General features: G+C 38.7%; 2 protein-coding genes and 1 long non-coding RNA gene across 3 annotated transcripts; 2 read left to right on the top strand and 1 right to left on the bottom strand.

Moving 5' to 3' along the window:
• Window positions 1–23,270: 23,270 nt before the first annotated feature.
• Window positions 23,271–24,326, bottom strand: LOC126882214 (uncharacterized). Its single transcript, XM_050647023.1, has 2 exons — window positions 23,815–24,326; window positions 23,271–23,375 (listed from the first exon to the last, which is right to left on the bottom strand). The coding sequence occupies exon 1, from the start codon at window positions 24,207–24,209 to the stop codon at window positions 23,832–23,834; it is 378 nt and encodes a 125-aa protein (XP_050502980.1). The 5' UTR covers window positions 24,210–24,326; the 3' UTR covers window positions 23,271–23,375; window positions 23,815–23,831.
• Window positions 24,327–44,096: 19,770 nt separating this feature from the next.
• On the top strand, window positions 44,097–46,032 carry LOC126882218 (uncharacterized). Its single transcript, XR_007697232.1, has 2 exons — window positions 44,097–44,272; window positions 44,897–46,032. It is a non-coding gene; the product is annotated as an uncharacterized LOC126882218 (long non-coding RNA).
• Window positions 46,033–52,364: 6,332 nt separating this feature from the next.
• On the top strand, window positions 52,365–56,853 carry LOC126882213 (uncharacterized). The gene is made up of 2 exons (XM_050647022.1): window positions 52,365–55,093; window positions 55,720–56,853. The coding sequence occupies exon 1, from the start codon at window positions 52,370–52,372 to the stop codon at window positions 53,168–53,170; it is 801 nt and encodes a 266-aa protein (XP_050502979.1). The 5' UTR covers window positions 52,365–52,369; the 3' UTR covers window positions 53,171–55,093; window positions 55,720–56,853.
• The last annotated feature ends 15,236 nt before the right edge of the window (window positions 56,854–72,089 follow it).

Genomic DNA, 72,089 nt, shown 5'->3' with positions numbered 1-72,089 from the left:
TGCTACCTTGCTCTTCAATCCTCCTCCTTTACCCGGGCTTGGGACCGGCAGTGATGGTGACTTCTGAGCTACTCGATTCACCCAGCATCACCACCCCAGGCGAAGTTATTATTTTTTCTATGTAAAACTTTGTATTTTCTTTTTTTGGTAATCACGTAATCTGGTACATCTCTATTTGTAACACAGTAAGAGATCACAGATTTAATCTCATTTTGTTTAAATAAATAATGTTTGATTTACGAAATACAATTTTATTATTTGTCTTTTCCTTCTCTCTTGTTTTGTAAGTCCAACAAAGATTTATCTGAGTAGAGGCATACATGAGGTAAGTCACGCTATATTTGCGTTCACGCTATATTTGCTTTCACGCCATATTTGCTTTCATTTAAAACTATTTTGTATATTTTGTATATCGACTCGTTTTTTGTTTATTTTTTTGATTTATCCATCTTTCTTTTAATATTTCTATTTTTTGTATATTTTAGGTTCCCATAGGGTAACCAGTGGCGCCCAATATTTTATTTCTTTTTATTTGACATTCTTATTTTGATTTTTGACAGTTAGTATTTGGCCGCGGAGTCAGTCGGTTGTGTTTTGATTTGCATCGGCCAGCTGCTCATTGTTTAACTGTTTTGTTTTGTTATTGTTTTATTGTTTTGTTTTGGTGTCTTGTGAACAGCGCCGGATAAAGGGGCGGTCGAGCAAGGCGACCGCCCGGGGCGCCGAATTTTGAGGGGCGCCAAATTTTGAGGGATGCTGATATAAAAATAAAATATTTTTACATTATTTTTTATAACTTTAAGCATTATTCCTAAGGCATGATTGAATAATAATTTTAATAATAAGAAAACTATTGCTACCTATAATCAGAATCAATAACTCAAAAAAAGAATCACAGACAAAAAACAAAAATTGTCTTAATTAATGTAATGCAACCTAAGAATTTTTATCGCCCATACAATATTAATGCAAACTAAAAATGTTTTTTACGATCTAAAAAGTTTGGTAAGTTTTTAAAAGGACATTTTTGTCACGTACCTATCACTTATGGTAACAATGTAATACATACATACTTAGAAAAATTGACAAAGATCAAATTTATGAATAGTCAGGGATATTATAATACTGGCGCTCGTATTTATTATGTCAGAGATGTTACATACGCCTCAAAATGGTTAAGGTTAAATAATTTTGTCTTTCTCTTCTGTACACTTCCGTTAACAAGACTAGCGTGTGCCCGTGGGTGTGTAATAATTAAAGTGAAATAAAACAAAGATTTGTTAGATATTGAGAATTTGTGGTATTAATTAGGTATTTTTTTACGTTTTATAAATTTCGGTAAGTAGGTATCCACGTAAAAAATATATAAAATTTATAGTAGGAAACATAATATTAAATTGCACATTATCAGAAGGTAAACAGAATTTTGAACATTTGAAATGATTTTTTAAAATTATTATTCTGATCCGTGTTAGTAAATAAATTTACCTAGTCTTTTATTTAAAAGTGATTTATTTCTTCTTCTGACAATTTTTTCTGCCAATAAACTGGGTATGAACGAATTAGAAATGGTTCTTTTTCATATGAATATTATAGAAACTTATTTCGAATATTTTGTAAGGTTAAGATGTTTTTTTGCATAAAAACGGCAATTTTTTTGCAATTTCTGTATCACAAATTGAACGAAGAATTCCAAAATGATATTTTATTTGAAATATCTCAGTGGCGTACTTTTTTTTCTTTAAAAATTTCAGACCATTACCAGTGGTGTCATAGTGCGGGAACGCCGTTCCGGCACTGGGTAAGAAAAGAAAAAAAATAATAAACAGAGACTTTAGGTTTTGTAAACAAAAACTAGCAGTGCGTTCCGGCACTGCTAATTTTACCATGACACCACTGACCATTACCCGTATTCGCGCCAAACCGTAGATATAAAATTCTTAATTTTATGTTAAAAAATGCGCAATAATTATCTCTTAAAACCCATCAAATTTCATTTGCATATCTCAACCGGTTTTAGAGCTCTAAATAAATCGTCAGTTTGTAAGAAAAATTTCAGTAGCCTGTATCTCGAAAACGAAGCATTTGCAGGCATACGTTTATGGAAACTGTCATTATTTTTTCATGTAGCCCTTAAACTTTGTCGCACTTATTTAGAAATACCCTGCATATTACTAAAGATTTAAGCAGTTTTCACTGTATTCTATTATCCATTTTGATAGCTACTTTTTTATTCTTGCATACTGGTCTTATTAATATTCGTGGAATTTCGATGTCTTCCATTGCTTTCCATAGTTTGGTTCTGAGTATCGAATCATAGTCCTACTCATTATATGAGATAAATAAAAAATTATTGAATGATTTTAATTGAATTTAGATTTAGATGATTGTAAGGCCAAGGATATGACAGTGGCTCTAACATGAACGGATAAAATAAAGGTGTACAAGCTGGTGTTTGCAAAGACTATCGTCGTGCTTTTTTTATGCCATATGGATGCCACTCCCTCAATTTAGTCATTGGGGATGCAGCTATATCTTGCGCACAATCAACATCTTTTTTGGTATTGTACAACATTATTAACATTTTTTTCTGCTTGTTGACAATGTGCATTTATCTTTATCTTTTATCTAGCTCCTTCGTCGTTTGAACTTCCTTATGCTATGTCATATGTTGGATCAGTTATAAATAATAACTATTTTACTATTTTTAATATAAATTTATTTTCACATAGTTCTTTATAGTGAAATTTTGATTTTCTTGCCTTTTTTCTATTTTTTTTATATTTGCCGTAAATTTGTAGGTATATTCTTGTATGAAAGGGCGCCAAATTTTATTTTGCCTAGGGCTCTCAAAACCCTAGAACCGGCCCTGTTCACACCATATCAACTTACTCTTATTACTGTTTTTATTTCCACTTCAATTTACATAAATTCACACAACCAGTTATACATCATTATTCTAATCATTTTTTAATTATTTAAACTAACCGAAATTTAACTTCATTTCATTCCGTATCATTGGTTTTTTAATTTTTAATTTTACTTTCACATAAAAAATAGAATCATTTATTATTTTCATCTCATTTACCTTAAACCATAGTAATTTACTCTTAATTTTGTTTTCTTCACCCTGTCTTATTTACATGAATTCAGGCAACCAGTTATACTCCTAACTCTACACTTTGATTTTAGTAACTTAAATAGCATTTCACAACAGTCAAACTCCAAATTTAATCACTAATTATTTTACCTTATATTTATCATTTAATAAATTTCCTTTTATTTTTCTTTAGTTTTTTCTTTACTCTGTTTTTCTTTTCGAACAAGTGACGTCATTACCTTGTTGGCCAAATTTTCGCTTTCAATCGTCATAAAATTATCATAAATAATTTTATGTTATTACTAATTCAAATTGTTTTATTCTCACTCATTTATTTAATAGATAATTAAATTCATTTATTTAAGTAAAAATATTTTTTGCATTTCTAAAATATAAAATAACTGCATACTTGTCTTGTCAATATTCGTTCAATGTCATATTTCAGTCTGTCAGTTTGAGAGTATATTCTTTTAACATCGATTTATTGCCGACATTGTTGTAGCCGAAATGGCCTAATTATTGTAACACTAAGGTCTTTTGACCTAACTATGTAGCTAGTTCCAACTACTTTGGATCTAAAGTAAGTAGGCACATGTTTTAATTTTTCCTAACTTTCTAACAGTCAAAATTTCAACTTGGCCTTTTTATACAGTGTTTTGCTTATTTAATCCACGAAATGCAGGATAGAGATAAACTGGAAATGTTCCAGGTCGAAGTCTGGAAAAACTCGAAACATGTCACCCTTTTCTTACTATACAATCCGCCAGATAATATACCTGCATTGGAATTGGTAGAGCAACAAATCCAGCCAAGTACCATCATAATTGGAGATTTCAATAGTCCATCCACGAGATGGGGCTACTCTAGAACCACCAACGTTGGGAAACACCTCGAGGACTTTTTGGGTAACAACTATCTTGATGTAGTGAACACCCCACCTACGTTATTATCGTTTAGAGGAAGTCAATCAAGGCCCGATCTTGTCGTAACTCACCCACACATTACAGGGAAGACCAGTGTAACCCTCCTGGACGACGCAGCAGGCTGTGGTCACCGCGCTCTGCTAGTGACATGCAAACTGGCAAAGGACAAAAAAGCCCAAAATCGCGCCCCGCGCTGGAATTTTAAAAAGGCGGATTGGAAAAGGTACAGGGAATGCACAGATGAAGTCCTTACTCAACTAACACTACAAGAACCAGAAGAAGCAGCAAAGAAAGTAACCGAGGCCATACTTAAATGTGCAAAAGAGTGCATACCGCGAGGTCAAATTAATGGGTATAAGACTTTCTGGTCCCCAACGCTATCCAAATTGAAAGCTGCCAGAAATAAAGCCAGGGGCCAAGCTGAAAAATCCAGGCAAATGAACGATTGTGTAGAGCTTCGAAAGAGACAAGCGATCCTAACTCAAGCCATTAAGTCAGGGAAAAGAGAAGCTTTCAAATCCTTCCTTGCTAAGCTCGACTTCCGAAAAGACGGCGTCAAAGCGCACAGGTTCGTTACTACGCTAAACAATGATGGAAACAAGCAACAGCAAATGCCAATGAGAGGCATGGCTAGAGAACTCACTACACATGCCGATATAGCAAACGCACTCTGTAAACACTACACAAAAGTGAGTAATATTAAGATAAATAAGAGGGAGAGAGCAATACTGTTGCGCTATCCCCCTCCCCGGCGGATGAGCAAAAGTATAAAGGACATCTGTACAGAAGATTTCTCGATATCAGAGCTGGAAGCGGCTCTCTCTGACACAAAAACGAAAAAGGCAGATTGACGAGTTGTACCCGGAAATGCTTAAATATCTGGGAGCCGCAGCTAAAAACACCATTCTGAACTTGATTAACCTAACATGGAATTCAAGAGTCCCAAGTCAATGGAGAAAGAGCGAGGTCATACCCACCCTAAAGAAGCAAAAAGACCCGAGCCTGACTGATAGCTACCGGCCAATATCACTCACAAGCTCCTTATGCAAAGTAGCCGAAAAAATGGTTCTGGACAGACTGAACCGAGCCATAACCCATCTTGAACTGATTGACGACGCACAAGCTGGCTTCAGGAAACACAGGAACACCATAGACCATGTAGTCGAGTTTGCTCAAAAAGTCAAGGATGCTTTCCACCGTAAGATGTCAACAGTTGCAGTGCTAGTAGACATCAAAGCTGCATACGACACAGTATGGAGAGGTTTGCTGTTACACAAGATAGCGAAGTCTGGAATTGACGGTAAACTGTTCAATTGGATAAAATGTTTTCTCGGTGAAAGGTATCAGAGAGTCAAATTTCACAACCATTGTTCCAAATTCAGACTACAAAGACAAGGGCTGCCACAAGGAGCTGTCATCAGCTGTCAATTGTTCAACCTAATGATAAACGATGTGCTCGCAATGATTAGAAAGACACCTGGTGTTGATGCCCTCCTGTATGCCGATGACCTCCTAATATGGGCATCAAGTAGCAGTCTGAAAGCGCTCGAGGGAGTAATGAAGCAGGCTCTCAAAAATCTAGAAAAATGGGCGGATAAAAACTGCCTAACTGTCAGTACAACCAAAACCGTATATCAAGTACTTACCCTTTCAACAAAGCAGACTGCTGTCAAGCTGACATACAAAGGAGTCGACCTGGAAAGAGAGGATGTAACAAAATACCTGGGGGTGTACATAGATAATAAAATGACGTGGAAACCTCAAATCGACGACATTGCAGAGAAAGCCACAAAGAGATGTCGACTGCTCAAACGTCTCACAGCAACAAAATGGGGCGCCACGCAAGATGTCTTGGTAGCAACATACAAAACCTATGCCTAACAATAACTGCGAGTACAAACACCACCTCCAAGCTTGAAGTCGCCCAGAACACTGCCCTTCGCGTCATCACCGGTGCTCCAAAATCAACACCGATTACATCAATGGAAGCCCAGACCAGTATTGAACCAATACAATGCCGCAGAGAGCAACACGCGTTAACCTTCTGGGAAAGGCAAAGACGAATACTTCCACAAAAATGGGACGAATATAGACAAGCAGCCTCACGTCTTAAAACACAAACCACTCCGCTTACGTAGCAAATCAAATCATGGAAAAATACCACATTGACCTGTCGAAAGCCGCCCCCTTCCCAGCGCAAACTACACTCGCCCGCTGTCTACCAAACACAGAATTGCGTATTGACAACCATAACGACCCGAAGCACTTATTGTCAGACATTGTCCTAAGGAAAGCCGCCCTAGAGACGATACACACCAATTACCCAGCGCACGAGTGGCTCCACATCTACTGCGATGGCTCCTCGATGCCGGACTCGGGAAGAACAGGAGCAGGATATGTCTCAACGTTCTCCAAAGGCTCCATAGCTGTGGGTGCCCCTCTCACCAACTGTGATGGCGAAATTGCTGCTATACACGAAGCCGCTAAAAGTCTCGAGAATCTCCAACACCCCCAAAAAGTTGCCTTCTTCATCGACTGCCAAGCCGCAATCCTCGCCCTGTCGACAAATCGATATACCGACTGTGCCCAAACAATATCTTGCCGTGTCCAACTATCGAACTTGCTGGAAAAAGGGTGGCTGATTACTTTACTTTACAATGGATCCCTAGTCATGTCGGTGTTGAAGGGAATGAAGCGGCGGATGAACTTGCAAAAGAAGGTACTACTCTTCCACAGCCCCCTAGCTTCCAATCGTACACATCAGCAAAGTCCACCATTAAAAGAGGAATCAAAGCGAAGATAAAAGACCAGCAAATACAAGCCGGTGCTGGAAAATCTTGGGCCCACCTAATAGAGTCACCAATCCCTCACAACTTGCCGAGACCCATCAGTGTAGCCGCGTTCAGAACAACTACGGGGCATGACTACCTGGCCTCCCATCTACATCGCATCGGCGTCCGTGAAAATGACAACTGTCCACTATGTAATCAGCCCCAGATGGATGCTGCTCACCTCCCAGAGTGCCCAGCCCTGATAACAGACCCACCCGAGGAGGATGAAGATCGCCTACCAGAAACGGCTCGTCTATACTGGTCAGCGCGCCGCCAAATGACTAACATGCCAAGGGTGGGCGTTAGCTAGTAAGTAAGTAAGTAAGTAAGCTTATTTTAGGTTTCAACCTGATGATGGACTGATTGGTCCGAAAACGTTTGTTTTTTGTACTATAGATGTACCCACTTTAATCCAATTTGGATCATTTTAGATAAAAAATTTAATAAATTTATATACCATCTACCTACAAGTGAAGTTTTACTTCCTTAGTAAGTTTTTTATTATGGTATACAGCCAATGAGAGGAATCTTTTCCTTTATATTTTAAATTTTATTTAATTACACTTCAGTCTTTTTATACACACTTTCACCACCTCCCTCCGCCCTCCATCTCCTTTTGTCCAATGCTAGTTCTTTCCATCTCTCAATGTTACTTTTCTTCAGGTCTTCGTACACACTGTCCTTCCATCTTTTTCTTGGTCTGCCTTTCTTTATCTTTTGTATTGGTCTTCGTGAAAGTACCATTTTTGGTACTCTTTTACTTCCCATTCTCTCTATGTGCCCCCAAATATCGTATTCTCTGTGCTTTGATCGTCGTCGCGATCAGCTCTTTATATAGTTCTTTTAATTCTTGATTGGTTAATCTTCTCCACCGACCTTCTATTTTCACACCTCCGTATATTGTTCTTTGCATTTTTCTCTCCCATCTTTCTAGAAGATCTGTTTCTGACTTTTTCAGCACCCATGTTTCGCATGCGTAGGTTACTGTAGGTCTGATAACAGTCTTATAAATTCTTATTTTTGTTTTTCTTGATACGTATTTGGATTTCAATAATGTACATAATGCTTCATATTTTTTATTTCCTTTAGCTATTCTTGCCTTTATCTCCCCTTCTTCATGACCATTTCCATCTATTTTGGCTCCCAGGTATAATTAATTTCTTTGACTCTTTTGAACGAGTATGTTTTTTCTCCGTCTATTTGTACTATGATGTTATTTTCTTTTTGTTTTTGGATCTCTCGCATTATCATATACTTTGTCTTTTCTTCATTTATTTTAAGTCCCAATTCTTTGGCTTCTGTTATTAGGTTTTTAACTTTTGTAGTTCTTTCTTGCTTGTTTCTAATAGTGTCAGATCATCTGCAAATGCTATGCATTGGTGGCCGTTTTTAAATATCGTTTCTTGCATATTTATTCAGCTTTTCTTGATTATTCCTTTCAATGTCAGATTGAATGCAGTTGTTGATAGTGGGTCTCCTTGTCGTAATCCTTCCTTGGTTTCAAACTTTATGGATATATACCCTTTCCATGTTTTTTCGTTTGTTGTGTTTTCCGTCGTCATCTTTATCATCCTGACAATTTTACTTGGTATCCCCAACTATTTCATCAGTTCGTAAATCTGCTGTCTGTTCACTATGTCGTAGGCCTACTTAAAGTCGATAAACACAGTATATAGTGCTGTTTTGTGTTCGTAACAGGTAATCTGTATTCCTTTTAAGGCAATTATTTGGGCCGTCGTTGATCTGTTGTTCCTAAAATATGCCTGGTATTCTCCCAATATTTTTCCGAATATTGATTTAGCCTTTTTCTTATACTTTATGTTTATGCCAATATTTAGTAAACTATTTCTAGTAGTGCGATGTCTCTATAGTTTTCGCATAGCATTCTACCACCTTTTTTGTGTATAGTGCATATCCTGGCTATGGTCCACTCTACTGGCATTTTTCTACTTCCCATATTCTTTTTATCAGTTCATATATCTCTTTTTGTAGTCTTTTCCGTCCTGATTTTAACATTTCGGCCGATATTTCTGATATCGATCTATGTCCAAACCCTGTATAACTATATTTTCACGCCTTTTTTCATTTTACAAATTTTCAAGCCGTTTCTCTATTTGAAAAAGTTTCTGTTTTATTTTTGTGTTTTCTTCTCTTAATGTTATATTCTCTTGTCTTAACTCTCTTATTTCCTCTCTATATATTCTTTCTGCTCTCTACCAAATCTCGCTGAGTTCTCTTGATTGTTCTTCGATCTTTAAACTTACTCCTGCCATCATCTCCATAATTGTTTGTACTTTCTCCTCCATTTTTTTCTTTCTGTAGGTGGGAGATCTGCCTATTTTTCGACTTTTGTTGAAAGCTTGTTGCAATTCTTCCTTATTTTCCTTTTCTCTTCTTGTCCTTTTCGTCTATCGTAGAACCATCACTTTCCATTCGAAATAGATATTCGTATTTATCTTCTCTGTTTGGTTATAGGATGGACCGTAGCGTAAATAGTCTGACTGCGCCCCAATGCAAGTATTCCCCGTCCTATACGGAGACTAAAATTTTTCCAGAATATCAGTTTTTTGCGCCCCCCTAAGGCGTGCGCCCCAATGTACCGCATTGGTTGCCTTGGCGTTAGTTACGCCCCTGAGAATGGAATCGTTCAGTATGGATTTCTTAAGAATATAAACAGAACACACAGTTAACTTCGAAAACTTTAATAAGAAAGCACAGAGTAGATTTGAAACAGTTTTCAAAAGTAGCACACTTTCTGATTTTTTACGAACATGCATAGTCAGCTCGGACTCCATCAACAAACACAGTCACAACTGGAGCCTTGCAACAAGATCCTTAAATCTGAGAAGCAACGACTTTTTCACACAGCGGAATATTTTTGACTTCACAAACTTGATCCTTCCAGAAAGATCCGGTACCAGATTTAAAGACTACGACACAATTTTCATTTCCCCTTTTATTGTTTGGTTCTCCAGGGCCCCAATTAGTAAATACCATTGCCTCTCCTTTCAACCAGAACCATTGGTTTTCATATTTGTAACCGAATATCCAGATATCCTGAATTAGAGCTAAAATATAATAATAAAATAAAACTGAGTAAAAGTTGGCTTTTACCTTTCTCTATGTGAAGACAGAGAATTTAACTCAACAACCCACGTGTTTCGTGGAAGGTCATATTATTATAATGCCTTAGGGTAGATCATTAGTAATTTCATCCATCGCGCATCGTCAGGATTTAATGTTGTTCTGAAGCTATTTTCTTGTGACATTTTTGTAATTAACTAGATTTGATGGAAAATAAGCCACAATTTTACTGAAAACAAAAATGATGTTATTAACGTTTCGACGTCCAAATCGGATGCTGTTGTAAAAATACAAAAAATATTAATGAAAATTAATTAATAAAAAATGTTCTTGCTTAGTAAAAATTCTTCTAATAATTTACTTACCTAATCTGACTTTAAAATGATATTGCCAATATTTATGAGTTGCAATCCTGGGACGACTTTATTGAAAGATAGTTCATTCGATTACATGAAATCAACCCGAACTCAAGAATATCCGTCACAAAAAAATTATAACATGTGATCTGTCTTTAAAAAGATAACCACATGCAACGGTGACAAGTAAAATTCTCGCGTTAGAGATTCCATAGTAAATCACGAGGGAAAACCAGGAAAAAACCTGGTGATACTATCCCGACATCGTAAGTATTAGATTTTACTTTAGTCTACTCTCAAAACTAATACCAAACTCTGACCATTATATGTATGTACATGTACATATGTTAGCTTACATTATATAGTTAGATAGTTTACATACATAAATAATAATAAAATATAAAATATGTGCTGTGTCGCAAATTCCTCGGTAGAATGCAGTAGGATGTGGTTACCCACACTAAAAGAGGAAGTCAATAGAAAAAAGTATCACGATTAGTAAGTCAATAACATATCGAGTTAGTACATATTTTATATTTTAGTATTATTTATATGTATATCTACGTATTATTAATATTATTTATATTTTAAAATAACATATGTATGTACATATTAAGGTCAGAGTTTGGTATTAGTTTTGAGAGTAAGACCTAATACTTACGATTTTGGGATAGTAACACAAGGTTTTTTCTTGGTTTTCCCTCGTGATTTACTATGGAATCTCTAACGCGAGAATTTTACTGTCACCGTTGCGTGTGGTTGTCTTTTTAAAGACAGATCCCATGTTATAATTTTTTGTGACGGATATTCTTGAGCTCGGGTTGATTTCATGTAATCACATGAACTATCTTTCAGTAAAGTCGTCCCAGGAACGCAACTCATAAATATTGGCAATATCATAAAGTCCTCTACTTTAAAATGTACAATATATATCTGAATTGCCAATATAAATGAGTCATATTAAATAAACTATCAGAAGATTTTACTAAGCAACAACATTTTTGTTTGATTTATTAAAATTTTTTGTATTTTGACAACGGCATCCGATTTGGACGTCGAATCGGTAATAAAATCATTTTTTTAGTAAAATTGTGGCTTATTTCCCATCAAAACTAGTAAGTCAGGATTTAACATTTAATATTTTAATGAAGACATTTAGTCGACATTTTAACGGTTTTAATCCATGTATTTTTGGTTGCTTAGCACGTAGAGCTTGCATCAGGAGAGCTGATGATGCTCTCTTTAGAGCGAAAACGTTCTGTATTGTATTTGTAGCCTTTTTTTTGTCTTTTTACCTTTTACGCAGAAGATATTTTTCTTCAATTATTATTATAATAGGTATTGTCTGGGTACTTTACATTCTCTATTGTCCTCGTATTTGAATTTCCAGATCTCTGTATTTGGCGACTTTTCGATAAATTTAGTACGTAGATTATTGTTGTTAGCAATCGCCACATCAGTGAGTGTTGTTTCTCTCGTTAATTTCTTGACTAATACGAGATCTGGTCTATTATGTGCCACTGTTTGGTCTGTGAGCACAGTGCGGTCCCAGTATAGCTTGTAGTTGCCATCCGCAACATACCCTCAGGGACGTATTGATAATATGGGAGATGGTCCATTTGGAGAAGTCCCAGCTTGATAGTTATCTCTTGATGAAGGATTTTTTCCACCGCGTCATGCCGCTCCTTGTATTCAGTTGCAGCAACCCACATAACAATGATGTTCGTATCATGTTCTAAGCATATACTACCAACATTCGTCGGAGTATATTGTTTTTAGTATATGCGTAGTACAAGCATAGCATGTACCTTAAGAAACATTCTAAATTTCATGTTCTTTGCATATACTTTAAAGTATATTTTCGAACCGAATATACTGAGTACATTCGTTTACGTAGTAACTCGAAATATTCGTAAAAGTTTATTCTTGGAATATACCTTTATCGAATATTTTTAGCACATACTTATAAGTACATCCTTAACACATACTTATAAGTAGATACTATTCCTAGAATATACCTTTATCGAATATTCTTAGCACATACTTATAAGTACATTCTTAACACATACCTATAAGTAGATACTTCTAAAATATCTTAAAAATAATATGTATATATAGGAAGTATGAATAATATTAGCCTTATAGATTAATAAAATTAATAAAATTTATGTATGTAGGTAGTATTGGACCAATTTCATTTCAAAATTGTTGTATGTGTAAGGGTTTATCAAGATCCAAAATTGAGATCAACACATATTCATTTAATTCTTAAATGTACTAGAAACGAAAACCAAAACATACACATTTGTTTACATTTTTACTGGGTCACCTAGTTTTGTTAGAAGCACCAGTCGACGATATTGCATAGTCAACTAATTTATATTTTCGTATGTCATGGCCACGCTGAGTCGACAATATAAACAAACTAGATGTTATAAGTTTGCTTATATAAACACGAAGGTATGGTGATTCATTCTAATTCATTCGTATTATTAAAATAGAACATTCTTAATCCAGATGCTCTAGCAGATGGTTTTACCGCGAGCACATCAACTATTTACTGTGGTGTTTATAGTTGGTAATACATAAGCAGTTATACATATTGTTTAATTCAGCAACCCCTATTGGTAGGGGGTAACTACCCCCAAGTACCCTAAGATGTTTCCCGAGGGTGCATATCCGCATATGGCGATCTAAGACCAGGGACGAACAAGGGAACTAGCATTCTGGAACGAGAAATGGAAAGAAAAAACGTCAATGGATGAGGTTTCTTTCACCTCGACCACCCTGTGTGGTATATAGAAAAAGGATGGAGACGTCAGGCCCGAGACGGAGCTGAGTATGGTATGGAAAATGGAATATAGTATGGAGATGGAACATGGTATGGAAAAGGGACGTGAATCGAGAACTTTTGGGTGATACGAACAAAGACGGTTTACAAGTAGTAAGTCCATTATTATTTATTCTTATAGTATTTCCAAGATATTAGTTCTAAATCGTATAAGCATATAATAAAGTAATATAATCGTAATTTGAGATACACATAATCTAAGTTGTACCTATTTTTATCTAACTATTCTGTTTTAATTACCTTATTGGTATTATAGGGAATTTTTTTTACAAATAGCATGGTTATTTATAGGACGCAATGATACATTTTTATATGATTTTTATATATTTACTAGTATATATTTTTATCTTTACCGACTTTTTATCCAATAATTATTTTACCTACTGATTTTTATGGTGATTTATATTGATTGATATAATGATTTTTTATTGCAATTTACTATATTTTTACTATTTTTTGACATACTATTTTATACATATATATATATATATATATATATATATATTGTTTGCGCCAATATGAATATATATTTCATTTATTTTAATTCGGGAACGTCTTGGCAACACAGTTCTAAGTAAGCATAATCTTCTGTCCTTTATGTTAAATCAGTCAGTCGTTAACATACATACGGTCGGAACGTATAGTACACCTTGACAATTTTAATTTGATTTTGTGTGTGTTTTCCGTGAGACAAATTGACGATACCAGACAACATATTTTCGGTAAGTTCCCTTCTTTTATCCCATCCTTCATTTTCCTTAATGCCACCGAAAATAGTGCTTCAACATTTAACAACACGAAGAAAATCTAAGAAAATCTCGGTAAGTTATTATTATTAAATATTTTCCATTTGGTTTTCCTAAAAGCCAAAACATAATTGGTCCTTCGAGCCGGATATTCAGCGTAGGTTTACAGTTTGCTTTGCTTAGTTTTGTATTATTAAATAATAATATTCTTATTTAGAAACAAATTGTTCGGTAAAATTTAATGTCGGCACGTATCGGAAAAAAAAACTCTGTGATAACTTTTTGCTGATTTTTGTATTTGTATCGTTTTTGTTTCTCGGAACAACTTGGGCTTCGGTCGTGAAAGAAGTTAGGTTTTTATATATTTGCGGTGTTGTCAAACGTGAATATTTTTCGACTCAATCGGTTACGGAAAAATTCGGATGTATGAATAAAAATTATTTTGTAAACAAATACTAAATTTGATTCACGGTTCTAAACAAAATAAAGAGTTTGCATAATAACTGCCCGGAAGGCTTGTTTTTTAACAAATCTCTATAATTAATTAATTTTATTCAAAATTTATACTCAGACCTGGTTTGTTATATGCTACAGTTTTCTTAAAGTAGACTTTGTTTTTTTTCTGATTTTGCGGATTGATTTCAGTAACAATGACTACTTACGAAAGGCAATTTAAAATATTAACGGCTAAAAAAGAAACGCTTTATACAATCATTCAGACTTTATATGACTTATCGAAAAACTTAACTACGGATAAAACCATTAAAAAATTCACAAACTTGTATCAGTCGATGGATTCGACAAGGACAGAAATTCTCAAAATTTTGGATGAAATCAACGCAGTCGGGTTTGACGTTGATGAAAACTATAAACCAGATTTTCAGGTGATGTCTGTTATTAACGAAATGTGTTGTGAAGCAAGGGCGGCTTATACAAAATTAAAACCAAGCACCAATATTGTAAATCCAACTTTACAGCAAAGTACACAACAACAGTGTAATGTACACAGTCTTTTGCCAAAAATCACTATTCCAGATTTCCACGGGGAAACAAAGGAATGGGAAAATTTTTATTCGATTTACAAACCATTGGTACACGATAATTTCCAGCTGACGGATGCAGATAAGGCTCGGCTTTTGGTTTCACATTTAAAGGGATCGGCCCTTAGTATTTGTGCGGGAATAGCTACTTCTGGGGATAATTATGACACGTTATGGAAAGCACTTTTAGAAAAATATCATAATAAAAGGTTGTTAGCAAACACTTATTTACAACAAATTTTTAATTTTAAATCCTTGCAATCGGAATCTGAAAAAAATCTAAACAGTTTTTTAGAAATCTTTGACGCCTCGGTTAATGCCTTAAAAAAGTTGGATGTCCCGGATTTAACGGATTTTATTTTACTTTATCATGCACTCTCAAAACTGGACAGGGAAACGGTAAAATCTTTTGAAAATCACATGCGCGGAACGGTTATTCCTACTTACACGGATTTAATTAAATTTGTTAAGGATCAAACAAAAATTTTGCATAATAGTGACTCACAAGAGGCTAGCTCCGGTGGCTATCATAAAAATAAAAATTCGAAATCATTTTTTGTAAGCCAGCATGAGAATAAAAACAATAACAGAATGCCTTTTTGTGTTTTATGTAAAAAATCGTCACATTTTTTGGGTAGGTGTGATAAATTTAAGGCTATGAATCCTACACAAAGGTACGATTTGGTAAAAAATAATAATTTATGCTTTCTGTGTTTTTCCCAGTCACATGGTGTAAGACAGTGCTTAAAAAGACCGTGTGCCCAGTGTGCCAAGAATCATCATTTTCTTTTATGCGCAGGAAAACCGGAAATAAGGGGCGCGAAAGAAAATAATCAAAATAATCAACCAAATTCTGGTGTCGGTATTCCAGAAACGGGTTCCAATAACCACAATTCGGGTTCAGTTAATTGTGCGTTTCAAAATTCTAGTTTTTTGAGTAGAAATCAGGAAAAAACGGTTCTATTAGCAACGGTAACGGTATGTGTGTTAAATAGTCCTTTACAAAATGCAACGGCGCGGTTTATTTTGGACAACGGTAGTCAGTGTAATCTTTTGACCACGGAATGTTGTAAAAAACTAGGTCTTAGATATACAAAAATTAATTCTTCGGTACAAGGTTTGGGACAAAACTCTCAGTCGGTAAGGGGAGTAACGGACATTATTATCGCTTCGCGTTTTGATCAGACTAAAAAATACGATGTTCAAGCTTTAGTTATTGATCATATTACAGATAAATTGCCAAAAACGAAATTAAATTTGCAAACTTTATCGGAATTTAAAAATTTACAATTAGCGGACGATAAGTTTTTTGAACCTAAATCAATCGATGGCATAATCGGTGCGCAGTTTTTTCCTATTCTTTTCGGCGGTAATCGGATTTTGAGTTCTTCAGGTTTAGGGGCGGCTTTAGAAACAACGTTCGGGTATGTTATTATGGGTCAGGTGGATACGGAATATTCCACTCCCATAAATTTGCTCACTTTAAGGGAAGAAACATCGATTGAACAAATTTTGACAAAATTTTGGGAATTAGAGCAGGTTCCAAAACGGGAAATTCCGGATTTAGACGCTATAGAATGTGAAAATATTTATAAAACCACGGTTTCCAGGGATATATCGGGCCGGTTTACTGTTGCATTACCTTTTAAAAGTTCACCAAAAAATTTGGGAAATTCAAGGGTTTCGGCGGAAAATCGGTTAAAAACCTTGGAAAAACGGTTAACAAAATCGGACAGCTTGCGTGCGGATTACAATAAAATTATGCAGGATTTTTTGGATCAAGGATACTTAAATTTATTGGAAAAAGAAGATTGTGACTTATCCTATTATATTAGTCATCACCCTGTAATAAAATTAGAGAGTTTAAGTACACCTATACGTATCGTATTGGATGCATCTTGCCCTTCAGACAGTGATGTCTCCTTGAATGATTTATTGCATAGCGGGCCTAAACTGCAGGCGGACATATGCACTTTATTAATAAATTTTCGGCTTTTTCCAGTAGCATTGAGTTCGGATTTAAAAAAGATGTTTTTACAAATAAAATTAGTACAAGATCACTGGCGGTTTCAAAGAATATTATGGAGATTTGATCCAAACGAGGAAATAAAAACGTATGAATTTACGGTGGTTGCGTTCGGTTTAAGGTCGTCACCTTTTTTAGCGCTACGGACGGTTCAGCAATTGATAAATGAAGATGGCAAAGATTATCCTTTAGCTAAAAAATATATTTCTTCGGGGCTATATATGGATGATTTTTTAACGAGTGTTCCGGACGAAATTGAAGCTAAAGAATTATATAATCAATCGGTAAAGCTCTTCAAAGGTGGTTGTTTTGACTTAGTTAAATGGTCGACTAATTTGGACAATTTGTTATCAGAAATTCCGCTGGAAAAACGTTTACAAAATTCGGTTACATTTAAATCGGAGACTAAAGTTTTAGGGATGCAATGGGATCCGCAGAGGGATGTTTTGAACTATAGGTTAACCACCCCCGATAAAAATTGTACAAAACGTAAGATTTTATCTCTTACTGCAAAATGTTATGATCCTATTGGTCTGATTGCTCCATTTATTTTGCATTTAAAGTTAATGATCAGGGAGTTATGGCAACTAAAATTGGGTTGGGATGACTCACCCCCGGATACGATTAAAAAATCATGGGAAAAGGTATGCAATGAATGGCAAGATTTTTCAAAATTTGAGGTCCCTAGACATGTAGGAGCCATGAGGGATGTTCCGATTATGATTTTGGGGTTTGCGGATGCAAGTCAAGACGGTTACGGTGGGGTAGTTTATTTAAGGGTTGTAAATTCTAGCGGTGAAGTGAGTGTGAGACTGGTTGCTGCAAAATCGAGATGTGCACCTTTAAAAAAGACCATAGACCATGACCATTCCGAAGCTAGAATTATGCGCGGCTTTGTTGTTATCATCTTTGCTGAAATTAATATTTGAAAATTATAGCAAACTTACTCATATTTCACAACTAGTTGCGTATTCTGATTCGACCACGGTGGTGAGTTGGTTAACTTCGGCAAATACCAAAGATATTTTTGTAGCTAATCGAGTGCAGCAAATTAAAGAAAACCTTCCTAATATTTCATGGCAACATATTGAAGGTAAAAATAATCCCGCGGACTGCTTGTCAAGAGGGTTGACACCCTCACAATTAATAAATCATGAACTTTGGTTACAAGGTCCTAGTTGGATAAAATTACGGGAATCGGACTGGCCTTCTTCAATATTAGAATCGGATATTTCGGAGGTTAAGGTTTTGGTTATTGAGGAGGAGAAGCAGGGTGAAAAAATTCATCCCTTACTTGAATTGGTTGAACGTCATTCTAGCTGGCATAAAATTTTACGGATTACGGTTCGGGTTTTAATGTTGTTAAAATTAATTCCTGTGCAAAAATTAATTACGGCTACTGCGCTAAGAACAGCAGAATGTTATTTAATTCAGTTAATTCAGTTAAAACATTTTGAAACTGAAATAAAAATGATAAAAGAAAACAAACAATGTAAAACACAGCTTAAGAAATTACGGCCATTTTTACAAGACGGTTTACTTATGGTGGGGGGACGACTTAATAATTCATCCCTTAGTTTTTCGGGAAATCATCCACTAATTTTACCGGGAAAAGAAACGTTAGTTGAACGGATTGTTGATTTTTATCATATAATTTATATGCATACGGGGGCATATTTGCTTGAAGCTTTATTGCGTCAAAAGTATTGGATTCTTGGGGCAAGAAATCTTATAAGAAATCGGGTTTTTAAATGCAATCGTTGTTTTAGAAATAAACCGAAAATTTTGACACCGCTCATGGCAGATTTACCGGTATCGAGGGTTACTGCTACTAAACCCTTTTTACACGTAGGGGTTGACTATTTTGGGCCAATAAATATTACATTAGGTAAAAAACGTAATGCGGCGGTTCATAAATCGTATTGTTTATTAGCGGTTTGTTTAAGCACAAAAGCGGTTCATTTAGAATTGGTGAGTTCTTTAAGCACACCACATTTTATGCAAGCATTTAAAAGACTTTTAGCAAGAAGGGGCCCATGCAAGGTTTTGTATTCTGATCAGGGATCATCTTTTGTTTGTGCGAAAACGGTTTTAAGTGAAATTAATCGGTTTGCTAGTTCGGAAGAATATCAAAATGCACTGTTATGTGAATTAAATTTGAACGGTGTGGAATGGAAATTTATAAGTCCACAAAGTCCGAGTCACGGGGGTCTTTGGGAAAGTAATGTAAAGAGCGCTAAGTCGCATCTCTATAAGGTCATAGGGGATCAGTTGTTAACATATGAAGAGTTAAATACTCTATTAATTCAAATAGAGGCAATCTTAAATTCGAGACCTCTTTGTCGTCGACCAACTGATTCATCTCAAATATCGGTATTAACTCCATCACATTTTTTAAATTTAACACCGTTAGGAAGTTTGCCGGCCGACGATTTAACAGATTTAAATATAAACCGGTTAGATAGGTTCCAGTTAATCGATCGAATGGTGCAAGATTTCTGGAAAAGGTGGCGTTTGGAATATTTGACTACCTTACAAACTAGAGAAAAATGGAATATAGATTTGCCTAATGTTAAAATCGGAACGGTTGTTATTTTAAAGGTAGACAATGTACCTACACTTTGTTGGCCGTTGGCCATTGTTACTGAGGTTCATCCGGGTAAAGACGGAGTTGTTAGAAATGTTACTGTGAAAACTTCGAAAGGGACATTTACACGACCAGTTTTGAAGTTATGCCCTCTTCCGAATCAATAAATTTACAGTAATATCTTTTGTATATAGTTATAGGTATTTTTCATTAGAATTTATTTATTTTTTTTTCGATTATTTTTTTTGAGTTACGGTAATTAACTCTGAAAATTTTGGTATATTAATTTATGCCTGGTCCTTTGAGTATTTATTTGGAACTAGTTTTTTTTATTGTGTTTTCGGCACAAATTGCATACAGATTTGGCTGAAAAATGGGTTTTTCAGGGCGGGGGCTATGTTTGCGCCAATATGAATATATATTTCATTTATTTTAATTCGGGAACGTCTTGGCAACACAGTTCTAAGTAAGCATAATCTTCTGTCCTTTATGTTAAATCAGTCAGTCGTTAACATACATACGGTCGGAACGTATAGTACACCTTGACAATTTTAATTTGATTTTGTGTGTGTTTTCCGTGAGACAAATTGACGATACCAGACAACATATTTTCGGTAAGTTCCCTTCTTTTATCCCATCCTTCATTTTCCTTAATGCCACCGAAAATAGTGCTTCAACATTTAACAACACGAAGAAAATCTAAGACAATCTCGGTAAGTTATTATTATTAAATATTTTCCATTTGGTTTTCCTAAAAGCCAAAACATATATATATATATATATATATATATATATATATATATATATATATATATATATATATATATATATATATATATATATATATATATATATATATATATATATATATATATAATCTGTAGGAAATATCAGGTATGTGGTCTATAATAAAAAATCTTTATTTTTTCTAAAAACTCAATATTTCGCACATTTTTTTGATGGCTTCTTCAGGAGTATAAGAAAGTTAAAAGATTTCACAAATAAATAACATTGACATTAAAATAAAAATTGTTACTGTCATATATTACTGTAACGAACGTGCTTCAGACCTTTCCTTATATTAATTTTACGTGCTTCAGACCTTTCCTTATATTAATTTTAAGATGCATTTTAATATATGACAGTAACAATTTTTATTTTAATGTCAATGTTATTTATTTGTGAAATCTTTTAACTTTCTTATACTCCTGAAGAAGCCATCAAAAAAATGTGCGAAATATTGAGTTTTTAGAAAAAATAAAGATTTTTTATTATAGACCACATACCTGATATTTCCTACAGATTTATTTATTGTTTTTGGTCGAAATAATCACTTTGAATATATATATATATATATATATATATATATATATATATATATATATATATGTAAAAATATATATATGTTTGCAAATAATTCAGATTGCACCAGTCTTTGAATGACTTTTTGGCTGCATCGCGGCCTCAGATGTACGAGAGGAATGTTCTCATCTTCGTCTTTCCTATAAAGTCGTACTGATGACGCAATAATGCAGAAACCGGTCTACGAATGGTAGGAGAGACGGAGGTGTGAATATTATTTTCGTATATTATTTACACATTATTTTCATACTTTTGTTAAAGTAGAAAGCAGCAATTATTGCCTCTTGTTTTCGGCGTTCTAGGTATTTTATTTTAAATACCGGGCGCCATCTAGTGCCTTCAAAGTGGAAGGCCATACAGGTTTCATTACCAAAACAAGTAGGTAGATTGTTTGCAAATAATTCATATATATATATATATATATATATATATATATACAATAAAAATTTTTATAATAAAATTTTTTAAAAATTATATATACATACACATTAACATGGGTCACTCGCTTCACGTCCAGGGGCCCATCAGGACATTATAATATAAAACATACACAGGAAAACTAGGCCACGGTAAATAGGATTAAACATATAAAGGAGAGAAAACAAAGGTAAACAGTAAACACAAATTATTATTATCCAGATTTAGCCATACGGCTCACACTCCCTCTAAGGGGAAAATTGACTCATCCCAGATACCTACGGTATCAAAAGGATTGAGCTCTGGTGGGACTTTTCCCGTGTTTTCGAGCCCTAGGTGACTTGGTATGCAGGTGTATCTCCCAGAAATTTTCGTACACATCTGGCCGTTGCGAGTAGTACTGCTTTCTGCATGGTCTTATAAAGATGTTCATTAAGACCCAGCTTTTTTATGCTTTCGAGGAGGGTCTTCGGAATGACTCCAGTAGTAGACATAATAATCGGTATCGTCTGGGTACTTTGCATTCTCCATTGTCTCCGTATTTGAATTTCCCCAGATCTCTGTATTTGGCGATCTTTTCAGTAAATTTAGTACGTAGATTATTGTTGTTAGGAATCGCCACATCAATGAGGGTTGTTTGTCTCGTTAATTTATTGACTAATACGAGATCTGGTCTATTATGCGCCACTGTTTGGTCTGTGAGCACAGTGCGGTCCCAGTATAGCTTGTAGTTGCCATCCTCAAGCATACTCTCAGGGACGTATTGATAATATGGGAGATGGTCGGTTTGGAGAAGTCCCAGCTTGATAGCTATCTCCTGATGAAGGATTTTTCCCACTGCGTCATGCCGTTCCTTGTACTCAGTTGCAGCAAATGCCTGGCAGCCCCCTGTAAGATGTTGGATGGTTTCTTGGGCTTGACATCCATATCGGCATGTGTCGTTTTGAACATGAGGGTCTTTGATGATATATTTCAGGTAATTTCTGGTTGGTATAACCTGATCCTGAATGGCCAGTAATGAACCCTCCGTTTCAGGGAACATCTTTTCTGATGTCAACCAGTAGTTCGACGCCCTATTGTATATTATTATTATCAGATTTAGCCATACGGCTCACACTCCCTCTGAGTGGAAAATTGACTCATCCCAGATACCTACGGTATCAAAAGGATTGAGCTCTGGTGGGACCCTTTCCGTGTTATCGAGCCCTAGGTGACTTGGAATGCAGGTGTACCTTCCAAAAATTTTCTTACACTTCTGGCCGTCGCAAGTAGTACAGCTTTCTGCATGGTCTTATAAATATGTTCATTGAGACCCAGCTTTTTTATGCTTTCGAGGAGGGTCTTCGGAATGACCCAAGTAGTAGACATAACAATAGGTATCTTCTGGGTACTTTGCATTCTCCATTGTCTCCGTATTTGAATTTCCAGATCTCTATACTTGGCGATCTTTTCAGTAAATTTACTACGTAGATTATTGTTGTTAGGTATCGCCACATCAATTAGTGTTGTTTGTCTTGTTAATTTATTAACTAGTACGAGATCTGGTCTATTATGTGCCACTGTTTGGTCTGTGAGCACACTGCGGTCCCAGTATAGCTTGTAGTTGCCATCCTCAAGCATACTCTCAGGAACGTATTGATAATATGGGAGATGGTCCGTTTGGAGAAGTCCCAGCTTGTTAGCTATCTCTTGATGAAGGATTTTTCCCACTGCGTCATGCCGTTCCTTGTATTCAGTTGCAGCAAATGCCTGGCAGCCCCTGTAATATGTTGGATGGTTTCTTGGGCTTGACATCCATATCGGCATCTGTCGTTTTGAACCTGAGGGTCTTTGACGATATATTTCAGGTAATTTCTGGTTGGTATAACCTGATCCTGAATGGCCAGTAATGAACCCTCCGTTGTAACGGGTAGTTCTTTCAGGACGACAGACTCAGTAAAACACAGGTTGAAAACAAAGCAAATTTATTAACTCTAAATTATAACAATATAACGCAAAATAATAATTTGATATTTTATCCCGTTCCAGCGAAGTCTTCCTCCGGATGGGCGTCTGTAACAGAAGAACCAAAATTAACAGAGGTATTCAAATATATTATATCTATCGGGGCTCGCTCAATACGCTTGCCTCCGTTGAATTACGAGTCGCACATTACCTCACTTCGGTACACCGTGCGTCTCGTCTCGAGTTGGCCTGCCTGAGTTTACGAATCACCTCACGAACGGTGCACGTCGCGATTCAGGTTGGCCGGCCTCGCTCACTTCGCTTGGCTGGTTATGGAGCCCAGAACGGTCGTTCAGGACTGCCGGATCGTCGCTTACGATGCTCTTAAATATCCCTCTGGCGGTGTTGGTTCGGAGAGGTGGAACTTAGTGGGGGCACCTGCGCGATTTGAGAGAATCGCACGGTTCCGAGTGTCGATGTTTGGACGGAGCGTCAGCCTATCATTACACCCCCTCTTCTTCGAAAAAAAAAAAAAGAAGTAACATACCTTTTTTTTTTTGGCGTCTATAGTCGTTTGATTCCATCTATCCCTCGTGGTATCTTTATTACAATTTTTCTCCCGTTATTGCATGAAATTCTGTATCTTTTGGTCCCTCCTTCAATTAGTCGCTTTGGGACGACTTCCAATAGGTCAGAGTATTCTGCGGTTTGAGGTTCTCCTGGAGTGGATGCGGCTTGGGCTTCGAGCCCCGTTGGTGTATCTGGGGCCGCCGGGGATTCGAGGACACTCTGCTTCCTTGGCGGGGATGGCGGCGTTCCAAATAGTTCGTGGAATCTCTTTAACATCCGTTCCGCGTCTTTCCCTGGTGTCACGGGCAGACCGGGTCTCTCTGGCGTTCCTAGGGGGGTCATCTGTTCAGGAATTTCTAGAATATCTTCCATGGTGGATGTGGACGAACTAAATTCTGAATGCTAATATTGCTGCTTATATAGTGATTTCCTTTGGTGGGGATGGGATTTCTGTCGAGACGTCTTCCCCCACCCATGGCTTTAAATCTTTCATATGCGCCGTTATCTGCTTACGGCTGTTGCTGTCGGCAAATTTCAGTTTTACGATTACTGGCGATATCGCGGATGTTACTGTGTATGGTCCTGAGTACTTTGGCGCTAACTTGCTGGTGAACGCTGCGCTAGCCGATGATAGATAGTGTTCCTTTTTCATGACACGGTCTCCTGGATGTGGCCGCCAGTTTCTTCGCCTTAAATCGTAATGTTTCTTTTGGTCCTCGAAAGCGTGTTCCATGTGTACTTTTGCCAATTCCCTCAACGCTTCTAACTTGCTTAAGTTTTCTGCGTACCCCTGTATACCCTGGTCATTTGTCACATCTGTTGTATCTAATTCTCTTCCAAAATTGAGAAGCGCTGGTGAAAATCCTGTCGAATCATGTTTTGACGAATTTATGGCATAGCAGAATTCTGGTATGAATTTGTCCCAGTCTTTATGGTTATCCTCCACGTAAGTAGCTATCATTGTTTTCAGTACCTTGTTTGTTCGTTCTACTGGATTGCATTGAGGCGAGTATGGTGGTGTCAGAATGTGATCTATATTGTATGACTTCATGAATGCCCTAAAGCTGCTACTTGTGAACTGCGCGCCGTTGTCCGAGATGATTTTCTTTGGGATTCCGAATTGCATAATTACTTTTGATCGTAGAAAGTCGATGAGGGAGTTCGTAGAAGCTGCTTTTATTGGTTGGGCGACGACCCATTTAGTGAACCGGTCTTGCACGACTATCAGGAAAGCGTTTCCCTTTGTAGATCTTGGGAATGGTCCCACTAAATCGATTGAGACAGTATGCCAAGGCTTTTCTACAGCTGACGGTTGCATTTTCCCGGCTGGTTGCATTTGAGACGGTTTATATTGAAGGCACTTCGTACAGGTTCTAACGTAGTCTGCAATTTGTTTGAACATCTTAGGCCAGTAGTACTTCTGCGCTATCCGGCAAATTGTTTTTGCAATTCCTAAATGGCCTGCTGTGGTTGAGTCGTGATTTTCTTTCAAAATCTCTTTCCTTTTATAACTTGGTACGCATAATTTCCATGGGATGTTAAATTCTGGGTCGGCTAAATTGCGGCTGCTCCAAATGTGTTTATATAGTTTCTCGTTTGATATCTGTAAATCCGGGAAATTACCTGGGTTTTGGAGCACATTCCTATATAAATTATCGTACCAATCGCATGATTCTAGTTCCGATGCTAACAACTCCAGCTCTGGTTCCTCATTAAGGGTTTCTTGTGGTTGCCGTGATAAAGCATCTGCTACCTTGTTCAGAACTCCCTTTCTATATATGACTTCGAAATCGTACTGCTGCAGTTCTAAACTCCATCTGGCTAATCGACCTGACGGGTTTTTGAGATTCTTCAGCCATTTGAGAGATTGGTGATCCGATATAACCTTGAAGTTGTACCCTTCTATGTATGGCTTCATTTGCTTTATCCCGTACACTATGGATAGACATTCTTTTTCCGTTGTGGAATATTTTGTCTCGGCTGGTGTGAGGGTTCGACTAGCGTATGCGATTACCTTATCTTGGCCGTCGTATTTTTGTGTTAGCGCAACTCCAAGTCCGCAGTTTGATGCATCTGTTTGTAGGTAGAATGTTTTTGAGAAATCGGGACACGCTAATACTGGAGCCGTCGTAAGTTTCGCTTTGAGTTCCTTAAACGCGTTTTCCTGCTTATCCGTCCATTTCCATCTTATCTTCTTCTTTAGAAGCATGTTTAGTGGTCCTGCTATTGTCGAATAATTCTCTATGAATCGCCGATACCATGAGGTTATTCCTAAAAAGCGACGGAGCTGACGTGCATTTCTCGGTGGTGCAAGTTCGGTTATAGCGCTGGTCTTCTCCGGGTCAGTTTTTATTCCTTCTGCTCCCACAACGTGTCCTAAATATTTGAGTTCTGGCTGGCAGAATGTACATTTTTCGAAGTTAAGTTGTAATCTGGCTTCTTTTAGTCTTCGGAAGACCTCTTGTAGGTGATATAAATGCTCTTGGAATGTCTTCGATATTACCACGATATCGTCCAAGTATGCGAACGCGAATTCTACATCGGGCGGTATTACTTTGTCTAGCAGTCGTTGGAAAGTTGCTCCGGCGGAGTGCAGTCCGAACGGGGTAGTTCTGAATTGGAAATGACCTTTTCCGGGTACGCTAAATGCTGTCACTGGGCGGCTTGTTTCTTCCAGGGGTATTTGAAAATATCCCTGCTTCAAATCGAGAGTTGAGATGAAATTTGCTTCCTTAAGTCTATCCAAAATTTCTGATATCCGCGGTAACGGATACGCGTCCTTTTCTGATAGTTCGTTGACTTTTCTAAAGTCAATGCAAAATCTGTACGAGTTATCTTTTTTTTTAACTAGTACAATCGGTGAACTCCAACCACTTGCAGAGGGTTCGATAGTTCCTTCTTTCAACATTTTATCCACCTCTTGGTTGATGATCTGCAACATTGCGGGATTTTGCCGCCTATACGGCTGTTTGACGGGATCGCACCTTTTCTTCAATTTTATTTCGTGCTTTATTAAGTTGGTGGGACCTGTTAACTTCTCGAATTCCCTAAGCTCTCTTCTTAGGAACCTTTCTATCTCTGTATTTTGGGTGGAGTCTTTTAAAATGTTACATGTTTCCTCTTGATGTTGTTCGTACTGTTTGGATGTATCCCTATCGAACTTAAGTTCGATCGAATGTTCCCTGAGGAATTCCACTCCTAGTATTGCATCTTCCGTTAACCCTGGCATTATTATAAATGTTTGTCTTGTTTGTAAATTATCGATCTCGCAGTCAATTGTTAATTTCTGGTTGAGCTCCATTGAAGATCCGTTTGCTAGTCTAGTTCTTCCGTTATAGCTATGTAGGGAGTGTTTGAATATCTGCGCTATTCTATCTCCGGCGTAATTTTGGGTGGTCCCTGTGTCAATTAATGCTTTGTAGGAACTTTGTCCGATTTTCAGTGATGCGAATAGTCGCATGTCGTTTCCTGCTTGTTGTGTAACGGCTAGAACGAGCGGAGTCGAATCTTGCTCCTCAGACTGGGACGACTCCTTGTTTCTCCAGTCTGTTATTCGTTTCCCTGACGTCTGGAACAGCAGTCACTGCTGTAGACCCCTTCTTTGCCGCATCGCGAACAAAACTTTTTCCATGGGTTTTTACAATTCCTACGGAAGTGACCTGTCATCTTGCACCGGAAGCATGTCCTTTTGGCATCGTATTCTGTAGGGTCTGTACGTCTCCAATTTCCGTGAAAATTTTTATTTTCTCGGGTCCTTTCGTCTTCCAAAGTTTCGTACTCTTGGGCCAATTCTTGCAATCCCGATAAGTCTTCGAAATCCCGGCGGCGAGCGTAGAGCTTATATTCTGGCAGCATATTTTTATATATCCTGTCGAGTTCTTGGTTTCTTGACAAAGATCCCTCTCGTCTGATCAATGTTTGAATATCCGTGATGTATCTATCCACTGGTTCGTTTTTCCTTTGCTTCCTGTTTCTGATTTGCTCCTCTAGCTGTAGCAAATATTCTCTGGGATAAAAAGCTTTCTTAAAATCTTTGATGAAGTCCGTCCATGAATCCCAATTTCTGTTGTTGTTTCGGTACCATGACAATGCGTGGTCTCCTAACAATTCTGGTAATGCTTTTAGCAGATCTTGCTTATCGATCTCGTAGGCTAGGCTTAATTCATCTATCCTTTCTATGAAGTCTACTGCATCCGAATGTTTCTTGTCGAAGTGTGTGTTCCACCTCCGCACTTGATTTAGCAAATCTGATTGCCTCATTTGTTTTGTCATTGTTAAGTCTTGTAATTGGTTTCTGATTAATGAAATTTCTTGGGTCAGTGTTTCTGGTTCGGCTTCCTTGGAAGTATTGCTTTTTGGGATTGTTCCTGTCGCTTCCCCGCGATCCTTATAAAAGGTTCTGAGTCTTAATCTTAACTCGTCGACGGTTCCTTTGGAATCCAACCCGCATCTTTCGGCGTCGCGCTGTAATTCCTCTTTGGAAAGACGATTTATCCATGACGTACCCGTCGTGGCACCTGATACTGAGTCTGTGTCTTTATCTGTCGGCATTTTTGGTATTATCTGGGCGTCGAATAACGACGTTTACTTGCGTATATTTCGACTTTTGCTCGGGCGCCAAATTTGTAACGGGTAGTTCTTTCAGGACGACAGACTCAGTAAAACACAGGTTGAAAACAAAGCAAATTTATTAACTCTAAATTATAACAATATAACGCAAAATAATAATTTGATATTTTATCCCGTTCCAGCGAAGTCTTCCTCCGGATGGGCGTCTGTAACAGAAGAACCAAAATTAACAGAGGTATTCAAATATATTATATCTATCGGGGCTCGCTCAATACGCTTGCCTCCGTTGAATTACGAGTCGCACATTACCTCACTTCGGTACACCGTGCGTCTCGTCTCGAGTTGGCCTGCCTGAGTTTACGAATCACCTCACGAACGGTGCACGTCGCGATTCAGGTTGGCCGGCCTCGCTCACTTCGCTTGGCTGGTTATGGAGCCCAGAACGGTCGTTCAGGACTGCCGGATCGTCGCTTACGATGCTCTTAAATATCCCTCTGGCGGTGTTGGTTCGGAGAGGTGGAACTTAGTGGGGGCACCTGCGCGATTTGAGAGAATCGCACGGTTCCGAGTGTCGATGTTTGGACGGAGCGTCAGCCTATCATTACACCGTTTCAGGGAACATCTTTCCTGATGTCAACCAATAGTTCGACGCTGTATTGTCGACATAGTCTTGGCTAACCTCATTGGGATGTCGCCCGTGCAGAGGTTTACCCATCCAGGTGCGCAGTTTTTCGTCCTTAGTAAGGTGGTTTATGCGCATTTCTGATTCCCTCAGTTTGATCGGTGTTGTGTCATCTACTGAGCAAATTGCGCGGTGTAGAGTAGATGTCTCAGCCTGCATCTGAAAATAAGTTCTTAAATTAGCAATCTGTTTATCTAATTGCTCACCTATATCCATAAGTCCTCTTCCTCCTAAATACCGGGGTAATGTCGTTCGTTCTACTGCACCTTTAGGGTGGTGTTTTTGTGCCTTTGTGAGGTGTGTTCGTACTTTTCGCTGAAGATTTTCTATATCCGTTTTTGTCCACTTAACAATACCAAATGAATAGCTAAGCGCGGAACAAGCGTAGGTGTTCAGTGCCTTAAACAAATTTTTACTGTTAAGCTGTGAACGAAGCAGTTGTTTTACCATTCTTATAAACTCAGTTATCTCAGTTTTCATTTGCTTATGGTCAATTTTCCGCGCCTGCTTTACTCCAAGATATTTGTACATATCGTTATCGCCCAAGGCCTCGATGTTCTGGCCATTTTGCATATCGAATCCACCGGGCTGTATCTTTCCTCTGACTATATTCAAAACACGGCGCTTGTCTAGACCGAACTGCATACTAATATCATTAGAGAATGTTTCTACACTTTTTAGCATCTCTTCTAGGTGTTCTCGAGTGGAAGCCATTAATTTCAAATCATCCATATACAACAGATGATTGAGCTTCGCTACTACAGTATTATTGCTTTTAATGCTAAAACCTGAGTCAGTGGAGTTTAATAGTTGGGAAAGGGGGTTCAAAGCTAAACAGAACCACAGTGGACTCAACGAGTCTCCTTGAAACAGGCCCCGGTTGATTGCGATATTTTCGGTTTCGATATTGTTTTCACCAGGTATTTGGAGGTGAATTTTAGTCTTCCAATCTCTCATTATATGCCTTAAAAAGGTCACTATGTTATCATCCACTTTGTATATTTTCAATATATCTATTAGCCATTCATGCGGTACTGAATCAAAGGCCTTTTTATAGTCAATAAAAGCAGTAAAAAGGTTCCTTTTTTAGTGAATGCCTGGTTAGAAATGACTGAGTCGGTGATAAGCTGTTCTTTGCAACCCATGGAACCCTTAGCGCATCCTTTCTGTTAAGGCTCTATGATATTGTTTAGAGCACAGTGTTGGTAGATACGCCGGGTTACACAGGATGTGACCAATTTATACAAAGTTGGAAGACAAGTAATTGGGTGGTACTTGGATGGATCTTGGGTGTTATTTTGATCCTTGAGTATTAAATAAGTAGTTCCTGCGGATTAGAAATAACATGATTAATTAATGTTGATAAGCACTCATGAATACTCCAAAACTTTTTAAGCCAAAAGTTCTGAACTCCGTCTGGTCCAGGAGATTTCCAGTTATGAAGCTCTTTGATGACATTTGAGACTTCTTCAGTCGTGAATGGTTCGTAGTTAGCAGTGACGTAGTGGTGACAGTTGTGCGTCGTATCTTCTATCCAGCCAGCATTGTTGTTAAGAGCAGCTGGTGTGGAAAGTTGATTTCCCCAAAACTCATGAATTCCTTCTTGGCTTGGGTAAGACTTGTCGACACTTTCTACGGTGGAATTGAGTTTTCGGTAAAACGCCTTCTCAGAGTTCTCAAAAAGTGCATTGTCACATTTTCGGTTGTTACTAACTTTATACCTTCTTAATCGTCCTGAATAGACGGAGAGTTTTTGTTTTAATGTATCCAAACACTGTTGAGCTGTGTTATTTTCTGGATCGTATCTCGAGTGTCTTGCAGTGCTCCGCATTATTTCTTCAGCTCTCTTAATGACTTTTCTACTTGTTACACCTCTTATATATTCTGTGACTTGACCAATATCCCTACGCAGTAATTCAATTTTTTCGAGAAGTCTTTTTTCCCAGGGTGCAATTCTGTTACCAGTCCTTCCGTTATTAGTACCCCGTCGTGTTCTGATCTTAACGCCCATTACATTGGCAATTGCTGTTGCTGCACAGTAGATTAGCATATGCAGATACTCTAATGTGTGTGCTTCTACGACATAATTGGGTAGGACTTCAGTATTCACAATTTGTAACAGCGCACCTAGTTTCTTACAAGATTTTATTCGTGGTAGCGGTGGTCTGCTAAGTGGATTTGTTCCATTAAACTCTTGTACGGCACGAGCCATTTCGCTTTCTAGACTATCGCGCAACTCGTTGTTTTCCTGCTGTGTATTGTCAGGTTGAGTTTCTGGTATGGGAATCTCAGGAATCTGCTCATCAAGGATTTCATTAGGGACTTGATCTAAAACTAGCTCTTGGTTATTAATCTCCCGTTCGACTTCGCTTTTGATCGTATTGCGTCTAGTCTCTGGGATAAGGTTGTTTCTTATGATTACCCGGTATTGATCTGATACTCTTTGCTCCGATACTTGAATATCTGGGTACTCCCTGCAAAATTCGGCATACAGCTGTTGTCTGTAGCCGATCGTTTCTTGACCGAGGTTGGTCACCTTATAATAGAAGCGCAAAATGCTTTCGTTAATGGACACAGTCCATTTCATGCGCTGCCTCGGTCGTCCCGCTTGAGTGAGCGCCGGCTGATGTTCCAGCGCAGCACCTTCAGCGAGTGGAGCTCTTGCTGTTGTTTGGCTCGCTTGTGGTTGTTGTTCTTGTTGTTGGGCTGTAGCTGTTTGTGTGACAGGGGCCCGCCTCCTCAACACCCTGCCACCGACGTCCCGCATGCTGTCACGTCCAGCTCCGGCTCCAGACGTGCCCTGGCGATCCCCAGGCAGCGATCCTAAACATAAACCATAATTCTCCATATTAATGGGTGTGCATTTTATACCTACTGCCAGGTGTCAGTTTTTGTTCCACGGCAAGTATCCCTGCTACTCTCTGGGTATTGGCGCTACGAATACCCAGAAAGCATCCCCCATTCACAGGGGGCCGCGCCTGATAGAAGAACTGACAAAAAACTCCCACAGGCCACAGGTTATTATTATTATTATTATTATTATCCAGATTCGTATTATTATTCAGATTTAGCCATACGGCTCACACTCCCTCTAAGGGGAAAATTAACTCATCCCAGATACCTACAGTATCAAAAGGATTGAGCTCTGGTGGGACTCTTTCCGTGTTATCGAGCCCTAGGTGACTTGGTATGCAGGTGTATCTCCCAAAAATTTTCGTACGCATCTGGCCGTCGCGACTAGTACAGCTTTCTGCATGGTCTTGTAAAGATGTTCATTTAGACCTAGCCTTTTTATGCTTTCGAGGAGGTTCTTCGGAATGACTCCAGTAGTAGACATAACAATAGGTATGGTCTGGGTACTTTGCATTCTCCATTGTCTTCGTATTTGAATTTCTAGATCTCTGTACTTGGCGATCTTTTCAGTGAATTTACTACGTAGATTATTGTTGTTAGGTATCGCCACATCAATTAGTGTTGTTTGTCTTGTTAATTTATTAACTAGTACGAGATCTGGTCTATTATGTGCCACTGTTTGGTCTGTGAGCACAGTGCGGTCCCAGTATAGCTTGTAGTTGCCATCCTCAAGCATACTCTCAGGGACGTATTGATAATACGGGAGATGGTCCGTTTGGAGAAGTTCCAGCTTGATAGCTATCTCTTGATGAAGGATTTTTCCCACTGCGTCATGCCGTTCCTTGTATTCAGTTGCAGCAAATGCCTGGCAGCCCCTTGTAAGATGTTGGATGGTTTCTTGGGCTTGACATCCATATCGACATCTGTCGTTTTGAACCTGAGGGTCTTTGATGATATATTTCAGGTAGTTTCTGGTTGGTATAACCTGATCCTGAATGGCCAGTAATGAACCCTCCGTTTCAGGGAACATCTTTCCTGATGTCAACCAGTAGTTCGACGCTATATTGTCGACATAATCTTGGCTGAACTCATTGGGATGTCGCCCGTGCAAAGATTTACCCATCCAGGCGTGCACTTTTTCGTCCTTAGTAAGGTGGTTTATGTGCAGTTCTGCTTCCCTCAGTTTGATCGGTGTTGTGTCATCTACTGCGCAGATAGCGCGATGTAGAGTAGATGTCTCAGCCTGCATCTGAAAATAAGTTCTTAAATTAGCAATTTGTTTATCTAATTGCTCACCTATATCCATAAGTCCTCTTCCTCCTAAATACCGGGGTAATGTCGTTCGTTCTACTGCACTTTTAGGGTGGTGTTTTTGTGCCTTTGTGAGGTGTGTTCGTACTTTTCGCTGAAGATTTTCTATATCCGTTTTTGTCCACTTAACAATACCAAATGAATAGCTAAGCGCGGAACAAGCGTAGGTGTTTAGTGCCTTAAACAAATTTTTACTGTTAAGCTGTGAACGAAGCAGCTGTTTTACCCTTCTTATAAACTCAGTAGTTATCTCAGTTTTCATTTGCTTATGGTCAATTTTCCGCGCCTGCTTTACTCCAAGATAATTGTACATATCGTTGTCGCCCATGTCCTCGATGTTCTGGCCATTTTGCATAACGAATCCACCGGGCTGTACCTTTCCTCTGACTATATTCAACACACGGCACTTGTCTAGACCGAACTGCATACTAATATCATTAGAAAATGTTTCTACAGTTTTTAGCATCTCTTCTAGGTGTTCTCGAGTGGAAGCCATTAATTTCAAATCATCCATATACAACAGATGATTGAGCTTCGCTACCACAGTATTATTGCTTTTAATGCTAAAACCTGAGTCAGTGGAGTTTAATAGCTGGGAAAGGGGGTTCAAAGCTAAACAGAACCACATTGGACTCAACGGGTCTCCTTGAAATAGGCCCCGGTTGATTGCGATATTTTCGGTTTCGATATTGTTTTCACCAGGTATTTGGAGGTGAATTTTAGTCTTCCAATCTCTCATTATATGCCTTAAAAAGGTCACTATGTTATCATCGACTTTGTATATTTTCAATATATCTATTAGCCATTCATGCGGTACTGAATCAAAGGCCTTTTTATAGTCAATAAAATCAGTAAAAAGGTTCTTTTTTTTAGTGAATGCCTGGTTAGAAATGACTGAGTCGATGATAAGCTGTTCTTTGCAACCCATGGAACCCTTAGCGCATCCTTTCTGTTGAGGCTCTATGATATTGTTTAGAGCACAGTGTTGGTAGATACGCCGGGTTACACAGGATGTGACCAATTTATACAAAGTTGGAAGACAAGTAATTGGGCGGTACTTGGATGGATCTTGGGTGTTATTTTGATCCTTGGGTATTAAATAAGTAGTTCCCTGAGTTAGAAATGATGGTAATTCCTGCGGATTAGAAATAACATGATTAATTAATGTTGATAAGCACTCATGAATACTCCAAAACTTTTTAAGCCAGAAGTTCTGAACTCCGTCTGGTCCAGGAGATTTCCAGTTATGAAGCTCTTTGATGACATTTGAGACTTCTTCAGTCGTGAATGGTTCGTAGTTAGCAGTGACGTAGTGGTGACAGTTGTGCGTCGTATCTTCTATCAAGCCAGCATTGTTGTTAAAACAGCTGGTGTGGAGAGTTGATGTCTCCAAAACTCATGAATTTCTTCTTGGCTTGGGTAAGACTTGTCGACACTTTTTACGGTGGAATTGAGTTTTCGGTAGAACGCCTTCTCAGAGTTCTCAAAAAGTGAATTGTCACATTTTCGGTTGTTACTAACTTTATACCTTCTTAATCGTCCTGAATAGACGGAGAGTTTTTGTTTTAATGTATCCAGACACTGTTGGGCTGTGTTATTTTCTGGGTCGTATCTCGAGTGTCCTGCAGGGCTCCGCATTATTTCTTCAGCTCTTTTAATGACTTTTCTACTTGTAACACCTCTTATATATTCTGTGACTTGACCAATATCCCTACGCAGTAATTCAATTTTTCCGAGAAGTCTTTTTTCCCAGGGTGCAATTCTGTTACCAGTCCTTGCGTTATTAGTACCCCGTCGTGTTCTGATCTTAACGCCCATTACATTGGCAATTGCTGTAGCTGCACAGTAGATTAGCATATGCAGATATTCCAATGTGTGGGCTTCTACGACATAATTGGGTAGGACTTCAGTATTCACAATTTGTAACAGGGCACCTAGTTTCTTACAAGAGTTTATTCGTGGTAGCGGTGGTCTGCTAAGTGGATTTGTTCCATTAAACTCTTGTACGGCACGAGCCATTTCGTTCTCTAGGCTATCGCGCAACTCGTTGTTTTCCTGCTGTGTATTGTCAGGTTGAGTTTCTGGTATGGGAATCTCAGGAATCTGCTCATCAAGGACTTCATTAGGGACTTGATCTAAAACTAGCTCTTGGTTATTAATCTCCCGTTCGACTTCGCTTTTGATCGTATTGCGTCTAGTCTCTGGGATAAGGTTGTTTCTTACGATTACCCGGTATTGATCTGATACTCTTATTATTATTATTATCCAGATTTAGCCATACGGCTCACACTCCCTCTAAGGGGAAAATTGACTCATCCCAGATACCTACGGTATCAAAGGGATTGAGCTCTGGTGGGACTCTTTCCGTGTTATCGAGCCCCAGGTGACTTGGTATGCAGGCGTATCTCCCAAAAATTTTCGTACACATCTGGCTGTTGCGAGTAGTACTGCTTTCTGCATGGTCTTATAAAGATGTTCATTCATACCCAGCTCTTTTATGCTTTCGAGGAGGGTCTTCGGAATGACTCCAGTAGTAGACATGATAATCGGTATCGTCTGGGTACTTTGCATTCTCCATTGCCTTCGTATTTGAATTTCTAGATCTCTATACTTGGCGATCTTTTCAGTGAATTTACTACGTAGATTATTGTTGTTAGGTATCGCCACATCAATTAGTGTTGTTTGTCTTGTTAATTTATTAACTAGTACGAGATCTGGTCTATTATGTGCCACTGTTTGGTCTGTGAGCACAGTGCGGTCCCAGTATAGCTTGTAGTTGCCATCCTCAAGCATACTCTCAGGGACGTATTGATAATACGGGAGATGGTCCGTTTGGAGAAGTCCCAGCTTGATAGCTATCTCTTGATGAAGGATTTTTCCCACTGCGTCATGCCGTTTCTTGTATTCAGTTGCAGCAAATGCCTGGCAGCCCCCTGTAAGATGTTGGATGGTTTCTTGGGCTTGACATCCATATCGGCATCGGTCGTTTTGAACCTGAGGGTCTTTGATGATATATTTCAGGTAATTTCTCGTTGGTATAACCTGATCCTGAATGGCCAGTAATGAACCTTCCGTTTCAGGGAACATCTTTCCTGATGTCAACCAGTAGTTCGACGCTATATTCTTGACGTAATCTTGGCTGACCTCATTGGGATGCCGCCCGTGCAGAGGTTTACCCATCCAGGCGCGCACTTTTTCGTCCTTAGTAAGGTGGTTTATGCGCATTTGTGGTTCCCTCAGTTTGATCGGTGTTGTGTCATCTACTGCGCAGATAGCGCGATGAAGAGTAGATGTCTCAGCCTGCATCTGAAAATAAGTTCTTAAATTAGCAATTTGTTTATCTAATTGCTCACCTATATCCATAAGTCCTCTTCCTCCTAGATTCCGTGGTAATGTTGCTCTTTCTACTGCACTTTTAGGATGGTGTTTTTGTGCATTTGTGAGGTGTGTTCGCACTTTTCGCTGAAGAGCATCTATATCTGTTTTTGTCCACTTAACAATACCAAATGAGTAGCCAAGCGCGGAACATGCGTAGGTGTTTAGTGCCTTAAACAAATTTCTACTGTTAAGGTGTGAGCGAAGCAGCTGTTTTACCCTTCGTATAAACTCAGTAGTTATCTCTGTTTTCATTTGTTTATGGTCAATTTTCCGCGCCTGCTTTACTCCAAGATATTTATACATATCGTTTTCACCCATGGCCTCGATGTTCTGGCCATTTTGCATATCGAATCCTCCGGGCTGTACTTTTCCTCTGACTATATATAAAATACGGCACTTGTCTAGTCCAAAGTGCATACTAATATCATTAGAAAAAGTTTCTACAGTTTTTAGCATCTCGTCGAGTTGGTCTCGAGTGGAAGCCATTAATTTCAAATCATCCATGTACAATAAATGATTAAGCTTCGCCACCACATTGTTGTTATTTTTGATGCTAAAACCTGCATCTGTGGAGTTCAATAGCTGAGATAGTGGGTTCATAGCTAGACAGAACCACAGAGGGCTCAACGAATCTCCTTGAAACAGGCCCCGGCTGATTGCGATATTTTCAGTTTCGATGTTACTGTCACCAGGTATTTGAAGGTGAATTCTAGTTTTCCACTCTGTCATTATATGTTGTAAAAAGGTCACTATATTATCATCGACTTTATATAATATCAATATATCTATAAGCCATTCATGCGGCACTGAATCAAAGGCCTTCTTGTAATCAATAAAAGCAGTAAACAGGTTCCTCTTTTTGGAATATGCTTGATTAGAAATTACTGAGTCGATGATAAGTTGTTCTTTGCAACCCATGGAACCCTTAGCGCATCCTTTCTGTTGAGGCTCTATGATATTGTTCAGAGCACAGTGTTGATAGATACGCCGGGCTACACAGGATGTGACCAATTTATACAAAGTTGGAAGACAAGTAATTGGGCGATATTTTGCTGGATCTTGGGTGTTATTTTGATCCTTCGGTATTAAATAAGTGGTTCCCTGAGTTAGGAATGCTGGTATATCCTGCGGATTAGAAAAAACATGATTAATTAGTGTTGATAAGCATTCATGAGTACTACAAAACTTCTTGAGCCAAAAGTTTTGAACTCCGTCTGGTCCAGGAGATTTCCAGTTATGAAGCTCTTTGATGATATTTGAGACTTCTTCAGTGGTGAAGGGTTCGTAGAGAGTAGTAGTGTAGTGTTGGCAGTTCTGTGCCGTATCTTCTATCCATCCAGCATTGTTGTTAAGAAAAGCTGGTGTGGAAAGTTGATTTCCCCAAAACTCATGAATTTCTTCTTGGCTTGAAGGACAAGGGCAAGCTTGGCAAAAAGGGCATTGTCGGATTTTCGGTTGTTACTCACTTTGTACCTTCTTAGTCGTCCTGAATAAACTGAGAGTTTTTGGTTTAATGTATCTAGGCACTGTTGGGCTGTGTTGTTTTCTGGATCGAATCTTGAGTGTCTAGCAGTATTCCGTATTATTTTTTCAGCTCTTCTGATGACTCTTGTACTTCTTACACCTCGTATATATTCTATGACTTGACCAATATCCCTACGCAGCAATTCAATCTTTCCGAGCAGTCTTTTTTCCCAGGGTGCAATTCTGCTACCAGTCCTTCCGTTATTAGTACCCCGTCGTGTTCTGATCTTAATGCCCATTACATTAGCAATTGCTGTTGCTGCACAGTAGATTAGCATGTGCAGATACTCTAATGTGTGGGCTTCTACGACATAATTGGGTAGGACTTCAGTGTTCACAATTTGTAACAGCACACCTAGTCTCTTACAAGAGTTTATTCGTGGTAGCGGTGGTCTGCTAAGTGGGTTTGTTCCATTAAACTCTTGTACAGCACGTGCCATTTCGCTTACTAGGTTATCATGTAGCTCGTTGTTTTCCTGCTCTGTATTGTCAGGTTGAGTTTCTTGTATGGCAAGCTCAGGAATCTGCTCATGAACTTCATTGGGGACTTGATCTTCAATTACAACATTGTTATGAATCTCCCGTTCGACTTCGCTTCTGGTGGTATTGCGTCTAGTCTCTGGGATAAGGTTGTTTCTTATAATTACCCGGTATTGGTCTGATACGCGTTGCTCCGATACTTGAATATCTGGGTACGTCCTGCAAAATTCGGCATACAGCTGTTTGTCGGTAGCCGATTTTTTCTTGACCGAGGTTTGTCACCTTGTAGTAGAAGCGCAAAATATTTTCATTAATGGACGCAGTCCATTTTATGCGCTGCCTCGGTCGTCCCGCTTGAGTGAGCGCCGGCTGATGATCCAGCGCAGCACCTTCGGCGGGTGGAGCTCTTGTTGTTGTTTCGCTCGCTTGTGGTTGTGGTTGTGGTTATTATTATTATTATTATCCAGATTTAGCCATACGGCTCACACTCCCTCTAAGGGGAAAATTGACTCATCCCAAATACGTACGGTATCAAAAGGATTGAGCTCTGGTGGGACTCTTTCCGTGTTATCGAGCCCTAGGTGACTTGGTATGCAGGTGTATCTCCCAAACATTTTCGTACACATCTGGCCGTTGCGAGTAGTACTACTTTCTGCATGGTCTTATAAAGATGTTCATTAAGACCCAGCTTTTTTATGCTTTCGAGGAGGTTCTTCGGAATGACTCCAGTATTAAACATAATAATCGGTATCGTCTGGGTGCTTTGCATTCTCCATTGTCTCCGTATTTGAATTTCCAGATCTCTGTACTTGGCGATCTTTTCAGTAAATTTAGTACGTATATAATTGTTGTTAGGTATCGCCACATCAATGAGGGTTGTTTGTCTCGTTAATTTATTGATTAATACGAGATCTGGTCTATTATGCGCCACTGTTTGGTCTGTGAGCACAGTGCGGTACCAGTATAGCTTGTAGTTGCCATCCTCAAGCATACTCTCAGGGACGTATTGATAATATGGGAGATGGTCGGTTTGGAGAAGTCCCAGCTTGATAGCTATCTCCTGATGAAGGATTTTGTTCCCACTGCGTCATGCCGTTCCTTGTACTCAGTTGCAGCAAATGCCTGGCAGCCCCCTGTAAGATGTTGGATGGTTTCTTGGGCTTGACATCCATATCGGCATCTGTCGTTTTGAACATGAGGGTCTTTGATGATATATTTCAGGTAATTTCTGGTTGGTATAACCTGATCCTGGATGGCCAGTAATGACCCCTCCGTTTCAGGGAACATCTTTCCTGATGTCAACCAGTAGTTCGACGCTACATTGTCGACATAATCTTGGCTGACCTCATTGGGATGTCGCCCGTGCAGAGGTTTACCCATCCAGGCGCGCACTTTTTCGTCCTTAGTAAGGTGGTTTATGCGATATTCTGCTTCCCTCAGTTTTATCGGTGTTGTGTCATCTACTGCGCAGATAGCGCGATGTAGAGTAGATGTTTCAGCCTGCATCTGAAAATAAGATCTTAAATTAGCAATTTGTTTGTCTAATTGCTCACCTATATCCATAAGTCCTCTTCCTCCTAAATTCCGTGGTAATGTCGTTCTTTCTACTGCACTTTTTGGATGGTGTTTTTGTGCCTTTGTGAGGTGCGTTCTTACTTTTCGCTGAAGATTTTCTATGTCCGTTTTTGTCCACTTAACAATGCCAAATGAATAGCTAAGCGCGGAACATGCGTAGGTGTTTAGTGCCTTAAACAAATTTCTACTATTAAGGTGTGAGCGAAGCAGCTGTTTTACCCTTCGTATAAACTCAGTAGTTATCTCTGTTTTCATTTCTTTATGGTCAATTCTCCGCGCTTGCTTTACTCCAAGATATTTATACATATCGTTTTCACCCATGGCCTCGATGTTCTGGCCATTTTGCATATCGAATCCTCCGGGCTGTACTTTTCCTCTGACTATATTTAAAATACGGCACTTGTCTAGTCCGAAGTGCATGCTAATATCATTAGAAAAAGTTTATACAGTTTTTAGCATCTCATCGAGTTGGTTTCGAGTGGAAGCCATTAATTTCAAATCATCCATATACAATAAATGATTAAGCTTCGCCACCACATTGTTATTATTTTTGATGCTAAAACCTGCATCTGTGGAGTTCAATAGCTGAGATAGTGGGTTCATAGCTAGACAGAACCACAGTGGACTCAACGAATCTCCTTGAATCAGGCCCCGGCTGATTGCGATATTTTCAGTTTCGATGTTATTTTTACCAGGTATTTGAAGGTGAATTCTAGTCTTCCACTCCGTAATTATATGCTCTAAAAAGGTCACTATATTATCATCGACTTTATATATTCTCAATATATCTATGAGCCATTCATGCGGCACTGAATCAAAGGCCTTCTTGTAATCAATGAAGGCAGTAAAAAGATTCCTCTTTTTGGAATATGCCTGGTTAGAAATGACTGAGTCGATGATGAGTTGTTCTTTGCAACCCATGGAACCCTTAGCGCATCCTTTCTGTTGAGGCTCTATGATATTGTTCAGAGCACAGTGTTGGTAGATACGCCGGGCTACACAGGATGTGACCAATTTGTACAAAGTTGGAAGACAAGTAATTGGGCGGTATTTGGCTGGATCTTGGGTATTATTTTGATCCTTCGGAATTAAATAAGTGGTTCCCTGAGTTAGGAATGATGGTATATCCTGCGGATTAGAAATAACATGATTAATTAGTGTTGATAAGCATTCATGACCACTCCAAAACTTCTTGAGCCAAAAGTTTTAAACTCCGTCTGGTCCAGGAGATTTCCAGTTATGAAGCTCTTTGATGATATTTGAGACTTCTTCAGTGGTGAAGGGTTCGTAGAGAGTAATAGTGTAGTGTTGGCAGTTCTGTGCCGTATCTTCTATCCATCCAGCATTGTTGTTAAGAGCAGCTGGCGTGGAAAGTTGATTTCCCCAAAACTCATGAATTTCTTCTTGGCTTGGGTAAGTCTTATCGACACGTTCTACAGTGGAATTGAGTTTTCGATAGAACGCCTTTTCAGAACTTTCAAAAAGAGCATTGTCGCTTTTGCGGTTGTTACTAACTTTGTACCTCCTTAGTCGTCCTGAATAAACGGAGAGCTTTTGTTTTAATGTGTCCAGACACTGATGGGCTGTGTTGTTTTCTGGATCATATCTTGAGTGTCTTGCGGTAGTCAGCATTATATCTTCAGCTCTTCTGATGACTTTTCTACTTGTTACACCTCGTATGTATTCTGTGACTATACCAATATCCCTACGTTATAATTCGATCTTTCCGAGCAGTCTTTTTTCCCAGGGTGCAATTCTGTTACCAGTTCTTTCGTTATTAGTAACCCGTCGTGTTCTGATCTTAGCGCCCATTACATTAGAAATTGCTGTTGCTGCACAGTAGATTAGCATATGCAAATATTCCAACGTGTGAGCTTCTACGACATAGTTGGGTAGGACTTCAGTGTTCACAATTTGTAACAGCGCACCTAGTTTCTTACAAGAGTTTATTCGTGGTAGCGGTGGTCTGCTAAGTGGGTTTGTTCCATTAAACTCTTGTACGGCACGAGCCATTTCGTTTGCTAGACTATCGCGCAACTCGTTGTTTTCCTGCTGTGTATTATCAGGTTGAGTTTCTGGCATGGGAATCTCAGGAGTCTGCTCATCGAGGATTTCATTAGGGACTTGGTCTAAAACTTTTTCTTGGTTATTAATCTTCCGTTCGACTTCGCTTTTGATCGAATTGCGTCTAGTCTCTGGGATAAGGTTGTTCCTTATGATTACCCGGTATTGATCTGATACTCTTTGCTCCGATACTTGAATATCTGGGTACGTCCTGCAAAATTCGGCATACAGCTGTTGTCGGTAGCCGATTGTTTCTTGACCGAGGTTTGTCACCTTGTAATAGAAGCGCAAAATATTTTCATTAATGGACACAGTCCATTTCATGCGCTGCCTCGGTCGTCCCGCTTGAGTGAGCGCCGGCTGATGATCCAGCGCAGCACCTTCGGCGGGTGGAGCTCTTGTTGTTGTTTGGCTGGCTTGTGGTTGTGGTTGTGGTTGGGCTGTAGCTGATTGTATGACAGGGGCCCGCCTCCTCAACACCCTGTCACCGACGTCCCGCATGCTGTCACGTCCAGCGCCGGCTCCAGACGAGCCCTGGCGATCCCCAGGCAGCGATCCTAAACATAAATTATTTATCTCCATTCTCATGGGTGTGCATTTTATACCTACTGCCAGGTGTCAGTTTTTGTTCCACGGCAAGTATCCCTGCTACTCTCTGGGTATTGGCGCTACGAATAACCAGAAAGCGTCCCCCATTCGCAGGGGGCCGCGCCTGATAGAAGAACTGACAAAAAACTCCCACAGGCTTATTATTAGTATAAGGCACTTATTATTATTATTATTATCCAGATTTAGCCATACGGCTCACACTCCCTCTAAGGGGAAAATTGACTCATCCCAGATACCTACGGTATCAAAAGGATTGAGCTCTGGTGGGACTCTTTCCGTGTTATCGAGCCCTAGGTGACTTGGAATGCAGGTGTATCTCCCAGAAATTTTCGTACGCATCTGGCCGTCGCGACTAGTACAGCTTTCTGCATGGTCTTATAAAGATGTTCATTCAGACCCAGCTTTTTTATGCTTTCGAGGAGGGTCTTCGGAATGACTCCAGTAGTAGACATAATAATCGGTATCGTCTGGGTACTTTCCATTCTCCATTGCCTTCGTATTTGAATTTCTAGATCTCTGTACTTGGCGAGCTTTTCAGTAAATTTACTACGTAAATTATTGTTGTTAGGTATCGCCACATCAATTAGTGTTGTTTGTCTTGTTAATTTATTAACTAGTACGAGATCTGGTCTATTATGTGCCACTGTTTGGTCTGTGAGCACAGTGCGGTCCCAGTATAGCTTGTAGTTGCCATCCTCAAGCATACTCTCAGGGACGTATTGATAATACGGGAGATGGTCTGTTTGGAGAAGTCCCAGCTTGATAGCTATCTCTTGATGAAGGATTTTTCCCACTGCGTCATGCCGTTCCTTGTATTCAGTTGCAGCAAATGCCTGGCAGCCCCCTGTAAGATGTTGGATGGTTTCTTGGGCTTGACATCCATATCGGCATCTGTCGTTTTGAACCTGAGGGTCTTTGATGATATATTTCAGGTAATTTCTGGTTGGTATAACCTGATCCTGAATGGCCAGTAATGAACCCTCCGTCTCAGGGAACATTGTGACGTTCCATCACTTATCTAAGTAATTATTAATGGGAACACCTTATTTAATTATGGTTAAAATTATTTTTCTCGTAAGTAAAAGAAGCCGTTCGCACAAAATCCTCTGGATGACGTCATACCTAGGTGCTGTGGCATCACTGATAGATTTTTGAAGTTGGCATTGACGCCGGTCGCCAGCTGTCATCATGTCGAACGGAGCAAGGAAGGTGATTGTTCTCTGCGAAGTGCCAAGAAGGGCGGTGTAATCTCTTACAATAAGTGATTGAGAAAATTATATTTTAGCCGCATGGTTCAATTATTACTGTATTGCCAGTTATTTTATTAAGTTTGTGTTTGAATCAAAGTGACGAAATATAATGAAACTGTAAGAAGAAGGATTTTGCACCGGTATGTTTTTTATGTGTACTAGTTTTTCATTATGGCGTCCTAGTTTTGGCCATTGTAATATTATTTTCATTATGGATTGAATTTAAATCAAGTCATCGATTGGCTTTGATGTAGAATATTGCAGTGTCTATAATGTATCCAGAAAATATCTCTAAGAATATACTTAATATGTGGTTATGTTCATCAAAATTTTCCAGTTCTGAAAACCTATTGAAAATTATGTCATGACTTCCTGAAACTTATTAAATCTTACTTTATAGACTTCATAATTCTTTTCCCATATCTAGTATGTTCATATATTTCCACAGTACCTATTTCTTTATACAATACATATACAACTACTTTTGAAAAAAAAAACATATTATTTGTTAAAATAACAAAAATATCACATCCAACATTTAAATTGTAAGTTTTCTTGTCTATTCTAATCAAGGCCATATGTGTTAAAACTCTTATCACAACCTATGGTTAAAATGTCAAGGTAGATAGGTTTTTTTGGGGTCAATGAAAGGTCGAGTTTTTGTAGTCTTCTCTTCTAAAAACCTTTCCTCGTCAACTTCTCTCTTTTACTTCTTTTTATAACAGGTTTTATTGGAAATAAACTGGGAATGTTTTTGGTTTTAGCCCTTCAGGAGAAATCTCAAACGACATATGAACTTATAAAGACCCAACAACACCACGGGTAGGCACTTCCAGGGTTCAATCGACAAGGGACAGGTCTGGAGGATATACAGCCTCCCATTTGATCTTGTTTATTTTGGTTCTTCTTCCTGCAACCCTCAGAGGGGCAGTTTCAGTAACGGTTGGACCGTTACACCACATTGGTGTTAGCTTCGTACCACGGACTTGGGTATTAGACATCAAGGAACATTGGAACCTGTGAAAAGGGGTTTGTTTTGGGGACATTTATTTGTAACGGTTAAAGACATACTGTTTTTTTTTTAATTTTTCAGGACATTTAGCATACTTATACTTTCATAATTTAATTACATATATTTTTTCTTTCCTCCAAAAACATAAGTATACTGTAATTTATCAGAGCCATACCTAAAGTTGATAGTGTGCCCCAAATTTACATAATTCCTTGGTAGAAGTTTCGAGCTCGAATATTCTTCCCACATATATGTTCTTTACCCTTGGTTTGTATTAATTTTAGACTTGTTCCCATGTAAATTAAATATATAATTGTCTTAATTCTCTAACTTTAAAATCATTTAACTTGCTTTCATACTTTATCAATTTTTATTAGTTTTTTGCAAATATTATTTAACGTTAACGTATCAATCATTTCCTTTTTATATTAACTTTGAATCAATCCCTAGTACCTAGCCCCTCAGGACGGTACTAGTTTTACTTGTTATTATTATTAAGAACCACTAGTCAAAAAAGGGTTTTTGTATCCAGTACTACGTTGGTTCATTTAGGGACTTGTTACCCGTCAACTCATTGAGAGTTATATAAAAATATTATTTATATTAGGTATTTTTATTATTATATTATCAGGTAGTATTCAATTAGGCTGTACATATTTTATGCGTACTATTATTTGGTGAAGGGTTGTCATTTAACCTAGATGTAAGTTGAGGGTGTGCTTCCTAGGAAAGCTACTCCAATAATAATTTAATAGGTAATTATATTTATATCACAATAGGTAATTATTTCTCATTGTCATTTTAGAGTTACATAGTTACACTTGTCATAACTTAGAGGTTGTCAATAATCTAGATAGTTATATATAATAAATATTTATTTGTTTTGTATACCAATTATTTTTTTTTTACCAGTTTTGAATTTAATAATTTAATATATTGAATATTTTACAGCAGTGTAAGATACCTGGAAGTTTGGTCCATTCCAACTTCTGGCGCCCATAATTCAGTCTATTTTATTTATCTTCTATATTCTTCTATTTTATTATATTATTATATTTATTTAATTTATTTTCTGAACATATATTTTTATCTTAAGATTTCCCTTTTCTAGTCATCATCTCTCTTTAGGTTGAGCTACTGTTCTTTGACAGGCATGCAAACGAGCCGTATCCATCCTTGAGTGTCAAGTTGTTCTCTTGCAGCTCTTGCTAGCCAACTCTATTCAGTTTGCCTCTGTCTCTCCATACTTCCATTATCAGTTCATCACCCTTCCTTCATTCATTTCATCTTATCTTTTTAGTTCAACAAATACTACTGCAAAGTGGTAAATTTATGTTACCACTTGGCCCCAACGTGGGGCCAACCTTTTATAGGTTCTAAGACAGTAGTTCTTTTAGTTCATTTTTTTTTCTTTTATTTATATTATTCCCTTCTGATATCTTTTTATACATTCTGTTCTGATTTATTTTGTTTTTAATTACTTATTAATACTTAACAGGTATACTGTCACTGCTGGATCTATTAATTAGTTGAGATTTTGAAACCTCTTTTATAGGTTGTCATACAGCTTACATTCTAGGTTGAATTTGAAACGAAGTATAAGTAACTAACATATATATTATATAATATTATTATTGCAAATTTTACTCCTTCAGCCAGTGGTGTATTTGTATGTACAGTTGATCGTTAATACTTACATATTTTTTTTTTGGGTACAAGTATAATAGCTAAAATTTTTTTTTCCAATATTTAGGTACTATATTCACTTGATTATACCTTATTTACTGTATTTATTTGATATATATATTTTGCTGGCCATTTTTGATTTTGTTGGTGTGTTGCTAATATTTTCTCCGTACCTATATATTTTGAATACAAACTTAAGTATATTTCGTATTTCTGACTTTTGGATTGCTTGTCAATAATTTTTGCTTTCATCATGTGTGCTTTTAAAGTTGAACATCTTCTGGTGGACGAATTGGACTATGAGTTGAAAATTAGGGACGTAGTACCAGAGGAGTCAGCAACCGTCGATAGAAAACGCAATCTTCTGCGGGGTGCTTTGAAGCAAGAAGCAGGCAATAGGAGTTTCACCCAACTTTCGGCTGTACATATCCCTTTTGAGGACCAACGGAAAGGAATATCCGAAACGTTGGATAGCTTGTCGAAGAAAATAGAGAAGTTTAGGGGAACTGTACAGGACAATGAATATGTTAGATTAATATCTCGTCTAGCTCATATTTCTGGCCGGGTACACTTGTTACAGTGTACTACAGAAGAGCAGGAACCTTTTAAAAAGTCTGTTTCTCTTAAAATCCTTACATTGGATGGTGAGCTTGATTCTAAGGTTAACCCCATAGCCACATCTACTCCTAATGCTCCAGTCAGTGTCGTTCCTAGTTTCACATACTCCAAACCCGTGCAAGTACACAAATGGGGTGTTTCATTTTCCGGTGAAAAACAGCACAATGATGTGATTACATTTTTAGAAAAGGTCGAATGTCTTCGTGTATCTAGAGGTGTCTCTGAAGAAAATTTGTTTGCTGCTTCAGCTGAATTGTTTACTGGTCCTGCTTTTACCTGGTTCATGAATAATAGAGGTAATTTATCTTGTTGGTCTGATCTGGTTCGCAAGTTGAAGTCAGATTTTCTTCCTTACTCATACCAGGATGATCTCTTGGATGAAATCAAAAACCATAAGCAGAAACCAGGGGAGTCTGTCACTATGTTCATTAACACTATTTTAGGCATGTGTAGCCGTTTAGACACTCCTTTATCTGATTTGTCCAAAATAAAAATCATCTTAAAATGTTTATTACCTTTTTACCATCAACAGTTAGCTCTTATGGACATCCAGAGTATTGATGATCTCACTGTAAAGTGCAAACGTTTGGAGGAAACGTTATCCTGGTCTTCTCAGCCTCCATCTTCATCTCGACCCTCTTCTACCTCTTCTTCTCAACCAACTTCCTTTAGACAACGTTCTTGGCAAAATAAGGGCCCTGAACATAATGTTTCTGTTTTCAGTTCCGTTGTTTGCTGGAATTGTCACCAGTCTAATCATAAGTTCAATGATTGTGGTATCCCTCAAACTCGTATTTTCTGCCACGGTTGTGGTAGGGAAAATACCCTCAAAAGAAATTGTTTCAAGTGTTCGGGAAACGAAATGTCGGAGGTCCGTCCCCTGAGCGTTTCTCCGTCCAACACCCAATCAGGGAATCAAACCCCATCAGAAAACGAGACAGCTGGCCCAAGCACACCAAGCAACTCAAACCCATCTTCCAATCGGAAAGGGAAGAAGGCATCGTTCAGGAAACAAGCACACACCACAAATCAAAATCAGTCCAGAAATTAAGTTTTAGTCATGATACGTTGAACGCACATGATTCACAGGGTTGCAAAGCCACAAAGTCTTCTTTAATTGGTAGTGTTAAGTATAATAATAATTTTGATGGTGAAGTAGTTCCATATAATGGTTGTATCCAACCAAATATTTTAGATTTAGATATTAACTCTTTATTAGTTAGGAAACAAAATGATAATAGGCCATATCTACCTATTCAAATTTTAGGACAATCCTGTTTAGCTTTATTAGATAGTGGCTCTAATATTTCATTGATAGGAGCACATTCATTAAATTTATTGAAAAATGCTAATATTCCCATTATGCCCATTTCATCTTTGCATGTATCTACTGCAGATGGTACAGTCCAATCTATTACAGGCAAACTCCAAATTGAAATCACAGTGGCAAATTTATGTAGGAAAATTACATTTTATGTTATTCCTTCTGTACAGAATTCTATAATTTTAGGTATGGACTTCTTCAATGCTTTTAATAGCACCTTAAGTTGTTCTGATTTTTCTTTTTCCATATCTGAATTTAATCTGTCTACCCTTAGTGCTATTCATGATTTTTCCAGTTTATCTAGTTCTGAACAAAGGCAATTGGAGAATATGATCTCTCAGTTTACTACTATTTCTTCAAATGACAAACTAGGTCGTACTTCATTAATATCTCACACTATTGAGGTGGGAAATCCTACTCCTTTCAGATTATATCAGTATCCCATACCTCAAGCCTGGCAGGCAGATTTAGAAAAAGAAGTAGATTCGATGCTTGCTTTAAATATCATAGAACATTCAACGTCGTCCTATTGTTCCCCCCTCTGGTTAACAAAGAAGAAGGATGGATCCTTCAGGATCTGCTTTGATGGTCGAAAACTAAACAGTATCACCACTAACAGGGATGCTTATCCAATTCCCCGAATTGATGTGATTTTGAGCAAACTTCAGAATGCCAAATACATCTCTTCGATAGATTTGTCTAAGGCCTTCTTACAGATCCCACTGAATGAAGAGAGCAAGAAGTATACTGCTTTTGCTGTCAGTGGTAAAGGATTATTCCAGTTTGTCACCATGCCTTTTGGTCTTGTTTCTGCTCCTCAGACAATGTGTCGTCTGATGGATTTAGTCATTGGTCCACAGTTAGAGCCCTATGTTTTCTATTATTTGGACGATATTTTGGTTGTCACTCCTGATTTTTCCCTTCATATGGAAATTTTAGATAAGTTATTCTTACGTCTTAAGGAAGCTAATCTAACGATTAATTTGGATAAGTGTCAGTTCTGTCGTCCTAGTCTTAAGTTTCTGGGTTATGTTGTGGATAACCAGGGTCTAAGGACTGATCCGGAGAAAATAGTTGCTATTAAGAATTTTCCTATACCTAAGACCACCACCCAAGTCCGTAGGATATTGGGAATGTGTGGATATTATCGCCGGTTTGTACCTTCGTACTCTACCTTGTTGTCACCTCTTACTGATCTTTTGAAGAACAGAAAAAAAGGGCAGACCATTACTTGGACTCCTGAGGCCGATGAAGCTTTTAGGCGCGTTAAAGAGGCTTTAACTAGCGCACCGGTTATGATGTCACCTAATTTTAACGAGCATTTTTATTTGATGACTGATTGCTCTAATACTGCTTCTGGTGGCGTGTTGTTTCAGTTGAAAGATGGCTCTGAACATCCCATAGCCTACACGAGTAAGAAATTAAATAAGGCCCAGAAAAACTATTCCACCACGGAGAAAGAACTCTTAGCTATCATACATGGGTTGGAAGCATTCCGTTATTATTTAGAGGGTCGTAATTTCACTATAATTACGGACCATAGTTCCTTGGTATGGCTTCATAGTATGAAAAACCCATCTCAGAGACTTTCCCGATGGATATGCAAACTGGCTGCCTATTCATATAAAATTGTTCATCGAAAGGCCAACGGTGTAGTGGTTGCTGATGCTCTTTCCCGTGTCCATGACCTTAATGTATTCGATTTGTCCACATTAACTCCTGATGAGTGGTATCAGAATATGATTGATAGGGTTACTCAAGACCCACAAAATTATCCCGATTTTAAGGTAGAGAACAATATACTCTACAAACATATCTTAAGTCCTATAGAGGCCTTATCCAATATGTCAGATTGGAAAATAGTTGTACCTACGCCAAATAGGGAAAACATATTACGTATGTCTCATGATGAAGTTACTGCTGGACATTTTGGTTTTTATAAAACTTTTCATCGTATTGCTGAGTTATATTATTGGCCTGGCATGCGGAAGTCTATTAAAAAGTACATTTCTAAATGCATGGTTTGTGCTACTTGTAAACCAAGTAATTTACCACAAGCTGGACTTATGGGGTCCTTCAGGAACATTAATTTTCCTTGGCAGATGATCTCAATGGATCTCATTGGACCGTATCCTCGGAGCTACAAGGGTAATACCTATTGCTTGGTAGTTGTGGATTATTTCACCAAATTTCCTTTAGTTTATCCTCTTCGTCAGGCCACAACTCCAGCAATTTTGAAATATTTGGAAGAACAAGTCTTTTTGGTGTATGGTGTTCCCCAAATTGTGTCATGTGACAACGGTCCTCAGTTTGTATCAAAGGCCTTTAAAGATCTTTTAGCTAAATATAAGGTTCAGAAGACCTTTTATAATGCTGCCTACCATCCTCAAGCCAATCATACTGAGAGAGTGAATCGCAGTATCGTCACAGCCCTTAGGTCTTATACATTCCCAGATCACAGAGCTTGGGATCAATATATCCATTCCATCGCTCAAGCCATAAGGACCTCTGTCCATGAGGTGACCCAATGTTCTCCGGCATATCTCAATTTTGGTAGAAATGTTGCTTTATCTGGTGACTATTTTGGTGCAATCTCAGACACTTCCACAAATCTCCCTCAGATATCCGATAACCTTCATCGCTTAGATGATCTCCAGACTCTACCTCAAATTTTTTCTGACATTAGGAAGAAGTTAAAAACTTCCTATTTAAGGAACCAGCGGCAGTATAATTTGAGGAAAAGAGATCTGCGATTCTTCGTTGGAGATAGAGTGTTGAAGCGAAACTTTGTAAAGTCTAATAAGGGTGATGCTATTTCGGCAAAATTTTGCCAGAAATATATTCCCTGTACGGTTGTGAAAGTAATATCTCCGTTAGTATATGAATTGAAGGACAATTCGACTAACAGACGAATTGGACAATTTCACCTAAAGGATTTACTGCCTGATAACACCATGGATGAGGTTGATTCGTCATCTTCGGAAGAAGATTAACTTTATAGGGTTGTTTGAGCTAACTTCTTCCTCTATTTGTCTTTAGCTCGATCCTTATTAAGATTCAGTATTTTAGTTTAATGTTTTATTCACCAGATAGAGCAGGTACATAGCTCCATTTTTATCTTTTGGCATGGTTGTTAGATGACTTCCAATTTATGAATCATTAGGTTAATTATTTATGTAGTACTCTTATGTATGAGCTTATCATTTTTTTTTTCATTATTAATGTTGCACTTTAATTATTATGAATCAACATTATTAATTACTAATGCTGTTAGTAGGATTATCCAGTTAGTAAGAACCTACTTGTACCTTATAGAGTGTACACCTCACCCCTTAGTATAGAAGGGTTGTTGATTATTATATATTTATATATTTGAATATGGGCTCATACAAGTATGTTGGTTTAATATTGATATTTGGTATGGAACTATGGAACTAACAATATTATACACTACTTCTCTCAGGTTGTATGTTGTATTTTTGATATTTGATTAAGTACTCTTTTTTTTTATAGATGTATCTTTTATTACTTTATTTAACTTTATTTAAAATATATATTCAATCATCGCTAGAGCAGTGGAGGAAACAAGTATCCGGAATGGAAATAGACATAGGCGGTGGTAAATGTCAAACAACTTTGTTTTTTGCAGATGATCAGGTAGTCGTAGCGAATGATGAGGAAGACATGGACTACATGTTTAGAAAACTAAAGAAAGAATATGAAAAATGGGGCCTCAATATGAATATGTCAAAGACAGAGTATCTTAAAATAGGGGATGATGAAGAAGATCCAGAGTTAGAAATTAGAACCACGAAAAGATGTAATGAATATAAATATCTCGGATCTATAATATCTAAAGAAGGCACTACCAAAAGAGACATCGAAAAGAGAACGCAGCAGGGCAAAAAAGCGGTAAACATTCTGAGCTCTCTACTGTGGTCTAAAGATATAAGGCAAGAAACGAAATTGACAATCTATCGTACCTTGGTAGAGCCTATTATGACTTATGGGGCAGAAGTTTGGCAGATGACAAAAAAAGAAAGGAAAAGAATAGAAGTAGTAGAAATGGATTATCTAAGGAGAGCGTGTGGTATATCTAAAAAAGATCACATCAGGAATGAAGATATTAGAAGGAGGACACATACTGTATATTCCAGTGTAGATAAAATTGAAACTAGACAACTAGTGTGGTATGGTCACGTGAAACGAATGAATGAAGATAGATGGCCAAAGAAAGCTTTAAATTACATACCACACCAAAGAAGAAGAAGGGGAAGACCTTCAGTTGCCTGGGAAGAAAATGTACGGCACATCATGAAAGATAGAGCCATCAAAGAAGACGAATGGATGGACAGAAAACGATGGCGGTCGAAATGCGAGAAGCGGCAGAGGCTGTAGGAACCTCGCTGATAGAGATAGAGAGATCTTTTATTATCTTGTTATTAGATTTGCCATATTGGAAAGATGTGGTGGTTCTTAACTTGATATTGGTTTACTTTATCAACATTTGTCACAGATATCTTAAATACTTTGTAATAATTTATGTCCTTATGCCCTACACAGTATGATTCTGGAATTAGTTGGAATTCTGATGTATGTATGGATTTCTTCTTAAGAACTAGTCAGCCAATACTCTGTTAATGTGGGTTCCTAGGTAACCTAGTGAATGCGTGGGTTCGAAATTCAGCAACTGATCACTGCTATCCGATTTCGTCACCTATGTTTTCATAGCAGAGTACGCTGATGTTTATCCATCAAATTATTTCTGGTCGGGAAATGTCTGCAGCATTTCCTAACCATCCTTGTGTAATTAGTCCAATTATTCCAGTTACATGTTTACCATTTGTTAGGGAAGTACTTAGTTTATATTATGTCTCGTACTTCATAGTATGGTTGTTGTTGACTACCCATATACATAGTAGGTTCCTTAGTTTAGTATTTGAGGTGTTTGAACAAATCAATTGTTTATTTTTAGTAGATTCCCACTTCTTTCCTTAGACATTAGTTTGTTTAGTTTAGTATTAGTGAGAATTGGTCCATAAATCTTCCTGATCGTTCTTCTTTGGATATGCTCTTATAAATCTGGTATCCATTGATAGTCCGATTTTGAATTAAGTGTCCGATTCCTCACTTATTTTGTTTATTTGGTTGTATAGGCTCGTACTACCGGATGTGGGTGTACGTATACCTAATTTATTTATGTGATTTAATATTGGTGTGAATTGGTCCATAAATCTTCCTGGTCGTCCTTCTGTGGATATGCTTTATGAATCTGGTGTCCATTGATAGTCCGACTTTGGATTAAGTGTCCGATTCCACATTTATTTTGATTAATGAGTTTTTGGATGACTTTGATATGTTTACTATTTGTATTATTTGGCACTGGTGAGAATTGTTCCATAAATCTTCCTGATTGTTCTTCTCTGGATATGCTATTACGAATCTGGTGTCCATTGTTAGTTCAAATTTGGATTAAGTGTTCGATTCTTCACTTATTGTAGTTATTGATTTCTTTGGTCTTACTTCAGTATATTTATTTGCGTTATTGTACGAACAGGCTCACACCTTTGCCTGGTTGTTCGTCCTTGGATATACATTTTATAAATCTGATGTCCCTGGATAGTTCAATTTTGGATTTCGGGCCCATTCGACATTTATTTGTTATTATGAACTTTAGTAAATTATTTAGTTTATCTTTGGCTTTAGACAATGCCGAGGATATTTTAATATGACTTCGAGTCATCTGTTGTAAGTCATGATATCTGTTGCAGGGACTCTCCTGCTTTCCTCTATTCCTTGGTTTGTGGTTATTTTGTAATCTGGCGAATCAACGCGAAATAATACACTACTACTACTTTAGTTTAATATTTAGAGTATAAAAAAAAAAAAAAAATTTTAATAAATTTTTTTTCTCCCAGTAGGAGAGGAATGTGACGTTCCATCACTTATCTAAGTAATTATTAATGGGAACACCTTATTTAATTATGGTTAAAATTATTTTTCTCGTAATTAAAACAAGCCGTTCGCACAAAATCCTCTGGATGACGTCATACCTAGGTGCTGTGGCATCACTGATAGATTTTTGAAGTTGGCATTGACGCCGGTCGCCAGCTGTCATCAAGTCGAACGGAGCAAGGAGGGTGATTGTTCTCTGCGAAGTGCCAAGAAGGGCGGTGTAATCTCTTACAATAAGTGATTGAGAAAATTATATTTTAGCCGCATGGTTCAATTATTACTGTATTGCCAGTTATTTTATTAAGTTTGTGTTTGAATCAAAGTGACGAAATATAATGAAACTGTAAGAAGAAGGATTTTGCACCGGTATGTTTTTTATGTGTACTAGTTTTTCATTATGGCGTCCTAGTTTTGGCCATTGTAATATTATTTTCATTATGGATTGAATTTAAATCAAGTCATCGATTGGCTTTGATGTAGAATATTGCAGTGTCTATAATGTATCCAGAAAATATCTCTAAGAATATACTTAATATGTGGTTATGTTCATCAAAATTTTCCAGTTCTGAAAACCTATTGAAAATTATGTCATGACTTCCTGAAACTTATTAAATCTTACTTTATAGACTTCATAATTCTTTTCCCATATCTAGTATGTTCATATATTTCCACAGTACCTATTTCTTTATACAATACATATACAACTACTTTTGAAAAAAAAAAAACATATTATTTGTTAAAATAACAAAAATATCACATCCAACATTTAAATTGTAAGTTTTCTTGTCTATTCTAATCAAGGCCATATGTGTTAAAACTCTTATCACAACCTATGGTTAAAATGTCAAGGTAGATAGGTTTTTTTGGGGTCAATGAAAGGTCGAGTTTTTGTAGTCTTCTCTTCTAAAAACCTTTCCTCGTCAACTTCTCTCTTTTACTTCTTTTTATAACAGGTTTTATTGGAAATAAACTGGGAATGTTTTTGGTTTTAGCCCTTCAGGAGAAATCTCAAACGACATATGAACTTATAAAGACCCAACAACACCACGGGTAGGCACTTCCAGGGTTCAATCGACAAGGGACAGGTCTGGAGGATATACAGCCTCCCATTTGATCTTGTTTATTTTGGTTCTTCTTCCTGCAACCCTCAGAGGGGCAGTTTCAGTAACGGTTGGACCGTTACACCACATTGGTGTTAGCTTCGTACCACGGACTTGGGTATTAGACATCAAGGAACATTGGAACCTGTGAAAAGGGGTTTGTTTTGGGGACATTTATTTGTAACGGTTAAAGACATACTGTTTTTTTTAATTTTTCAGGACATTTAGCATACTTATACTTTCATAATTTAATTACATATATTTTTTCTTTCCTCCAAAAACATAAGTATACTGTAATTTATCAGAGCCATACCTAAAGTTGATAGTGTTCCCCAAATTTACATAATTCCTTGGTAGAAGTTTCGAGCTCGAATATTCTTCCCACATATATGTTCTTTACCCTTGGTTTGTATTAATTTTAGACTTGTTCCCATGTAAATTAAATATATAATTGTCTTAATTCTCTAACTTTAAAATCATTTAACTTGCTTTCATACTTTATCAATTTTTATTAGTTTTTTGCAAATATTATTTAACGTTAACGTATCAATCATTTCCTTTTTATATTAACTTTGAATCAATCCCTAGTACCTAGCCCCTCAGGACGGTACTAGTTTTACTTGTTATTATTATTAAGAACCACTAGTCAAAAAAGGGTTTTTGTATCCAGTACTACGTTGGTTCATTTAGGGACTTGTTACCCGTCAACTCATTGAGAGTTATATAAAAATATTATTTATATTAGGTATTTTTATTATTATATTATCAGGTAGTATTCAATTAGGCTGTACATATTTTATGCGTACTATTATTTGGTGAAGGGTTGTCATTTAACCTAGATGTAAGTTGAGGGTGTGCTTCCTAGGAAAGCTACTCCAATAATAATTTAATAGGTAATTATATTTATATCACAATAGGTAATTATTTCTCATTGTCATTTTAGAGTTACATAGTTACACTTGTCATAACTTAGAGGTTGTCAATAATCTAGATAGTTATATATAATAAATATTTATTTGTTTTGTATACCAATTATTTTTTTTCCCAGTTTTGAATTTAATAATTTAATATATTGAATATTTTACAGCAGTGTAAGATACCTGGAAGTTTGGTCCATTCCAACTTCTGGCGCCCATAATTCAGTCTATTTTATTTATCTTCTATATTCTTCTATTTTATTATATTATTATATTTATTTAATTTATTTTCTGAACATATATTTTTATCTTAAGATTTCCCTTTTCTAGTCATCATCTCTCTTTAGGTTGAGCTACTGTTCTTTGACAGGCATGCAAACGAGCCGTATCCATCCTTGAGTGTCAAGTTGTTCTCTTGCAGCTCTTGCTAGCCAACTCTATTCAGTTTGCCTCTGTCTCTCCATACTTCCATTATCAGTTCATCACCCTTCCTTCATTCATTTCATCTTATCATTTTAGTTCAACAAATACTACTGCAAAGTGGTAAATTTATGTTACAACATCTTTCCTGATGTCAACCAGTAGTTCGACGCTATATTGTCGACATAATCTTGGCTGACCTCATTGGGATGTCGCCCGTGCAGAGGTTTACCCATCCAGGCGCGCACTTTTTCGTCCTTAGTAAGGTGGTTTATGCGCATTTCTGGTTCCCTCAGTTTGATCGGTGTTGTGTCATCTACTGCGCAGATAGCGCGATGTAGAATAGATGTCTCAGCCTGCATCTGAAAATAAGTTCTTAAATTAGCAGTTTGTTTATCTAATTGCTCACCTATATCCATAAGTCCTCTTCCTCCTAGATTCCGTGGTAATGTTGTTCTTTCTACTGCACTCTTAGGATGGTGTTTTTGTGCCTTTGTGAGGTGTGTTCGAACTTTTCGCTGAAGAGCGTCTATATCTGTTTTTGTCCACTTAACAATACCAAATGAGTAGCTAAGCGCGGAACATGCGTAGGTGTTTAGTGCCTTAAACAAATTTCTACTGTTAAGGTGTGAGCGAAGCAGCTGTTTTACCCTTCGTATAAACTCAGTAGTTATCTCTGTTTTCATTTGTTTATGGTCAATTTTCCGCGCTTGCTTTACTCCAAGATATTTATACATATCGTTTTCACCCATGGCCTCGATGTTCCGGCCATTTTGCATATCGAATCCTCCGGGCTGTACTTTTCCTCTGACTATATTTAAAATACGGCACTTATCTAGTCCGAAGTGCATATTAATATCATTAGAAAAAAATTCTACAGTTTTTAGCATCTCGTCGAGTTGGTTTCGAGTGGAAGCCATTAATTTCAAATCATCCATGTACAATAAATGATTAAGCTTCGCCACCACATTGTTGTTATTTTTGATGCTAAAACCTGCATCTGTGGAGTTCAATAGCTGAGATAGTGGGTTCATAGCTAGACAGAACCACAGTGGACTCAACGAATCTCCTTGAATCAGGCCCCGGCTGATTGCGATATTTTCAGTTTCGATGTTATTTTTACCAGGTATTTGAAGGTGAATTCTAGTCTTCCACTCCGTAATTATATGCTCTAAAAAGGTCACTATATTATCATCGACTTTATATATTCTCAATATATCTATGAGCCATTCATGCGGCACTGAATCAAAGGCCTTCTTGTAATCAATGAAGGCAGTAAAAAGATTCCTCTTTTTGGAATATGCCTGGTTAGAAATGACTGAGTCGATGATGAGTTGTTCTTTGCAACCCATGGAACCCTTAGCGCATCCTTTCTGTTGAGGCTCTATGATATTGTTCAGAGCACAGTGTTGGTAGATACGCCGGGCTACACAGGATGTGACCAATTTGTACAAAGTTGGAAGACAAGTAATTGGGCGGTATTTGGCTGGATCTTGGGTATTATTTTGATCCTTCGGAATTAAATAAGTGGTTCCCTGAGTTAGGAATGATGGTATATCCTGCGGATTAGAAATAACATGATTAATTAGTGTTGATAAGCATTCATGACCACTCCAAAACTTCTTGAGCCAAAAGTTTTGAACTCCGTCTGGTCCAGGAGATTTCCAGTTATGAAGCTCTTTGATGATATTTGAGACTTCTTCAGTGGTGAAGGGTTCGTAGAGAGTAGTAGTGTAGTGTTGGCAGTTCTGTGCCGTATCTTCTATCCATCCAGCATTGTTGTTAAGAGCAGCTGGCGTGGAAAGTTGATTTCCCCAAAACTCATGAATTTCTTCTTGGCTTGGGTAAGTCTTATCGACACGTTCTACAGTGGAATTGAGTTTTCGATAGAACGCCTTTTCAGAACTTTCAAAAAGAGCATTGTCGCTTTTGCGGTTGTTACTAACTTTGTACCTCCTTAGTCGTCCTGAATAAACGGAGAGCTTTTGTTTTAATGTGTCCAGACACTGATGGGCTGTGTTGTTTTCTGGATCATATCTTGAGTGTCTTGCGGTAGTCAGCATTATATCTTCAGCTCTTCTGATGACTTTTCTACTTGTTACACCTCGTATGTATTCTGTGACTATACCAATATCCCTACGTAATAATTCGATCTTTCCGAGCAGTCTTTTTTCCCAGGGTGCAATTCTGTTACCAGTTCTTTCGTTATTAGTAACCCGTCGTGTTCTGATCTTAACGCCCATTACATTAGCAATTGCTGTTGCTGCACAGTAGATTAGCATACGCAAATATTCCAATGTGTCGGCTTCTACGACATAATTGGGTAGGACTTCAGTGTTCACAATTTGTAACAGCGCACCTAGTTTCTTACAAGAGTTTATTCGTGGTAGCGGTGGTCTGCTAAGTGGGTTTGTTCCATTAAACTCTTGTACGGCACGAGCCATTTCGTTTGCTAGACTATCGCGCAACTCGTTGTTTTCCTGCTGTGTATTATCAGGTTGAGTTTCTGGCATGGGAATCTCAGGAGTGTGCTCATCGAGGATTTCATTAGGGACTTGATCTAAAACTTGTTCTTGGTTATTAATCTCCCGTTCGACTTCGCTTTTAATCGAATTGCGTCTAGTCTCTGGGATAAGGTTGTTCCTTATGATTACCCGGTATTGATCTGATACTCTTTGCTCCGATACTTGAATATCTGGGTACGTCCTGCAAAATTCGGCATACAGCTGTTGTCGGTAGCCGATTGTTTCTTGACCGAGGTTTGTCACCTTGTAATAGAAGCGCAAAATATTTTCATTAATGGACACAGTCCATTTCATGCGCTGCCTCGGTCGTCCCGCTTGAGTGAGCGCCGGCTGATGATCCAGCGCAGCACCTTCGGCGGGTGGAGCTCTTGTTGTTGTTTGGCTGGCTTGTGGTTGTGGTTGTGGTTGGGCTGTAGCTGATTGTATGACAGGGGCCCGCCTCCTCAACACCCTGTCACCGACGTCCCGCATGCTGTCACGTCCAGCGCCGGCTCCAGACGTGCCCTGGCGGTCCCCAGGCAGCGATCCTAAACATAAATTATTTATCTCCATTCTCATGGGTGTGCATTTTATACCTACTGCCAGGTGTCAGTTTTTGTTCTACGGCAAGTATCCCTGCTACTCTCTGGGTATTGGCGCTACGAATAACCAGAAAGCGTCCCCCATTCGCAGGGGGCCGCGCCTGATAGAAGAACTGACAAAAAACTCCCACAGGCTTATTATTATTATAAGGCACTTATTATTATTATTATTATCCAGATTTAGCCATACGGCTCACACTCCCTCTAAGGGGAAAATTGACTCATCCCAGATATCTACGGTATCAAAAGGATTGAGCTCTGGTGGGACTCTTTCCGTGTTATCGAGCCCTAGGTGACTTGGAATGCAGGTGTATCTCCCAGAAATTTTCGTACGCATCTGGCCGTCGCGACTAGTACAGATTTCTGCATGGTCTTATAAAGATGTTCATTCAGACCCAGCTTTTTTATGCTTTCGAGGAGGGTCTTCGGAATGACTCCAGTAGTAGACATAATAATCGGTATCGTCTGGGTACTTTCCATTCTCCATTGCCTTCGTATTTGAATTTCTAGATCTCTGTACTTGGCGAGCTTTTCAGTAAATTTACTACGTAAATTATTGTTGTTGGGTATCGCCACATCAATTAGTGTTGTTTGTCTTGTTAATTTATTAACTAGTACGAGATCTGGTCTATTATGTGCCACTGTTTGGTCTGTGAGCACAGTGCGGTCCCAGTATAGCTTGTAGTTGCCATCCTCAAGCATACTCTCAGGGACGTATTGATAATACGGGAGATGGTCTGTTTGGAGAAGTCCCAGCTTGATAGCTATCTCTTGATGAAGGATTTTTCCCACTGCGTCATGCCGTTCCTTGTATTCAGTTGCAGCAAATGCCTGGCAGCCCCCTGTAAGATGTTGGATGGTTTCTTGGGCTTGACATCCATATCGGCACCTGTCGTTTTGAACCTGAGGGTCTTTGATGATATATTTCAGGTAATTTCTGGTTGGTATAACCTGATCCTGAATGGCCAGTAATGAACCCTCCGTCTCAGGGAACATTTTTCCTGATGTCAACCAGTAGTTCGACGCTATATTGTCGACATAATCTTGGCTGACCTCATTGGGATGTCGCCCGTGCAGAAGTTTACCCATCCAGGCGCGCACTTTTTCGTCCTTAGTAAGGTGGTTTATGCGCATTTCTGGTTCCCTCAGTTTGATCGGTGTTGTGTCATCTACTGCGCAGATAGCGCGATGTAGAATAGATGTCTCAGCCTGCATCTGAAAATAAGTTCTTAAATTAGCAGTTTCTTTATCTAATTGCTCACCTATATCCATAAGTCCTCTTCCTCCTAGATTCCGTGGTAATGTTGTTCTTTCTACTGCACTCTTAGGATGGTGTTTTTGTGCCTTTGTGAGGTGTGTTCGAACTTTTCGCTGAAGAGCTTCTATATCTGTTTTTGTCCACTTAACAATACCAAATGAGTAGCTAAGCGCGGAACATGCGTAGGTGTTTAGTGCCTTAAACAAATTTCTACTGTTAAGGTGTGAGCGAAGCAGCTGTTTTACCCTTCGTATAAACTCAGTAGTTATCTCTGTTTTCATTTGTTTATGGTCAATTTTCCGCGCATGCTTTACTCCAAGATATTTATACATATCGTTTTCACCCATGGCCTCGATGTTCCGGCCATTTTGCATATCGAATCCTCCGGGCTGTACTTTTCCTCTGACTATATTTAAAATACGGCACTTATCTAGTCCGAAGTGCATATTAATATCATTAGAAAAAAATTCTACAGTTTTTAGCATCTCGTCGAGTTGGTTTCGAGTGGAAGCCATTAATTTCAAATCATCCATGTACAATAAATGAATAAGCTTCGCCACCACATTGTTGTTATTTTTGATGCTAAAACCTGCATCTGTGGAGTTTAATAGCTGAGATAGTGGGTTCATAGCTAGACAGAACCACATTGGACTCAACGAATCTCCTTGAATCAGGCCCCGGCTGATTGCGATATTTTCAGTTTCGATGTTATTTTTACCAGGTATTTGAAGGTGAATTCTAGTCTTCCACTCCGTAATTATATGCTCTAAAAAGGTCACTATATTATCATCGACTTTATATATTCTCAATATATCTATGAGCCATTCATGCGGCACTGAATCAAAGGCCTTCTTGTAATCAATGAAGCCAGTAAAAAGATTCCTCTTTTTGGAATATGCCTGGTTAGAAATGACTGAGTCGATGATGAGTTGTTCTTTGCAACCCATGGAACCCTTAGCGCATCCTTTCTGTTGAGGCTCTATGATATTGTTCAGAGCACAGTGTTGGTAGATACGCCGGGCTACACAGGATGTGACCAATTTGTACAAAGTTGGAAGACAAGTAATTGGGCGGTATTTGGCTGGATCTTGGGTATTATTTTGATCCTTCGGAATTAAATAAGTGGTTCCCTGAGTTAGGAATGATGGTATATCCTGCGGATTAGAAATAACATGATTAATTAGTGTTGATAAGCATTCATGACCACTCCAAAACTTCTTGAGCCAAAAGTTTTGAACTCCATCTGGTCCAGGAGATTTCCAGTTATGAAGCTCTTTGATGATATTTGAGACTTCTTCAGTGGTGAAAGGTTCGTAGAGAGTAGTAGTGTAGTGTTGGCAGTTCTGTGCCATATCTTCTATCCATCCAGCATTGTTGTTAAGAGCAGCTGGCGTGGAAAGTTGATTTCCCCAAAACTCATGAATTTCTTCTTGGCTTGGGTAAGTCTTATCGACACGTTCTACAGTGGAATTGAGTTTTCGATAGAACGCCTTTTCAGAACTTTCAAAAAGAGCATTGTCGCTTTTGCGGTTGTTACTAACTTTGTACCTCCTTAGTCGTCCTGAATAAACGGAGAGCTTTTGTTTTAATGTGTCCAGACACTGATGGGCTGTGTTGTTTTCTGGATCATATCTTGAGTGTCTTGCGGTAGTCAGCATTATATCTTCAGCTCTTCTGATGACTTTTCTACTTGTTACACCTCGTATGTATTCTGTGACTATACCAATATCCCTACGTAATAATTCGATTTTTCCGAGCAGTCTTTTTTCCCAGGGTGCAATTCTGTTACCCGTTCTTTCGTTATTAGTAACCCGTCGTGTTCTGATCTTAACGCCCATTACATTAGAAATTGCTGTTGCTGCACAGTAGATTAGCATATGCAAATATTCCAACGTGTGAGCTTCTACGACATAGTTGGGTAGGACTTCAGTGTTCACAATTTGTAACAGCGCACCTAGTTTCTTACAAGAGTTTATTCGTGGTAGCGGTGGTCTGCTAAGTGGGTTTGTTCCATTAAACTCTTGTACGGCACGAGCCATTTCGTTTGCTAGACTATCGCGCAACTCGTTGTTTTCCTGCTGTGTATTATCAGGTTGAGTTTCTGGCATGGGAATCTCAGGAGTCTGCTCATCGAGGATTTCATTAGGGACTTGATCTAAAACTTGTTCTTGGTTATTAATCTCCCGTTCGACTTCGCTTTTGATCGAATTGCGTCTAGTCTCTGGGATAAGGTTGTTCCTTATGATTACCCGGTATTGATCTGATACTCTTTGCTCCGATACTTGAATATCTGGGTACGTCCTGCAAAATTCGGCATACAGCTGTTGTCGGTAGCCGATTGTTTCTTGACCGAGGTTTGTCACCTTGTAATAGAAGCGCAAAATATTTTCATTAATGGACACAGTCCATTTCATGCGCTGCCTCGGTCGTCCCGCTTGAGTGAGCGCCGGCTGATGATCCAGCGCAGCACCTTCGGCGGGTGGAGCTCTTGTTGTTGTTTGGCTGGCTTGTGGTTGTGGTTGTGGTTGGGCTGTAGCTGATTGTATGACAGGGGCCCGCCTCCTCAACACCCTGTCACCGACGTCCCGCATGCTGTCACGTCCAGCGCCGGCTCCAGACGTGCCCTGGCAATCCCCAGGCAGCGATCCTAAACATAAATTATTTATCTCCATTCTCATGGGTGTGCATTTTATACCTACTGCCAGGTGTCAGTTTTTGTTCCACGGCAAATATCCCTGCTACTCTCTGGGTATTGGCGCTACGAATAACCAGAAAGCGTCCCCCATTCGCAGGGGGCCGCGCCTGATAGAAGAACTGACAAAAAACTCCCACAGGCTTATTACTTATATAAGGCACTTATTATTATTATTATTATCCAAATTTAGCCATACGGCTCACACTCCCTCTAAGGGGAAAATTGACTCATCCCAGATACCTACGGTATCAAAAGGCTGAGCTCTGGTGGGACTCTGTCTCTGGTCTCTGGTGAGATAGTGGGTCTCTGATCTGGACTCTGGTGAGATAGTGGGTTCATAGCTAGACAGAACCACAGAGGACTCAACGAGTCTCCTTGAAACAGGCCCCGGCTGATAACGATATTTTCAGTTTCGATGTTACTTTCACCAGGTATTTGAAGGTGAATTCTAGTTTTCCACTCTGTTAGTATATGTTGTAAAAAGGTCACTACATTATCATCGACTTTATATATTCTCAGTATATCTATAAGCCATTCATGCGGCACTGAATCAAAGGCCTTCTTGTAATCAATAAAAGCAGTAAATAGATTCCTCTTTTTGGAATATGCTTGATTAGAAATGACTGAGTCGATAATAAGTTGTTCTTTGCAACCCATGGAACCCTTAGCGCATCCTTTCTGTTGAGGCTCTATGATATTGTTCAGAGCACAGTGTTGGTAGATACGCCGGGCTACACAGAATGTGACCAATTTATACAAAGTTGGAAGACAAGTAATTGGGCGGTATTTTGCTGGATCATGGGTGTTATTTTGATCCTTCGGTATTAAATAAGTCGTTCCCTGAGTTAGGAATGATGGTATATCCTGCGGATTAGAAATAACATGATTAATTAGTGTTGATAAGCATTCATGAGCACTCCAAAACTTCTTAAGCCAAAAGTTTTGAACTCCGTCTGGACCAGGAGATTTCCAATTATGAAGCTCTTTGATGATATTTGAGACTTCTTCAGTGGTGAAGGGTTCGTAGAGAGTAGTAGTGTAGTGTTGGCAGTTCTGTGCCGTATCTTCTATCCATCCAGCATTGTTGTTAAGAGCAGCTGGTGTGGAAAGTTGATTTCCCCAAAACTCATGAATTTCTTCTTGGCTTGGGTAAGTCTTATCGACACGTTCTACAGTGGAATTGAGTTTTCGATAGAGCGCCTTCTCAGATCTCTCAAAATTATTATTATTATTATTATTATTAATATATTATTAATATTATTATCCAGATTTAGCCATGCGGCTCACACTCCCTCTAAGGGGAAAATTGACTCATCCCAGATACCTGCGGTATCAAAAGGATTGAGCTCTGGTGGGACTCTTTCCGTGTTATCGAGCCCTAGGTGACTTGGTATGCAGGTGTATCTCCCAAAAATTTTCGTACACATCTGGCCGTTGCGAGTAGTACTGCTTTCTGCATGGTCTTATAAAGATGTTCATTAAGACCCAGCTTTTTTATGCTTTCGAGGAGGGTCTTCGGAATGACTCCAGTAGTAGACATAATAATCGGTACCGTCTGGGTACTTTGCATTCTCCATTGTCTCCGTATTTGAATTTCCAGATCTCTGTACTTGGCGATCTTTTCAGTAAATTTAGTACGTAGATTATTGTTGTTAGGAATCGCCACATCAATGAAGGTTGTTTGTCTTGTTAATTTATTGACTAATACGAGATCTGGTCTATTATGCGCCACTGTTTGGTCTGTGAGCACAGTAATATTATTATTATTATTTCCAGATTTAGCCATACGGCTCACACTCCCTCTAAGGGGAAAATTGACTCATCCCAGATACCTACGGTATCAAAAGGATTGAGCTCTGGTGGGACTCTTTCCGTGTTATCGAGCCCTAGGTGACTTGGTATGCAGGTGTATCTCCCAAAAATTTTCGTACACATCTGGCCGTTGCGAGTAGTACAGCTTTCTGCATGGTCTTGTAAAGATGTTCATTTAGACCCAGCCTTTTTATGCTTTCGAGGAGGTTCTTCGGAATGACTCCAGTAGTAGATATAACAATAGGTATCGTCTGGGTACTTTGCATTCTCCATTGCCTTCGTATTTGAATTTCTAGATCTCTGTACTTGGCGATCTTTTCAGTGAATTTACTACGTAGATTATTGTTGTTAGGTATCGCCACATCAATTAGTGTTGTTTGTCTTGTTAATTTATTAACTAGTACGAGATCTGGTCTATTATGTGCCACTGTTTGGTCTGTGAGCACAGTGCGGTCCCAGTATAGCTTGTAGTTGCCATCCTCAAGCATACTCTCAGGGACGTATTGATAATACGGGAGATGGTCCGTTTGGAGAAGTCCCAGCTTGATAGCTATCTCTTGATGAAGGATTTTTCCCACTGCGTCATGCCGTTCCTTGTATTCAGTTGCAGCAAATGCCTGGCAGCCCCCTGTAAGATGTTGGATGGTTTCTTGGGCTTGACATCCATATCGGCATCTGTCGTTTTGAACCTGAGGGTCTTTGATGATATATTTCAGGTAGTTTCTGGTTGGTATAACCTGATCCTGAATGGCCAGTAATGAACCCTCCGTTTCAGGGAACATCTTTCCTGATGTCAACCAGTAGTTCGACGCTATATTGTCGACATAATCTTGGCTGACCTCATTGGGATGTCGCCCGTGCAAAGGTTTACCTATCCAGGCGCGCACTTTTTCGTCCTTAGTAAGGTGGTTTATGCGTAGTTCTGCTTCCCTCAGTTTGATCGGTGTTGTGTCATCTACTGCGCAGATAGCGCGATGTAGAGTAGATGTCTCAGCCTGCATCTGAAAATAAGTTCTTAAATTAGCAATTTGTTTATCTAATTGCTCACCTATATCCATAAGTCCTCTTCCTCCTAAATACCGGGGTAATGTCGTTCGTTCTACTGCACTTTTAGGGTGGTGTTTTTGTGCCTTTGTGAGGTGTGTTCGTACTTTTCGCTGAAGATTTTCTATATCCGTTTTTGTCCACTTAACAATACCAAATGAATAGCTAAGCGCGGAACAAGCGTAGGTGTTTAGTGCCTTAAACAAATTTTTACTGTTAAGCTGTGAACGAAGCAGCTGTTTTACCCTTCTTATAAACTCAGTAGTTATCTCAGTTTTCATTTGCTTATGGTCAATTTTCCGCGCCTGCTTTACTCCAAGATATTTGTACATATCGTTGTCGCCCATGGCCTCGATGCTCTGGCCATTTTGCATATCGAATCCACCGGGCTGTACCTTTCCTCTGACTATATTCAAAACACGGCACTTGTCTAGACCGAACTGCATACTAATATCATTAGAAAATGTTTCTACAGTTTTTAGCATCTCTTCTAGGTGTTCTCGAGTGGAAGCCATTAATTTCAAATCATCCATATACAACAGATGATTGAGCTTCGCTACCACAGTATTATTGCTTTTAATGCTAAAACCTGAGTCAGTGGAGTTTAATAGTTGGGAAAGGGGGTTCAAAGCTAAACTGAACCACAATGGACTCAACGAGTCTCCTTGAAATAGGCCCCGGTTGATTGCGATATTTTCGGTTTCGATATTGTTTTCACCAGGTATTTGGAGGTGAATTTTAGTCTTCCAATCTCTCATTATATGCCTTAAAAAGGTCACTATGTTATCATCTACTTTGTATATTTTCAATATATCTATTAGTTATTATTATTATTATCCAGATTTAGCCATACGGCTCACACTCCCTCTGAGGGGAAAATTGACTCATCCCAGATACCTACGGTATCAAAAGGATTGAGCTCTGGTGGGACTCTTTCCGTGTTATCGAGCCCTAGGTGACTTGGAATGCAGGTGTATCTCCCAAAAATTTTCTTACAATTCTGGCCGTCGCAAGTAGTACAGCTTTCTGCATGGTCTTATAAATATGTTCATTGAGACCCAGCTTTTTTATGCTTTCGAGGAGGGTCTTCGGAATGACTCCAGTAGTAGACATAACAATAGGTATCGTCTGCGTACTTTGCATTCTCCATTGTCTCCGTATTTGAATTTCCAGATCTCTATACTTGGCGATCTTTTCAGTAAATTTACTACGTAAATTATTGTTGTTAGGTATCGCCACATCAATTAGTGTTGTTTGTCTTGTTAATTTATTAACTAGTACGAGATCTGGTCTATTATGTGCCACTGTTTGGTCTGTGAGCACACTGCGGTCCCAGTATAGCTTGTAGTTGCCATCCTCAAGCATACTCTCAGGAACGTATTGATAATATGGGAGATGGTCCGTTTGGAGAAGTCCCAGCTTGTTAGCTATCTCTTGATGAAGGATTTTTCCCACTGCGTCATGCCGTTCCTTGTATTCAGTTGCAGCAAATGCCTGGCAGCCCCCTGTAATATGTTGGATGGTTTCTTGGGCTTGACATCCATATCGGCATCTGTCGTTTTGAACCTGAGGGTCTTTGACGATATATTTCAGGTAATTTCTGGTTGGTATAACCTGATCCTGAATGGCCAGTAATGAACCCTCCGTTTCAGGGAACATCTTTCCTGATGTCAACCAATAGTTCGACGCTATATTGTCGACATAGTCTTGGCTAACTTCATTGGGATGTCGCCCGTGCAGAGGTTTACCCATCCAGGTGCGCAGTTTTTCGTCCTTAGTAAGGCGGTTTATGCGCATTTCTGGTTCCCTCAATTTGACCGGTGTTGTGTCATCTACTGCGCAAATTGCGCGGTGTAGAGTAGATGTCTCAGCCTGCATCTGAAAATAAGTTCTTAAATTAGCAATCTGTTTATCTAATTGCTCACCTATATCCATAAGTCCTCTTCCTCCTAAATACCGGGGTAATGTCGTTCGTTCTACTGCACTTTTAGGGAGGTGTTTTTGTGCCTTTGTGAGGTGTGTTCGCACTTTTCGCTGAAGATTTTCTATATCCGTTTTTGTCCACTTAACAATACCAAATGAATAGCTAAGCGCGGAACAAGCGTAGGTGTTCAGTGCCTTAAACAAATTTTTACTGTTAAGCTGTGAACGAAGTAGCTGTTTTACCCTTCTTATAAACTCAGTAGTTATCTCAGTTTTCGTTTGCTTATGGTCAATTTTCCGCGCCTGCTTTACTCCAAGATATTTGTACATATCGTTATCGCCCATGGCCTGGATGTTCTGGCCATTTTGCATATCGAATCCACCGGGCTGTACCTTTCCTCTGACTATATTCAAAACACGGCACTTGTCTAGACCGAACTGCATACTAATATCATTAGAGAATGTTTCTACAGTTTTTAGCATCTCTTCTAGGTGTTCTCGAGTGGAAGCCATTACTTTCAAATCATCCATATACAACAGATGATTGAGCTTCGCTACTACAGTATTATTGCTTTTAATGCTAAAACCTGAGTCAGTGGAGTTTAATAGCTGGGAAAGGGGGTTCAAAGCTAAACAGAACCACAGTGGACTCAACGAGTCTCCTTGAAACAGACCCCGGTTGATTGCGATATTTTCGGTTTCAATATTTTTTTCACCAGGTATTTGGAGGTGAATTTTAGTCTTCCAATCTCTCATTGTATGCCTTAAAAAGGTCACTATGTTATCATCGACTTTGTATATTTTCAAAATATCTATTAGCCATTCATGCGGTACTGAATCAAAGGCCTTTTTATAGTCAATAAAAGCAGTAAAAAGGTTCCTTTTTTTAGTGAATGCCTGGTTAGAAATGACTGAATCGATGATAAGCTGTTCTTTGCAGCCCATGGAACCCTTAGCGCATCCTTTCTGTTGAGGCTCTATGATATCGTTTAGAGCACAGTGTTGGTAGATACGCCGGGTTACACAGGATGTGACCAATTTATACAAAGTTGGAAGACAAGTAATTGGGCGGTACTTGGATGGATCTTGGGTGTTATTTTGATCCTTGGGTATTAAATAAGTAGTTCCTTGAGTTAGAAATGATGGTAATTCCTGCGGATTAGAAATAACATGATTAATTAACGTTGATAAGCACTCATGAATACTCCAAAACTTTTTAAGCCAGAAGTTCTGAACTCCGTCTGGTCCAGGAGATTTCCAGTTATGAAGCTCTTTGATGACATTTGAGACTTCTTCAGTCGTGAATGGTTCGTAGTTAGCAGTGACGTAGTGGTGACAGTTGTGCGTCGTATCTTCTATCCAGCCAGCATTGTTGTTAAAAGCAGCTGGCGTGGAAAGTTGATTTCCCCAAAACTCATGAATTTCTTCTTGGCTTGGGTAAGACTTGTCGACACTTTCTACGGTGGAATTGAGTTTTCGGTAAAACGCCTTCTCAGAGTTCTCAAAAAGTGCATTGTCACATTTTCGGTTGTTACTAACTTTATACCTTCTTAATCGTCCTGAATAGACGGAGAGTTTTTGTTTTAATGTATCCAGACACTGTTGGGCTGTGTTATTTTCTGGATCGTATCTCGAGTGTCTTGCAGTGCTCCGCATTATTTCTTCAGCTCTCTTAATGACTTTTCTACTTGTTACACCTCTTATATATTCTGTGACTTGACCAATATCCCTACGCAGTAATTCAATTTTTCCGAGAAGTCTTTTTTCCCATGGTGCAATTCTGTTACCAGTCCTTCCGTTATTAGTACCCCGTCGTGTTCTGATCTTAACGCCCATTACATTGGCAATTGCTGTTGCTGCACAATAGATTAGCATATGCAGATATTCCAATGTGTCGGCTTCTACGACATAATTGGGTAGGACTTCAGTGTTCACAATTTGTAACAGCGCACCTAGTTTCTTACAAGAGTTTATTCGTGGTAGCGGTGGTCTGCTAAGTGGATTTGTTCCATTAAACTCTTGTAAGGCACGAGCCATTTCGTTTTCTAGACTATGGCGCCACTCGTTGTTTTCCTGCTGTGTATTGTCAGGTTGAGTTTCTGGTATGGGAATCTCAGGAATCTGCTCCTCAAGGATTTCATTAGGGATTTGATCTAAAACTAGCTCTTGGTTATTAATCTCCCGTTCGACTTCGCTTTTGATGGCATCGCGTCTAGTCTCTGGGATAAGATTATTTCTTATGATTACCCGGTATTGATCTGATACCCTTTGCTCCGATACTTGAATATCTGGGTACTCCCTGCAAAATTCGGCATACAGCTGTTGTCTGTAGCCGATCGTTTCTTGACCGAGGTTTGTCACCTTATAATAGAAGCGCAAAATGCTTTCATTGATGGACACAGTCCATTTCATGCGCTGCCTCGGTCGTCCCGCTTGAGTGAGCGCCGGCTGATGATCCAGCGCAGCACCTTCGGCGGGTGGAGCTCTTGTTGTTATTTGGCTCGCTTGTGGTTGTGGTTGGGCTGTAGCTGATTGTATGACAGGGGCCCACCTCCTCAACACCCTGCCACCGACGTCCCGCATGCTGTCACGTCCAGCGCCGGCTCCAGACGTGCCCTGGCGATCCCCAGGCAGCGATCCTAAACACAAATTATTATTCTCCATTCTCATGGGTGTGCATTTTATACCTACTGCCAGGTGTCAGTTTTTGTTCCACGGCAAGTATTCCTGCTACTCTCTGGGTATTGGCGCTACGAATACCCAGAAAGCATCCCCCATTCGCAGGGGGCCGCGCCTGATAGAAGAACTGACAAAAAACTCCCACAGAACTTATTATTATTATCCAGATTTAGCCATACGGCTCACACTCCCTCTAAGGGGAAAATTGACTCATCCCAGATACCTACGGTATCAAAAGGATTGAGCTCTGGTGGGACTCTTTCCGTGTTATCGAGCCCTAGGTGACTTGGTATGCAGGTGTATCTCCCAAAAATTTTCGTACACATCTGGCCGTTGCGAGTAGTACAGCTTTCTGCATGGTCTTGTAAAGATGTTCATTTAGACCCAGCTTTTTTATGCTTTCGAGGA

The sequence above is a fragment of the Diabrotica virgifera genome, chromosome 3 (assembly GCF_917563875.1).
Source record: "Diabrotica virgifera virgifera chromosome 3, PGI_DIABVI_V3a".
Taxonomy (NCBI): domain Eukaryota; kingdom Metazoa; phylum Arthropoda; class Insecta; order Coleoptera; family Chrysomelidae; genus Diabrotica; species Diabrotica virgifera.
Note: the sequence above shows the minus strand (reverse complement) of the source record. Positions and strands in the feature narration are given on the sequence as shown.

Bases quoted from the DNA above. Each gene is read 5' to 3' on its own strand.
- LOC126882214 (XM_050647023.1), bottom strand. From the start codon at position 24,209: ATGGAAGATATTCTAGAAATTCCTGAACAGATGACCCCCCTAGGAACG.
- LOC126882213 (XM_050647022.1), top strand. From the start codon at position 52,370: ATGGAAATAGACATAGGCGGTGGTAAATGTCAAACAACTTTGTTTTTT.